Source organism: Populus nigra, chromosome 6 (genome assembly GCF_951802175.1).
Source record: "Populus nigra chromosome 6, ddPopNigr1.1, whole genome shotgun sequence".
Classification (NCBI taxonomy): Eukaryota; Viridiplantae; Streptophyta; class Magnoliopsida; order Malpighiales; family Salicaceae; genus Populus; species Populus nigra.
This window is the reverse complement of record NC_084857.1, coordinates 10,289,078-10,359,997: the sequence shown is the minus strand read 5'-3', so window position 1 is coordinate 10,359,997 and position 70,920 is coordinate 10,289,078. Positions and strand designations below refer to the sequence as shown.

Below are 70,920 nucleotides of genomic sequence, written 5' to 3'. Positions count from 1 at the left end.
GGCAGCACCAGCAGTTGTTTTTGATGTTGTTTGTAGCTTCATATGTGTGCTACAATCAAAATCTCTTTATATAAAATCATCTGCTATTGCTTTTTTTTTTTTGTTATATTAAAAATAATTCAGCTTATTCGATCACACAATTTTTTTTCTCTCTTTAAAACATATCTGCAGCTGCTGAATATCATTTCTTGTGAAAAAATAATAATTTAACTCCACGGCGAAGCGCTATATTCTTAAACAGTTAGCAACTATTTTCTATGTCCATTTTCATTACATTTCCACACAAATTTACATCCATGGAGAGAAATGCAAGGAATTAATGGGCTAGCAAACATTGCCCTAATGGTAACAAAACAACCAACAACCAACAAGTTCGATGAAAACAAAAATAACCCAAGGGCCCATGTAAGAAAACAAAAGATAACTGATTATCTGTCCATCGCTTTTAGACTTACGGAGACTGGAAACTTAGCAACATCAAGCCCGGCCCATTATCACTCTCGTTATCTGTCCCTTCGGCACAAAACACCATAAAAAGTGGCATCCACACACCGAACGATGAAACGAACCTCCTCTGCTGTTTTTTTTTTCGCTGTTTTTATTTGTTTAACCGTAGGATATTATCGAACCAATTTTTAAGAGAGTAAAAAAAAATAAAAATTAATCGTTATTTTCTAGAAATTTTGAATTTTTTTAAAAAATAATTTTTTTTTATATTTTCATCATTTTGGTATGTTAATGTTAAAAAAAAACTTTAAATTTTTATTTTGTTTTTTATTTTTTTAAATAAAAAATATTTTAATTCATTACAGGTAATCCAATTACAAGCAACCCTAAATATAATTTTAAAAATATAAAAAGCAGAAATCACTACCCCACCTCAAGTTCTTAATAAGCAGCTATTCACACCTGTGGATTCCGAGAATGTATTTTGCTGTGGTCATTCGGACTTACGCTGCCGTTTGATCAAACGACAATCAAACAAAAAGGTGACAAAGTTAAAACGATTCAAATCAAATCAAACCCCATAGAAGGGGGGGGCGGGTCCCACAATGGATCCACCCTTCATCTTCGATCCTAATGCTGGGCCCCGCCAGGATGCCAAAGAATGGATCCGCCAGCAAATGGGCCCAGCAGCAAAGCAAATTAAGGGGCGAAGACAGCTGATTTGACCCCCAGTGACAACGGTGAAGGGATGTGTAAGAAAAAAGTTGCGCAAAGGGGAAACGGTTGGTAACAACAAATATCAGAAGGAAGAGGTGAGTGAAATTGAAAAGGAAGGAAAAGCTGGGATTTGAATTGTGTCGCTAAGCATGGGTTTGTTCTTCTTTTATCATTCCCTATCGCACAAACATTTTTGCTTTACATGCACAGAACAAGAGCAACATGATATCATATCATAACCTTCGCCATTATTGGGTTTTGGCCCACCCAACATCATTAACCCTTCCACATATACAAAAACCAGGAAAAATGACACAAAAGGGCGACCCCATTTCCCGTATCCCAAGAAACGCCACTTTTTCTCTTGCTTGCAGTTGACTGCCTGCTGCTTCCAAGATCATGCTGCTGCTTGAATAATTCTCTCTCTTTTTCTACAACCACTGCATAAATAAATAGCACCAATTCGCATCATTTTAGTGTACGGGTGGTTCATTAAGATACGAGGCCGCCACCACCCCATATAAAATGATATGTCAAAATTATTAAATCAGAGACAAAAACACGGGCTGGTGCTGAGCTAAACTCACTCCAATTCCATGGCTTATTACCATAGTAGTAGTAGTAGTAACCTCTCTTCCCTAGGCTGGGATCTTCAAAACTTTGGAGTTCTCAACGCAGACATGTCTTTAGGTACACCAAAGCTTCATTCTAATTTTCTTTCTTTATAGTTTATTCTACTACTGTTTTTGTCCTTCAATGCTTATCTTGGATAATCTAAAACCCGCTGATGATATGAACATATTTATTTTACAGCCATGGATAGAAGAGCTTCGCCGTTTTTCTCTTCTCTAGAGTCTGATTTCTCGACCGGGTACCTAGAAGATGCTTTGCTTGAATTTAATGAGCGATCCAAACGAAGACGCTTGCTGCTGTTCTCTACTGAGCATGATCGTGGCCATGATCAATACGAAAAATCAAATGACCAGCTACCTGAGGTACTTAATTTCGAAATCTTAATTTGATTATGATGTATAATTTGCTTGGTATCTTGTTTAGCTAATAATGATTGGTTTTTAATGTTCTACGTGCAGAGCAACTGGAATGAAGAAAACTTTGACGACTGGGAATTGATGTCAGAGAATTTTAGTTGCTTGAGCCACATTACTGGTATTCGTGGAACTTCAGGTGCATATTTGCCTAGATTTTTGTACAGGTTCTTAATTATGGATCAATAATTCTAAGTATCCTAATTAATTGTTATGGGGGATTTAACTTGTTTCTCTTCACTAATATTGTAGATGAGCCATGACCACGTCGATGAGCAATACTAGCGAGGAAGCAAATGTCATATCGGAGATAAAAACACCAGAAGAGGAAATATCAGCCCCTGAAACTCTTGATTATTCATCATCATCTTCTTACAAAGATTTGGCTGGCACAAACTCCATTTTTGAAAAAGACAACATCCCTCACTCTTCTGGTACCCCTGTCTCTCTCTCTCTCTCTCTCTCTCTCTCTCTCTCTCTCACACACACACACACACACACACACGCAATCAGCCTTTTCTTTCTTTTGCACATTAATGATGCATAGTCGGTTTCTTCTTCTTCTTCTTCCTTTTCTTCTTTTGTTTTTTTTTTGGTTTTAGGGTGGTTGGGTATCCTCGGGATATATTTTGTATAAAGTCCACCTCTCCTGATCAGTGTTCTTTACTTTTCAAAAATTAGGATTGAGTTATAATAAGTCCATTGGTCACACATCGATTATAATTTATGGCTAATATTATGGTTAGCTTCTTATTGTTATTAGTGTTTTGTGCTTTAGATGATGACGGGGAGAAGAGAAAGAGGAGGGTGGGAACAAGGGTGGTGTATCCATTTGCACTAGTGAAGCAGGAGGTTTAGAAGGGGACATGACCATAAACGATATCAATGAGAGGATCTTAATGCCACCGACAAGGCCGGTAAGACATCCGGTAGGGGATTTTGCTTGTAAGCCATGTGTATCTGCTGATGGCCCGGTCTTTCTGGAAAGCTGTGGTGGCCCTTACAAGAGTCCACACGCAAGGGAGAGGCACAATCACTATTATTAGAACCAAAGGTTAAAAATATTGGTGGCTGGTACTGCTGCTCATTTCTGTGCTTAGTTCATGCGTTGTCCGTTTGAATTGTATAGAAAGTGATATGCTTGTAAAATGGTTTACTTTTACAGAGTTATAGTCAGTTGTTTTATATACATTGGCAGGAAGGCAATGTTAGTGCTTGAATAGTGCTAAACCAACAACAATACAGCATTTTTCTGGTCTGTACTCCGATGGAAGTGTGTAGGGAAAAAATAAGAGAGAGAAAAAGGTAAAAGTCATTTCCAAAACCGAGAGTGGCAATCTTGTCTGACAAAGACACTCGGGCAATGCATTTTGCCATTCCTATCTGCATGCTCTGCTGCCATGGTTGTTCGGGAGTCAGATGAAGAACTGCAAGTAAAATCAAATGAAGAGCTAAAAATAAAAACCTTTTTTTTTCTTGAATTTAAGTAAAATCAAACAATAGTCGTTCGGAGGTGTGAAAGAGGTATCATTTGCCATTGGAACCATTATATTTAAATAAAATTCACCGATTAAATTAAGTTGATGGTCTTCCAATATACATTACCAATGTTCAAAACATCAGCATGAATGAGAGAGAGGAGCAGTAAGATTGAGAATTAAGTACTCTACCAGTATATTCTTTTTTCTTTTCTAATGAGTGGAGCACGTACCGTCCTAGTTAGTGATCTCTCTCACTTCATCACGGGCAGCCAAAAAAACTTAATCATTTATTATTGGCTACAGATTTCTAACCAGACTTCTTCGTCGTATTATTATTATTTATTCGATAAAAAATAAATATAAAATAATATAGCCGTATATAAATTTCAAATTCAATAGACTTTAACTTGAAATGATATGTTAAAAAAAATTTATATAAATCAAATCTTAACTTCACGAGTTCTGGGGTAGTAATGTGGATTGAGGAAGAGATAGTAGTTTATAAAACTCATGGAGTAATTCAATCATTGGTCAAATATTATGGTGGTTGTTTGCTAAATTCTTAATGTGCTATCATGTCTTCTTTCTACCTAGGTCAACACCCACCATGTTCAAAAATCACAAATGCCGGTACAATATGCAACACGCGGGACCCTATACATGACCTAACTGTCCCAGTCATCCCTCGTCACTGTTCTTAACCTAGATCACGACCTTTGGATCCCTTGACTTCTAAGCTTCGGAATGTGTCAAACATTTGAGTGGTGGCGATTCAAGGCAGACGAACACAACTAGCAGGGGACCTTTCACAGCTGGACGGCAAAAGTCCCACCTACGTGGTTGAAACTTAGTGAGGTGTGACAAGGAATTATGTCGATCAGGGTTTTTTCCTCTTTTCTGCAGCAATGATTACTGTTGCTTAGGTGAAGAAGCTTTTGACCTTTATAGGCATGTTTGTTTTTATTGCAAATCGATCTGGTGGGTACGCAGACCCCAGCTAGATGCCTGCTAATTGTCTGTCTGGTTTAAATTTCAAACCTTTATTATTTTATACTCGGCCACTGAAACAACAATCTTTTCGGCAATATATAATGCTTCAATATTAAAATGGTAAGGACTTATTGCAGCTTCTGGATGTCGATATGATAAAGGAAAAGGCATGAATGCGAATTTCATGATCACCCAAAAATCCTTCATCTTTGCCAGTAAACCTGTTATAATGTTATTTATTTCTTCAGCCAACACTATATATAGACTCAGGATATAAGTCTTTTTATGTGTATCTTTTTAAATCCAGGCTAAGATTATATAATTTCTTAGTCATGTTTTGAGCAAACAATTTACAATAAAACTAATAATTTTACGAAGATTAAACTCAAATTCTAGAATATAATAGGAAGTATATTATTTACATCTCGCACCAAACTTACAAGAATAATTTTCTCGTAACATGACAAAAAAAAAGTACGTAGTTCAAAGCATAGAGAATATTTTCTTTTTTTCCTCTTTATTTTATCTTTGAAAAAGAAGAAGAACCTGGGTATACGTGAGAATATTTTCTGCTTTTGCCTTTTCTTTCGAATCCAAACGAAGAGAATTTAATTTTTTTATGATTTTAGTGTATGAATACTTTCAGAAATAATATATATTTTAATCAATCACCTCATGCTACTTTATATCGACCAATGATGCCAAAAGGGCCTGCATATGATGTCAGATCAATGTTGGAGTCACTATGTGCTAATTTGGATCCTAACTACGTACCACCTGCTCCCTTGAGCTCGAGGGCCCACTTGAGTGTTTTCCACCTGGGCCCAAGTACAAGAGAGTAAATATAAAAAGCTCAACAACTGGGCTATGCTTCAAGACCATGAAATCTCTGGACAACTTCCACACACACACACACACACACACACGAGTTTTTTTATATATTTAATTTCCACTCATACAAGATGATTCCTCCTCAAGATGTCAACGTTACATCTTGTATAAAATTAAGGTAAAATTATGGACTCAGTTTCTTTTCATATATTTAATATAGTTTATGGTTGCACGATTTATTGTATTTTCTATCTGTTGAAAAATTTAGAGCAGAAAACGTTGCAGGGTTCCATTGAGACTCTTTTATTCCGACTTCTATTTTCTCTGTAATCTGATTATTAAAGTAAATGTATACCATCAACACTTGATGGAGAGTCTAATTCGTAGAAATGCTGATAATGCAGCAGATTGGTTGGCTAGAGCTGCTAGATTGGCAACCAGTACTAGTGATTCGGCTATCATTCCTCTCATTGCTCTGTATGGATTGCCTGTATCAGACATGGAAACCTTTTCTCTGGTCCATGAAAGAAATAATAATAATGATCGGTAATCCACTTGGCAGTGCCAGTGAAGATGTCTCCGAGCTGGGAGCAACAATTTTTTTACATTTTAGAAATAGCCATGTTCTTGGGCATTGGATTTAATTTCTTCTTCTTCTTGATGTTTTTTCCCCTTCAAGACGGTGCACGTGATGGATAAAGTCGACTCTGATTAATTTAATCCTATTTTAACAATCCCAGAAATCCAGAATCAAACTATATGACGACAAAAGAACTTTCTAATTAATTTTTTCACTTTTTTCTATTTAATTATAAGCATTTGATTTCCCAATCATTGGTTCCCACGTGCCAACCAGCGTGGCTTAATGGGATTTTAAACACTCCCGCCGGAAACAGAGTCTGCTGCTAAGTTCGGACTGTAAATCAACGCAACAAATCGTTGAAGAGAAATTCAAATAGAAAAATATTGTCATGAAAGAAAGATCAGCATTGCAAGTTACAAGCCGAGAGAAAACAACCGCACAGTCTTCACTGTTCAGAGTATCCCTCGATCAAAAACAAGACTACTTGTTCAGAAGAACCTAACTGATTTTAAAAAAGACTCGTTGCAGCTAGCTAGTAACTGGACATCAAAAAACAAAATGAAAAAAAGGCCTACATCAACCAAGTCAGAGAACGAGTCTCGTGAAAATCAAAGATTTAACGAGAACATGGTGACGTCAATTAGAAAGAACTCTTGCTGATAATGAATAGGAGATCATGCTCTTATTTCCAAAACAGAGTCCAAAGATTTTCTTTAAGGATTTCTTCATAACTTGGCCTCGTTTAGGGACATAACGAGGAGCCATAGATGGTGAATGTAGTGCAGCCATGTCGAATTGCAGTTTCCAATTCTTTTCCTTCTTTCTTTTTTTTTGGTGGTGTCTGCCTGCTGCCTGCTATCAATGGCAATGGATGTTTTGGGCACAGTTGTTGGGCACTTGTTGGGAAGCTAAGAGAGAACCCACTTGAAGCTTAAATATGAAGTAAACCGAGCTGGGAACGAGAAAGAAGCAGTGTATGGGATTAGAGCGGAGATTATAAAAGAGACTCGAAGTTGAAAAGATCAGAAACAGAAGCCCAGGCAGTGTTAAACCCTCTTTATGTTCTTAAGCACAGATATATCATCTCATCGCACGTATCACTCTCTTTTATATGCAGTCTATCTTGGTTTTGAACAGGTCCTCCGCTCCGCTTTTTCACACGCTGTGGCGTTGAAGGTCCTCCTGGCGCCTGAAGACACCTTCTCTTTTCAAGTACGAATCATTGGACTTTTTCTATCCTCTTTCGCTAATGATTTGACGGTAATTGATTCTTAAAATATTGATTTAAAAAAAATACTAAAAGACACGGGTGGTCTTGGTCAATGGCCTTGAAGGAAGTTTTTTTTCCTTGGTTAATGACCATAATAATCCCTATAATATGAAAGCTTGTTCAATCAGGTCCCTCTAACTAGTGAAGAGTTAATTGAGCCCCTCTCCATCAGCAATTTGCTTAATACTAACCCTTTCGGTGGTAACATCATAAACGAGGAGAAGCAATTGCACTGTCAACAATAACGGGACATATTTCCATCAATTTCGTTGACTCGCATTTTTTCTCCTTTCTGTTTCTTAATGGTTAAAAGCCACTTTCAAAATAAAATATAATGTATAGAAAATCAGAAAATAAATATTATTAAATATAAAAGGACCCGATCAACTTTTATATTATTAAATATAAAAGAACCCCAGCTTAGCCCATTGCCTCGTCGATTTGCACTGAAAGAATGGCTGGGCGTTTCCTAAAATACTATCTGAAAGGTATCAGCTGAATTTATTCAAGCCCGCGTATCTGTTACACAGATTTGATATATTAAAGTATAAAATTGATGAGGTGAGTGCCAATTTAAATTTTAAAGTCTTCAATGATTCGAGGGTTCTCCATGGTTTAGCCTGTAAATTCCTTCTGTCAGGAGAATGTCGAGCCCTGACAAAACAGCCGACATGGGCTTGTTATTCGAGTTCGAGTGTCGAGCCCAGGAATGGCCTGTCCTTGACCGTGGGCTTGTTATTTGGTAAAACAGCCGACAGGCCTCTTTTTCAGGCCTCAAACTCTCACCTACCAGCTGTAAGTTGGATTGTATAAACCTGGGCCATGAACCGATCCAACTTCGTGCTCAATGAAGACTGTAGAAGTCCGGCATTATGATTTGTGAGCATATAAAACCATAGATAATGGGCCTTTATGCCACTCGTTATTTTCTTTCTTTCTTTTTTTATTTTTTTAAAAAATCACCAGTAAAATATGTTAGGATGTCTGCCAAATCTTTTTTGAATGATTTTAGAAGCATGTTTTTACTTCGACCTAATTATTTATAAGAAAAATGGTAAATTATCCTAAATACTGGTTGTGAAATTAAAATTAAAAAAATGAAGAAAACCTTCCTAATTATCAAACTAGTTTCTTGAATTTCTTTTTCAACTGTGTAGTGTGCAGATTAGAAGCAATCATTAAAACACGATCCCATCCTTGGTCAAAATTGAACAAACGGTCGGCTTTGACTGCCTCCCAGTGCATAATTTTTTCAAAACCTAATGAAACTTATCATGAATTTAGACAGATCCTGGTCAAGTCAATTATATGTTCAGATAATACTGAAATCAATAGTTCATAATAAAACTTTATTAAACATATATAATTATACTTTTAGTTCATAATAAAAAAAAAATCTTGTTGTTGAAAAACATGTTAGCAACTACTACATCTTTTTATTATATTAATTTTTTTATCTAAGTTGTGGCATGGTACAAGTCACTAAACTAGTTAACAAAGTATTAATGAATGTGGTTAAATCATTGCAACCATACCTACAAAACACTTATTATAATGATTTTTTACTTTACTTGTTTTTTTTTTTTCAATTTAGCTATTCAACAACTTTTTATTTATTTAGATTTGTTTTTAAAATTTCATCTGGTTGTTTTAGGAATTGTTCTTTGTAATTTGTTGTCAAATTGTTTACTGTTGAGTTATATACTAGTTTCTTGAAATTAGTTTTTTTTTTTTTAATTTCAACTCTTAACATTATTTTTTTTTACTTCAATTTTTTTTTGTGTTTCTAAATCGTTTTAATATATTGATGTTATTTTTTTAAAATAAAAAAAATATTATTTTAATATATCTATAAATAAAAAATATTTTAAAAAATAATTAGTACCATCAAAGCGGATCCATATGGAGGCAAGAGGGGAAAATTGCCTCTTAATCTATTTTTTTTCAAAATACTTTTTATATTAAAATATTAATAATATCTTAAAGGTTTTATTTTCTGACTAGCTATTGAAGTTTGCTATTATTAACTTATAGCATTATATAATATATATGTTCAGCACATTTCATTGAACTTTTTTTTATTATTATTAATTAATTGAGAATCTTTTTTCTTTTTTTTGAGCTGCTATCCTTTGCAAAATTTCTCTTAAAATACTAAGCTATTAATTAGTTAATCAAACAATCTCTTATGTTTTGTGCTTTAAGTAAGTTTCCTTTATTTTTTTCTATTTGTTTCATTGTCTAATTTTAATTTTATTCATTTATAATTAGTTATTGAAAATGTTAGGGTTTGTGATAATTTAAGGATTTGTTGAATTAATATGTGTATGGGTAATATTGTATACACATAGATATAAATTGAAATGGACTTTGATTAATTGATAAGTATTTTGCTATAAGTTTCATATAAAAAATGAATGGTGATGAAATTACTAGTGATTGAAAATAAAGTATAGCACTACTCAAGAAATTAGGGATACAATAGAGAATTTTTTTTTTAATATTTATGTTTAACTCACCTACATAAAACAATAAGTCAACAATAACAATATCAATTTATCATGACAATCCTTTTAAGTTATAGTTTTAGCTACTCTTTACCATATATCAATATAAAATTGTTGTCAAGAACTTCACTATTTTTTGGAAGATTTAGAAAACACAAGCATTAAAACGAACCCTAAACTAAAAATAAATTAATGACAGTTTGGTTGTATATAATGAGAAAATCTTCGATGATATTGTTAATAAAATTATTATAAAGTAATTTTAAAATATGATAACTTAAAAGAATAATTATAACATTAAGTTTTGTTATTTATTTTGAAAGCATTTTTAAATTAATTTTTTTATATGAGTTATTACATATATTTTAAATTATTTTTTTATATAACACATGTTTATATAATATATAATATTAAACATTTATTAATAATTTACCATCTGATTTCAAAATTACTTGCTCCGCCACTGAGTACCAAGTTTATAAATACCATCAAAATCTACTTGATGAATGTTAAAGACAAGACATCGATACTAATCCTGCCAAATCTCGTTTATTTATTTTAATATTTCGGTACTATATTGGCGTGATGACAAACACCCCATTATAACGTGGAAAAAAGAAATTGGAATCAAAGCCAGTCAACCAGCCACCCTGAAGTCCTTGTGGTCTTCTCCTATCTACGTTAGAGTCAGAGCCCAGAGGAGTGGTCGACTGGTCGTGCTTATATATACACACACAAGCGAAAGTAGCAGTAGTAAGTAACGTGAATGTTATAGAAAAGAAAAATAAAATTCTTGAAATCAAGATGTTAGGAGGAGGAGGAGGAGGGCAGGGTGGGTCTGGGCAGGAGTTGAGAGCGGCAGACTCAGCGGCAAATAAGAGGGAGTTTGTTGTAAATGTGGAGTCATCTAGTTCGAATCGCCACTCCCTTCATCCTCGCAATAGCGCCTTCTTCATCCCGCCACCACCACTTACTATTACTACCGCTCACCCCGAGGTATTACCTATTGCACTACTCTACTCTCTCCCTCCCTCCCTCTGTTTTTATACATCACAGCTGGCCAAAAAGCATTCATGGACTTGGCGAGTAATTTATACGATAATAACGTAACCATTCTATTGTTTTTGCAATTTTTTTTTTCAAATTTAAACATGACCGTATCAATTCGTCTTGATGGAATATTTTTGTGTTTGAATGTTAGACTTCTTGTTTCTCCTTTCCTCCTTGATTAAATTTTCTTGTGGGTTATTCCTGTTTACCCTGGATTTAATTATTTACATGCCAACGGGCTTATCGGCTATAGCACATTGGCACTCTTGCAAAGTAAGAGGAACCTAGCTTTGTTGGTAATGAATTTGTTTGGATGTTAACTAGGAGAGGGGAAGATGGGAGACAGTGGTGCTAGCATACAAGACACTTGGAGTTGTCTTTGGAGGGCTTGTGACATCACCATTATATGTATATCCATCAATGCCATTGAAGTCTCCTACTGAACAGGACTACTTGGGAATCTATAGCATCATGTTTTGGACTCTCACACTCATCGGGGTTGTTAAATACACCAGTATAGCCCTTAAGGCTGATGATCAGGGCGAAGGTTTGAGCGTCTAATCCATCTTGTTGATTTGCATTCTATTCTTTGTGTTATGTTCAAGTTCTGCCCCAGCTGTCTTCTTGTCATTTTAACTTTTTCGTGTGTATAACTAATATATTAGTATTAAAGATGAATGATGCGGTTTTTCGTGTCTTTGATTCCTTCTGGTTTAAGTTTTATGGTTTAGTCCCTCCCCAGAATTTTGTTTGCAATTGGATGGATACTCTTCTTTTTTTTCCTCTCTTTTCGTGTAGGGGTTCTTTTTTAGTTCTAAAATTCATCTCTTCTACATGTTCACTTATATAGAATCTCCTTTTAAGATGTATTTTGATTCTATTGATGTAGGCTAAACATGTTAGTTTACGTTCCTCCTAACATGTGCGGTTTGCAATTGAAAAAAAAAAAAGAAGGGCTCATTCTGTCCATTTTAATCTTTAAAGTTTGAAAATGTTTTCTGCTCACTGGATCCTGCTGAGATATGAACAATTTGTATGGATAATAGGAAGTAAGGATTGAGCAGATGTTCAATTTATAGAATGAAGTACGGATTTCTTTTTTGAGGAGTTGCCAGAGGTTGGTAGAACCATTTGAATTTGCACTTTGTTGTTAAAAACTGTGTGGTAGATTGGATAACTGGTATATGATTGTTTGTCTATATAATTTTTTACACCTTGATTTCTTTCACTTTCAAGGTGCTTATGCAAGAGTTATGTTTTTTTCATATGTAATTACCTAAACTTTTGATTGCTCTGTTACTTCAAGATGGTCCTTGATCTGCCAGAATGAACATAAAATAGTTGCTAGAAAAGTATACTCTCATAACAGCTAACAACTGATCGTGTGCAGGTGGAACATTTGCTCTGTACTCGTTGCTCTGTAGGAATATGAATATCGGTATCCTTTCCTCCAAACAAGTACAGACAAACTCACGTTTATCTCACTCTGTCTTGCATGGAAGCACTGAGAATAAAAGCAGACTTGGAATTTTTTTTGAAAGAAGCATAGTTGCCAGGAGAGTACTACTTTTCATTGCCATGTTAGGCACATGCATGTTAATTGGGGATGGTATACTTACACCTGCAATCTCAGGTTTTTCATCCTTCCTTTTCCTTTTCCTTCATGCACAGTTGTATTTTTCTTGGATTGTTTCCTTGAACTCTTAAATCTCTTGACAGTGTTGTCAGCTATGGATGGAATAAGAGCACCTTTTCCTTCTGTCAGCAAATGTAAGTGGTAATGATGAATGTTTTAAGTTGCAAGTTGCAATTACCTTGAGAATCTTATTCAGATACCCAAAGATATGAAGATGCCACTGCACAGTTCTTGTCAAGTCATCCCATGTCCACTGAACATATTTGTTCTCGCCTTCAATGCTCTTGAGATTGCGTTTTTGGAAATTATATATATATATATATATATATATATATATATATATATATTGACTGTGAGATCCATAGTGCCATTTGTGTTTTGTGAACAATAAAGTGAATTGGGATGATTTCAATCATGGATTTGAGCTCAACCCTGTTTATTGACTGTGAGATAAGTCCATATGCAACTTGCATAGATTGAATCTCGTAACACTATCATCTGGTAAAGAAAACTTACTACCATATGTGTAGTTTGAACAAGTAAGTGAAGATAAAAACAATCAAAGTGTAAGGTCAAAGGAAACTTCAAGGAAGTCATCTTAGATGGAAATATATTTTCAAACATCCTTGATGCTTTGCCAAATTATGCTTGAACACGGGATAATGGAAGGTCATAATTTGAGTATATCTGTCTCTCCATCTTAAATGAGATTTTCTCTCCTTGAGTTTACAAGTTAACTTTTTTTATATATATATTGTTCCAGCTTTGGTGGAAACACTTTCTGCAGGAGTTCTAGTTGTTTTGTTTCTGCTACAAAAGTTTGGCACCTCTAGAGTGAGTTTTATGTTTTCCCCAATAATGGGTGCGTGGACCTTGTGTACTCCATTAGTAGGGATTTATAGCATCATTCAGCATTACCCTAGCATATTCAAGGCTTTGTCACCTCACTACATATTCCGCTTCTTTTGGAGAAATGGAAAGGAAGGCTGGCTGTTGCTTGGAGGAACTGTTCTCTGTATCACAGGTTGAACTTTTTGCTGCTCTTAAATTAGAAGATTAAACATTTCTTTCTGCTCTGATTGATTTGACTTTGTGCTACTCGAATATTGTTCCAATATTTCCAACTATCCGAGGAGTTTAGATATGACAGCCAGGTTTCTTTCCAAGAAATTCATTGCTTAAAATATTAGAACTAAAATTCCCTTGAATTTGGAGAAGAAATTCCTAGTAGCTTGTTTGGTGTTTCATTGGATGTCTAGACTTGCTCGCATGTCCTATAACTGTTTGAAAATGCTGATAAGAATGTCAGAGTGAGTTTCCTTCTTCCTTTCCATATATCAAAACTAAAACTAGCACTTTTTTATTTGACTTTCTGTTATAAAGGTTCTGAAGCACTGTTTGCGGATCTCGGTCATTTTAACAGGAGCTCAATTCAGGTAAACTGTTGATTTTCATTTTACTTTCTTGGACCTCTTTTAATATATCGATAGCTTAGTCTATGTTCGTTGTTCAATAGATCGCCTTTTTGCTTACAATATATCCATCACTGGTTCTGACATATGCGGGGCAAACTGCATACCTTATCAAGAACCCAAATGATCATGATGATGGATTTTACAAGTTTATACCTACAACAATTTATTGGCCGATCTTTATCATAGCCACCCTAGCTGCTGTTGTTGCAAGCCAGTCATTGATATCAGCCACCTTCTCTGTCATCAAGCAATCCGTTGTTCTGGATTATTTCCCTAAAATTAAGGTGGTGCATACATCTTCTAACAAAGAGGGTGAAGTCTACTCCCCAGAAGTCAATTACATTCTCATGATTCTTTGCGTTGCAGTGATACTTATTTTTGGAGATGGAAAGGATATCGGAAATGCTTTTGGTATGGTAAATCGGTACACTCAGCTTTCTTTAGATGACATTTTCAACAACCACACATTGCTTTCATTTTGTAGAGCTGATCTCTTTTCACATCACTGTTATCAGTTATACCTCAGCGTATTTCAACCCCAATAACATGTAGTAGAGAGTGCACTGGCTGCTTAGAGGCAATTACAATTCTCAAAGTTTGCTCATTATTAAGTTTAGTGATGATAGCATCTATAAAAGTGTTATAATAGTGCTAATCTTTCATGCAGATAATTTTTTTAAAAAAAAAATTTCTGCAATAAAATGTTGCCATTCCTTTAAAAAATGCTGAAAGGTAGGTCTATTTCCAAATTCTTCAACCTAATTCAACAGAAACATAATTGGATAATGCTTTTCTCTAAGTTGACTCTTATTGGCTTAAAGCCGTGCATTTTATGCTGTTGTTGGAGTCATTACGTGGCTCTTCATCCTGGCTGACAAAACCCATGTACTTTCTGTTTTCAGGATACAACCTATTAAATTTTTTTATACGTGCTTGCAGGTGTTGTTGTTAGTCTAGTGATGCTTATCACCACAATATTACTGACATTAGTTATGATCATGATATGGAGAACTCCGCCATGGCTGGTTGCAATTTACTTCTTCATATTTTTTACGATGGAAGGGGTTTATGCCAGTGCTGTTTTGAGTAAAATACCTGAGGGTGGATGGATTCCTTTTGCCATTTCTTTTATCCTTGCTTTCACCATGTTTGGCTGGTTTTATGGAAGGCAGAAGAAGATAGAGTATGAGTTGACTCACAAGATAGACTTGGGAAGACTGGGAATACTATTATCCGAGCCAGGTATACAGAGGGTTCCAGGATTTTGCTTCTTTTACACCAACATTCAAGATGGCCTGACGCCTATCCTTGGACATTATATTAAAAACATGAAATCTCTACACACAGTCACTATTTTCACCACGCTTCGATATTTGTTGGTGCCCAAGGTTGCTGCGCATGAGAGGATTGTTGTCAACAAACTTGGCCTTGAAGGAGTTTATGGGTGCGTGATTCAATATGGCTATGCAGATTCCTTAAATCTCGAAGGAGATGACTTTTTAAGTCAAGTTACAGATAGCTTGCAGTTGTCCATACAAAACTGCTCTGGCGGCGTAACATGCGATCATGAGGAGGTTCAGGAAGAGATTTCTGCATTTGAAGAAGCAAAGCTGGCTGGAGTGGTTCACATTCGAGGGAAGACAAGGTTTTATATAGGCAACAACTGTGGTTGGTTTGAAAGAAGTATGCTTGCATTTTATGAATTCTTGCACAGTAATTGTAGGTCTGCGCTGCCAGCCCTTGGGGTGCCACTACCACAGCGTATTGAGGTTGGAATGCTTTATGAAGCTTGAATGGATTAAAGCTTTATCATATGCATAGCCATATAAGAGGAAAATCACTATAAGTGCATCATGGAATTTGTATTTTTAGCCAAGAAATCCCACCACATTTCTCATGTGCCGATTGTTTACGCGGCTGCGACTGTGTTTTAATTAAAATATAGTTTGTAGCTATTTGATAATGAAAAAAAAAGTAATTTACTGTTTATAAACCCTACATAATTTTTGCGTTTGAAACGCTGTTAATGAAAAGTAAAGAAATCCTGCTTTTCACGTACCGTGCATGATAGTAAACAGTGCAAGAGAATTGCACTGTTCACTTAAAAAACAATAAACAGTGTAATTCATTTACACTGTTCACGTGAATATTTTTTTCAGTGTATTAATTTTATTAACAGTTTTTTTTAAAAAAAATTAGTTTAGAGTGAATTAAATTCATTCACACCGTGATGTGAATAATATTTTTTTTCCTGAAAAACTAATTTAGAGTGAATTAAATTCACTTGCACTGTAATATCAATTTTATACCTGATAATATTTTATCTAATTTTATTACACGCTCAAAAAATTATGAAAAATGTAATTCTTATAGGATGAATTTTGTACGTAATGAAATTATAAAAAATATTTTATATAAAGTATTATTTATTTCATGATACAATAGAAGTAATTAATTCTACAATATTTAAATTTAAAACTATCAATATTAATATATATTTTTTAAAATTATTTTATAACCTCAATTTTAAAAATATTTTTAACTAAATACATTAAACTACTTTTTCTTCAACCTCAATTTTAACCACAGTTTTAACCAACATCTATTTTTTCAAACCAATCCAAATTAAAAATATTTTTTATAAAATAACTTTTTTAAAATCACAACCACAACATCACTGTATTCTATTTTGTAAGCTGCCTGAGAATTGAATAAATAGATACTGAGAGATGTTTTACATAGGTTCAACATTTGGATTTGAGTGCTAGGGAAACCCACAGTTAACAAAAAAAAAGGCATAAAAGCTGAGCAACCTACGAACATAAAGAGCATTGAAATTATAATTGCAAGTAATAATAGATAACCCCATCCTTTTTTTCATTTTATTATTTTTTCATTTTTGTTATCATACTTTTTTTCTTTACAATCACATCCTTTTATGATTATGATTAAATTAACAACCAAATTATAATAAATTGTTATACAAAGGCAAAACTTATAGATAAGGGACCAAATTGTAAAGCATAAAAGAATAACGTGTTCAACTTATAGTTTTAAAAACTGACCTGACCCGGGGCTGGAACCAGGTCGAGTTTAAGAAAAAATAGGGGAAGTCACAACCTAGGGTGACCTGATTGATTGACCTAGCAAGACACGGTCAAAAACTTGGTTGAAACCTGTTGATTTTTTTTTTTTATCAAAACGACATTGTTTTGAGTTAAAAAAAGAATCTCAGTGACCTGGTCAAAACTCGTGATCCGGCCGGGTTGACCACCGGAACAGGTTTCAAAACTCTGGTTCAGCCTAGAATTCACGTGACAAAAAATATTTTAATCCCTTATTTCCCTCCTCCTTCCATTGTAATCACTCTAGTTTTTTAGATATTTTATTTTGATTTACAACTTTATTTTTCAATCCTTGGCCGAAAAGGAAAGAAGCTCATTAGAAAATGACAAATAAAAGAAAAAAAAGTTAGGTGGCCATGTTTCAACCTTAATTTTTTTTTAATATCAATGAGTTTTATTTAATGAGAAAGTTTCATTAAGATGTTTTTAAATTATTATTTTATTTGAAAAAGTAGATTGAAGTTGTGGAGGTTTTTTGAGTTGTTAAATTGTGTTTTTAGATTCCAAAGATATTTATTAGATGAAAATAAAATGAAAAATATATTTTGGATTAAAAAACTCTCTATCCGATTTCATGGCCACCTTTTCAGTGGTCAAAAACTAAGTAATGAGTGCATCACTTATAATATTTTTTTTTAAATAAAAACAAAGGACATGTCATCCATCCTATTACATGGACTAAAAATAAAAATTGCCTAAGAGCACATGCTTGACCTTGCAAGCCCTCGTGTGTGGGCTTTTTTTTTTTTTTTTTTATGTTGGGGTTGGTGCTTGGGTTTTTTTTATAAGCTTTATTTATTTATTTTTAAAAAAGCTTTATTTATTTTTAATTAAACTAAGCCTAATTAAATGAATGTGCGGGATCCTCAACATGACATATATTTAATTTTAATTCAAATTATTTAAAATAATTTAATTAAAAAATTTGTGATATTTTTTTTAACAAAATAACATTTAATTTTTGCTTGGTTTTTAAATAAGATTATAACATTTTTTTTTATAATATTAGCAATTTGTTTTCAACCCTACATGATGTTTTCACTTTATTCTTATTCAGTAAATTCCCTTAATTAATTTTAAAAAATAAAATTATTATATCTAACCAGTTTTATAATTCATATTATAAAATTATATATATATATATATATATATATATAATTTTGTAATTTAGTCTTTAGTTTTCGTTAATAATTTATTTATTTATTAGTGCATATTATTTTTAATTAATTTAATAAAATATGTGTATCAATTTTGTGATTTGCATTAAAAACATGTTGGAAGCAAATCCCCATTCTGACGTTAAAAAAACATGTGAAGAATCAACTTACTAGATCCTCGACAATTTCCATGGCTAAACTGGTAGTCGAAAGTTTACTAAAAAATAATAATAATTAATAATGCATGGGTGTTCTGTTTTTTACATTAAAAAAATATTATATGACCCGCACAGTTATTTAGTATTCACTATATAATGTTCTTTTTATACAATACCACTAGACTATGAGAGTCAACTAAAAAGCTAATAATTATATATAAAAAATATAAATGTTGTTATTTACTTGTATGAAATGAAATATTTAAAATGAAAATTAAAACTCTAACAATGTATCATTCGAAATTAATCGAGCACCACAAGTGTTAACAAATGAAGAGGAAAGTTAGTGTGACTTCTTCGACGTAATTGGCCAAGAGCGAATAGGCCGGTTTGTAATGATGATTTAATTAAAAAAATAAAATATTACGTGGCTATCGTTTTAACATTAACCCTAACTAAAAAGTAAAACAAAGAAATGCTAAGGGATTAAATAAAAAAAATTAAGAGATTGAAATGAAAAATTAAAATATTATATTGATATTAGTTAACATGAAAAATTTATAACCCGAATAACAGACATGATCATAATAAGTTAACTCAGCTGGATAACCCATTTTTATTTTTTCTCTTCCCTTATTTTTATTTTGGCTATACGTTGACTGGATTTTAATTCACATATTGGGTTAAATCTAAAAGTAAATTAAAGAGTTATGAAAAATTAAAATAAATAAATATATATCAATTCCGCTCAACTTGAATTAACCGATAAAATTTACAATCCAGATTATGGACATGATCTCAATTAGACATAATTGTTTTAAGCTAAATGATAAAAAAAAATGAAATTGTATTTTTTTTGTTTTAAGTTAAATAAAAAAATCAATGACAACAAAGGGTTAAATTATATTTTTTTTAAGAAAAAAATCAAGGGGAAAAATGCATTAAAAAAGACCTGGATATTGTGTCTTAACCTATCAAAACTTTGATCTACGTTAAGGTCCATACCGGTCTAAATTCTTTTTTTTTTTAAATTGATTATGCAGAAAAAAAAGAATATAAAAATTAAAAAAAAACTCTAAAAAATAGTTGGGGCTATGTAGGTCTATTGCCTTTATATATATATATATATATAGCTGGAAAATTGAGGGAAACCTATTTTTCCTCTAAAAACTTATTTTGTAATCTATTTTAACCAAATAATACATAATAAATATCCTCAAAACACATACAAACTAATTTATCAACCTAAAAAAACCTTGAAAACAATCCAAAAACATAAAATCAAATCAAGTTAGATTTTTCCTCCTCAACTTCTTTTAAGATAATATTGAGATTTTAAACAAACATCATCAACCTACTCTTTTTAAATAAAACCCGTGAATACTAAGATAAACCAATTTAATGGTCGGAATATGCAAAAATAACAATTTTTTTCTCTATATACCAGAATCCAGTGAAACTTTATCTCTCCTTCACAAACAAGGGACTTGAAAATAATAATAACAAAATTTTATACCAAAATTAAATTTAGAAAAACATAGAGGACCAAATAGTTCAAATTTTGAAAATTAAAGGATTAAATTGTACCTTTTGCTCCAACTTTAAACACACCACCTATTTTCAGCAGCTTTTCTATTTTGATCCTCCTTTTAATTTTGTCCCTTGCGAACAAATACAAAATAATTGGCTACTAACCTTTCAATTAAAAGACTCAATTGATGAAAACAAAAGTTAAGAAACCAAAATAAAAAAATAAAAAATCATTGCTACAATCAACAGTGCACCCTGTTTTAGTATATTTGTTATTCTATTGTAGTAAATTTTACTGTAGTAGAGCAAGTATTTGTCATTTGAATCAACAAGCTTGTAATTTCAAAATATCTTTTATTCCTCTACCCCAATTAAACCAAAGAAGCATGGAAACACAAATCTAACATAAATAATGAAAGCAAAGATGAGGAGTTAACCCATGATCAACAACGATCAGGCTACTCCCATTAACCTGGAAGTCTTAAGGGCTATATTATTTCCTTATGTATAATGTTGCCAGAAATTGTGAACATTTTTCATTTTCATCTATCAGTGCTTTTAGTCACTCCAGGATCGCAAGGTCACTATTTATAGGCGCAACTGTTGCTCATTGATCTGAATTAGAGAAACTTCACAACTTGTTTATTTTGTTTCTTTATATACAAACTCACTTAACATAAAAAACCCAAAGCCACAGAAATTCAATAATTACACTAGAGATCACTGACAACACAAACTATGATTCCTGATGGAATGACAGCCTACTAGGTGAATCAATTCTTACCACGATTTCATCTTCAGCATCAGATTCATCACTGTAATTATCCATGGTGTGAGTCTCATTTGTGCCTGCACTATGCAGTTGGGGAGCAGGAGTTTTTCCAATCAAATTTCTCACTTCAAGAGTCATCCTTGCAGAAGTAGCTCCTTCTGATGGGACAGGAACTTGTTGGCGGTTACGAAACGATGCCATTCTTAAAACTGACATGCTGTGCGATCGCTTTACTTGGCTACTGGAAAAGCTGTGGGCACGCCTCCGCATATCAACCTTATGAAATGAAACAAGAAGCCAGTAAATTCAAAAGAATCAGGACATACAATGGTAAAGTTCCATTATCAAGAAGTACGTGTCATGATTTCTAATTGCCACAAGACATAATTTCCAGCTCCCTCTTATATAATTTCATAGCATGGAGGCACGATGAACAACATCAAATGGTTGCCTGAATGATTAATTTATTAAACAATAAATCCAGCGAGCCTGCATGCATCAGTATAAAAATTCCAGACATCCATTTTTTGACCAGCAATGATCCCGAAAGGTGCTTCAGAACATATCTTTGCAAATAGATGTCAATTGAACATACCATGCTGCCAAAGATACTCAGCTGCATTGCTCTTGCAGACAAGCTATTTGCTGGTCGATATGTCCCTTCACAGTTTGGCTTACGTTCCCTTGGTCTGTAGAAAATTTCAGGCCAACTCATAAGACCACCATGCTCTCTAGTTAAAGGTCTATTGGGGCGATCAACTGATGCTAATGAGGATGACCTTCTCCTCAAAGCATCATCAACTTCAAATGCTGCAATGTCAAAAAAGATTACTCTTGCTCTCGCCTCAACTTGATATTGGGATCCTTGATGAGAGAAACTGGCTGCCTGGGAACCTGTAATCCATCAGAATCAGTGACCTTGTTCAAGTACCTTCTAATTGTCATAACCCATCAACCAAAAAGAGCATGGTTGAATTAGAGTAGCTTAACACATCAATAACCTGTTTACATGATGGTTAAGTTATGATTAAAAGTAAACAATTTATAAATCTAAATACAAATTCATCGAATACTTGACTCATTCATTAGGGCACTGATATCTATTACAGCCCATCGTGTGTAATTTTTTTAATCGAGTCCAAAATGGATGTACAGTTGAAAATAGCAAATCACTGGAAATGCTTATCTAGACACTGATGTAGCATCAATAGGTGTCACATCAATGACATTGTTACTATTGATTTATTAGTCCAAAACAAATGAAGGCCACCTATCCTCCAAAATCATTTCAAACCACTGCAAATCAAACTTCCAAACCAAGATACATACACTGAATTAACCAAAACAGCACCCAATACCTATACCACCATACCAGTGACAACCATATAGCAAAGCTATACCAACTAATCAACCCTAACAGTTGCAAAATTGCTCATGTTTGAAAAAAGTAAACATATTATGCCACCAAAATATCAAGCTAAGTTCCAGGCCTCTTTGTCGCTCTCCTCTTAATCTCCAACCCTCTAACAAAAAAACTCCACAGGCACTACTATATGGCTTGAGAAATTAATTAATTTAGCAAGTTTTTAAAAATATAAAAACTAGTGAGGAGAGGTCATTAAAAAGATTAGGAGTGATATAGTTATTTTGTTTTTGAGTGGCATAATGCTATAACCTTCACATAAAGTGCCAAGAATAGTTAGATATTAATCTAGCTAAGGGATGTTTGTTATTTATAATTTATATTTTGTTCTGAGTGAAGTATTTTGACAAAAGTCTCTTATATATTTAAGGTATTTTGTTTGAGTCAAATATTTCAGTAAAAGTTTTTACTTTCATTGATGGATTATGCATTTGCGCAGATGCAGATGATATAGACATTAACATCCAAAAAAGCATTTAATGATCACAATCACTGCATTAATGTATTTAAGAAACATTCGTTTAGGACCTATTTTAAACAAAAATTAGAAGTTCAAATACTATATTGGGGAAAAAATCGAACTCAAGTAGGAATTTCCAGACAGTTCAAGGACTATTTTTGATGTTATCCTTAGTGCAAACATTACCATTCTGGCAAAAGGTGGCTTGAGAGTGCTCATTGAGCAAGTCCTGTGTTTGAGCCATGATAGGTTCTTGGATTGGGGTCGGTTTGGGTGTTTACAAGACCTCTAGGTCTCTTGGGTACCAAAAAAACCAAAAGAAAAGAAAAGGGGGAATTTCTTTGATGGTTCAACAGGGTGTAAGTCTCTGTCTGCCTGCGACCCTGTGGCTGTCCAAGGGACCAAAGTAACTGAGAGTTTCAAGTGGAACAGAAGCACCAAAAGCTCACGGACTGATTTGCAATTTTTCCAAAACTAAAACAGACAAATCATCCATTATTTTTTAAACAAATTCAGCATAAATTACCTGATATCTCTATGTTTTGAGAGCTTTGATTTCCTTGCAGAGGCAAAAGGACTGCAGGTGATGCAGTTAATTCTTGGAAACCATGGGCTTTTATGAATCCTTCTAATAGAAAGCCAAGAGAATGATGCGGCACTTCTATAGTTTCTCCCCTAATGTATGTGGTGATCACTGACCTTTGCGCAACAAGGACTCTCAATTCTTGCAACGACATTTTTTCAAATACTTGAGGAAGCAAGAGTTTGGCAAGAACAATTGCACTTTCCTGAAACACCACATGAGAAAAGGAAAGAGGAATATAGCTTCAAGTAACAATAACCTTACTTAACATAACTGAAGAAATTTTACCCTCTTCCAAATTAGGGGCATTACAAGGCAACTAGACAATATGTTTTTGGGAAACATCCAACTCTTGACTTATTCATCTTAATCAATGCGAGTAATTTCATGGATAGAGGAAAAATGAGTTAATCTAAACCAAAATGTATCATCATACCTGCCATAGGAAATCTTCAACTGCAGGGTCAGACCCTAGCACTGAAAGTATTTTCTCGCTTTCAATAAAAAAGCAGAGTATCACAGAATCTGTTATTATGTCACACATGCAACGTTTCCCAACTAGCAGTTCATACAGGCCCAGTGTGCTCCCATGTGTAAAAGTTGGATGCAGTGAGTGCCTGCTCCTAATATTCTTGCTTGTCCACTGCCAAACAATAATTTTAACTTGTGAATTGTGATAAACTTGTTAACAAGGAAACCAAGAGAGGTATTTTGACTTATTCCTCAAATACCAAACTTGCCATATAAACTTTTATTTACCTTGACAACACCATTGGAAATAAGCCAGACACCATTTGGTTTGGAGCCTTCTTTGTAAAGGGGCACTCCGCATGGTTTCATTATTTCTTTTGCAGAACCTTCAAGGGCTTTACGCACCATAGAAGGAAGGGCTCCCAAGAGCGGATGGACACTAATCAAGTCAGTTATTTTGGGAACCTTTACCAAAGGAGGATTTCTTAGAAGTCTTTTCAAGTCAGTCTGCATTAGAAGATATAAATATCTTAACTTCAGATTACAAAAGCCCACAATTGCATGTAGAATTTGAAAAGGACAAAACCAAAATTACCTGGACAGCATCGTGAAGATGAAGCATTTCCTTTTCTTCCAATAACCCAACCTTCTCAAGATTTTGGACATAATCAATTAAATGGTTCAGCACTGAATATGTTACTTGTCTTGTTTTCACAACACGTAAAACCTGAAAAAGCATTGAATAATTATTTGTGTTCTAATTACCGTGTAGATGCCATGGTTCTGTTTGGCATGGCTTATGCAAGATGACTTTTGACTTTTAGTTCATAATTCAAAAACTCAAAAGGTTTTTTTTTTAAAATAACTTAAGACAAAAATGATAAAGTTAGAAGTATGTTTGGAAAAATTAACACAGCAAGTTATGCACTGAATATGTTACTTGTCTTGTTTTCACAACACTTAAAACCTGAAAAAACATTGAATAATTACTTGTGTTCTGGTATCCTTGAGTTAGAAGCCATGGTTCTGTTTGGCATGGCTTATGGAAGATGAATTTTGGTTTACAATTCAAAAGTTATTTATTATAAGTAACATATGAAAAATTAACTCAAAGCAAGCTTTGTTACGAAGGGAGATAATGTAAGTTAGATGTTAAAAATTTAACTTTTGACTAAAACAAAATTTGGACTTGATTTTGTAACAACATTTTCATAAGTCAAAAGTTAAAAAACAACTTAAATCAATTTGCAAAAGTCATACCAAACAGAACCTGTATCAACAATAAACTCATCTTGAATTGCCACCACCACCAACCAATTCAAACCATATGAATGAAACAAATGCCATGACCCACATGCCTCAGCCTACCTAATTCAAGCAGAATTCATTATGACTAAACAAATAGATAGGGACAGTTAAACTCACAAACCTGAGGAAATGTAACACGGACATCTTCCAAGAATTTTCTTGCTTCTTCTCCTTCTGCCTCACTTTCATTAATGACTATAGAAGCAATATCACTGCCACCTTAAAATATAAATAAATGGGAAAAGTCAATCTTCTCACAAAATTTTACACTATAGACACATAGAAAACAAATATGCCATTTCAAAACAAAATAAATGTATCACTCCACAAGAAGCCACTGGGCGTACATTTAACTTAGGTTATTAACATTCAAAATATTTTTAGAGGGGTACAAAGTAGGGGTGATCATTTTCAGTTTGGTTCGGTTTTTATAAAAAAAAAGTAACCAAACCGTAATTTTTTTTATTTTAAAAAACCGAAACCGGTTCAAACCGACCGGTTTCGGTTCGGTTTTTAGGACAAAAACCGATTCAAACCGGTTTGGCTCGGTTTTGGCTCGGTTTTTTCGGTTCGGTTTTTCGGTTTCAGGCTCATAAAACCGAAACCAAACCGGTCGGTTTTTTCAAAATTTTAGTCGGTTTCATCAGTTTTTTTTCATGATTCGATTTTTTCAGTTTTTTTTCCGGTTTTCTTGGTTTAATCGGTTTTTGGGTTTTTTGCTCACCCCTAGCACGAAGATGTTTATTCCAAAAGAAAATATCTTCCCAATTACATTATAACAACAGAAGTACAAAACAACATTCTTCTACCCAACCCAAAATCATGCAGGACTTATGTTTGAGTATGACCACCTACTATTTATCATTCCAAAACCAAGATTATCTTTTATCATGATCCAGGTATTGCAGAGCATCTCAGAGCTCCTATAAAGTTGACTTTCCAATTCATCCTGGAAATGGCTGAGTGCAGTACCAAGATGGAAAAAAAAATTACAGGAGGAGAGAGAGAGTTAATGTGAGAAGAGAGGAGAATGGACCATAGAGGTTTTGGCAGCAATTATGAGACTCAATGTTCAAAAGTTAATGATCAATAGCAACCTGATTGGTATGGGTAACATGGTGTTCTTCAAGAGACTCCAAACCAAAACCACCTGGATTAGGAACGACTATTCATTCAGAACAAGTAGGTTTCTACACCTAACTAGGAATAGAACAATAAAATAGAAACCAAAGTCAAGGAGCAGAAGTTAAACTTCGATTCTAGTTTCTATTTTTATTATTCTCCCTAGGGTAAATATCCTAAAATTCCTTCGATTGTTCCTAATTATTTTCTTTAGCTCAAAGGAACTTGATTTCAAAGAGTTGACTGCAGAGAAACCAGCAGTAGTAGAACGATAAAATAAAACCTACGTTAAGGAGCCAAAATTAAATTTTTAATTCTAATCTATTTTTATTTATCTTCCTATAGTAAATATCCTAAATTTCCTTTGACTATTACTAGTTGTTTCCTTTACCCAAAGGAACTTGATTTCAAAGAGTTAGACTGCAGATAAACCAATAGTCAGAATCCACAAAAATAAACCTCTCCAATCCAGGTTGCATTGGAAAAGAGACAACTGCATGACATGAGAAGAAACCTCTAAAATCTACCATTAGAATAAGCAACAATCTCAACATGAACTACAACTTCAGTTTTTACTTGTGGAATGGAAGTCTATGAATTTTGGGCACATGATTGACTGCAGGAAAACTAGAAAGCAAAGTAGGAGTAAAATGTAAAAATTTTCCAAGTACATTTACCTAAGAAAGAGCTACAAGATTAACTTAAATATATTCTAAATTCTTCTTTGAAACACACCATTTACCAATGAAAATCCCAGTTTCCAATTAATTCTAGCTTCTTTTTTTTTTAAAGAAAAACTGGGACATGCTTTAAGGTTGGCAAGTATTTCATAAAACAATCAGCAAAGGATCCAGGCAGAATTCAATTTTGACTTAAACAGAATCTGCCAATGAATGAGCCATAAGACTAACTTCAACTCCATGAAAATGCATCTAATACATCTTCAGACATGTAAACTCTTACGCAAATATTTAAGTTGCAAATTCCAGGCAGACCACAAATCAACATTGTAAGGCACTTTAAACAATCTTGTGACAGCATGTGAAAACTTTCATAACCTCACAAGTATTACCTCCACCATGGCAGCACTAAGACTGTCTTAGCAAGATATGTTTGGAAAAAACTGTACAGGGATTAGAACAATTTCACCATTAACATAGAAAATAGACTTGTATCACTGCAACATACCTTTACAAACTTGTATACTGACTGGCTTTTAACTGTATTCCATGTATGTCCAGCTACGGACTAAGATTCTGTCTACTGGAGGTAGTTCTGTGAATTTAAATGAGTGATTGATGGGGAATTAAAGACAACATTGAGAATTAGTATTTTATTTATTTATTTATACGCACCAAACCAAACAAAATAAGAGAACCTAATAAGTCTTAATTCCATAAGAAAACTAGAATCCTAATTTGAATATTAAATATTAAATACTAATATTCCTAAATAATAGTGAATAAACAAATACTAATTCCCACTGTTGTCCTTCATTCCCCATCAGAATTCCTTCATTTCCCCCAAAAAGATTCACTGCCAAGCTATTCTCACACTAGACTGTGATAAGAAAACTGTGTTTGTTCAGTAATATATCTGCAATTGTTATCTCCCTCTCCATGCCATTCTACCTTCAGACCTTGTAACTGATAACTATCAGCTATAATTAAGCACTCTATATCTCTCTTCCTAATCAGATTTGTTCTAAATCAAATAAAAAAAAAAATTAGCCACAGACATCAGATGATGATAAACAAATTCTTCCACTACTTTCCAAGTTGTAATCAGTCTGTTCATGCACTGAGTAATTGATCAGTCATGTCAAATTTAAACAATTCTTCCACTACAGGGACCAGCTCAAACTCTGTTGTCATAACTGGACCAACCCAACTGAAATATACACAAACTAACAGTAGAAATCTATCTTCCATGTTGTCATCAATCTGTTCATGCAAAAAGTATGGAATCACCATGATACATTAAGTTTCTAGATCATATTTAGCCTTGGTCAAGGCTACTACGCATGGTTGCAGTATCTTTAAATGCAACTTAGATATAAGATTCCTCGAAATTGAAATAAGACATCTCATTAAAGAAAATTGCTGGAAAAGTTAGATTGTGTGCAGTAGCCATTGCAAAATGATGTAAACTGTGATGCATGAAAAATCAACCCAAAAAAAAAGAAAGAAAAAGAAATTATAGCAAATATAATGGCCATGTAAGGTTCAATTTTCTTCTGGAAAGGGCGGCACACAAGAACCAGGCACTTAACACATTTACAATGCATTGCAACTGCACATTGGTTAATAGTTTCTAATCCTGCAGACAACTATATTAATAGAAAATATAACACGCTCCACAGACTGCATTCAAGGAAAACTTTAAATAGAAAATTAATTTTTTTTTTTTAAAGTATTAAATCAAGTAAAATCTTGTCTATTAGAAATGTACCCAATTTACCAATAAAGTCGTGTAGTTGCCGCCGTGCAATTCTATGGGCACGTAGAAATGCAGCACAAATGTAGCATGCAGATTCAAGCCTCTCCACAGTGAAATAAGTAACCATCCTCTGAGGGAAAATGCTTGCTTGAAGGAACTTGTAATAACTTGGAAAATGAACATTGGATCGCAAGCCCTTCCAATCACATAGACACTCATGGGAAGCCAGGTCGATTGCTTCATCTACTGATTGCATCAAAATATTTGCAGTTGTTTGCATTATCCTTCCCTCATCAAGCATGCCCCAATAAGCAGCTTGGACTCCTGGTATGAAAAATTATTCTATAATCATCAAGTTACTTGCATATTTTTAGCAAGGATTGGTTTAAGAAAGAAATTGACAATGATTGTCTGCTAAATGAAAAAAGAAGTTCCACAATAGAACTTCGGTGCATTGATGAAAACAACTTCTTCTTTGTCCATCCACTAGATAGCATAACATGCTTTTGATTGGATTTATAAGCTCATAACATTTTTTTATTGGATATGGTTGTTGCTATTTCCGTACATGGATATGGTATTTGGATCTAGGAGGATGCTTTTGCACCTTAAAAAGTACTTCTTTGTCCCTTCAATTATCCATGCAATTAGTGATTGATGTGATGCAAGTTTTTCCTTTCTCCCTTCTGATTTTAGGTCTTGCATGAATTTTTGTTACAATATGACAGTGGAAAATCTATAGTTTTTTTTTTCCCAGAGGAAACATCCACTTTCGAAGTTTTTCCTAGAACTGTATAAAAGAGAGTAAAATTACAACTGAGTTTCTTCATAGAATCTAAAATGAAATCCTTAGGCAAACCGCATGGCCTTTGGTACTGCATTCAAAGAGGATATTTAGGTAGCTTAAAACATCATTCTTGTGAAACCAATTTTTTTCCAAAAAGCTGAATGTTCTTTCTCCTCTTTTTTGTCTGGTTTAATACTTTACTTCTAATTGTGTATAGTCATTCAAAATTGTGTTTAGGTAATCATGATAGATTGGCCTAGAGAAAGTGCCCATCTCCATTTAGGTGTTAATCTAAAAAATGGATGCTTAACACCTTCTCATTTGTACCACTCCCTGATTATCCTTTCCTTTCTTTCTTTCTTTCATTTTGTTGCTTTCCCCTTCAAAAGTGAAGTGACAGTTCTCACTATCTAAGAAAGACTTTGTTATTTCTACAACTCCAAACTAGTTCCCTTGCTAACCGATAGTTCTCAGTTCTGCACAAATTAAATCCTACACAAACTTTCAGGCATTTTTTCTACAAACTAGCAGATTTTTAACTCAATTCCTTAGTCTGTGAATAAAATAATATACATCCAAGCACACAAAATCCCCCTCTCTTCTGGAGATAAAGTAAAAGTGCAGGGCATTTTAAGGTTTTATTTCTCTTGCCAAAGACCCAGACCAACTACAGAAAAAGCATAAGCAATTAAAATAATAAACAGAGTAACAATAAACAGCATACATACCATTTAGAAGGCGTAAGCGGATATCTTTCAAATTATTTGGGTCTAAATTATTGCCAGCTTCAGATGCACTATAGGGGTGTTCAAATGACCCTTCCAAATTATTTAAGCTTGCAATATATGTTTTAACTGAAGGCCAGTCGACAGGTCCAAGTTCCTCATCATCTCCAAGATCACCAAAAGCCTCTAGTGCTTTGTTCAGCATTTCATACTTTGTATAGTTCAATATACGCTTCTGAAGATAAAATGTCACAGATGACAAAAATAAGTAAATAGCTACAAAAATAAAAAATAGAATAAGTAATATTTTCACTAATTTACAGATAAAGAAATTTTTCATCAAAATATAAGAGTGCCTCTTTGGTGTCTTTCAGCAATAGTGGATGCATCCTTAACTTGCATAATTTTCAACACAAATACAATAAGAGCAAAATATAAATAGTTATTTAGGATAGAAATATAAACAATTGGAAGTGAGAAAAGTGGAGAAACCAAGAAGAAGCAAAGCAGTGAGAAGGAGCATTATAAATTCAAATTCCGTTTGACAACCATAAAGTCAGCTTATGTCAAATATAATGATAGATACTCGTTTACGGACACAAACCCTGGTAAAATATTAACAAATTATGAAGCTAGATTTGTGTGCAAGCAGAACAAATGTAACTCTCATTGATATGAAATGAAATAATTCCTGACTATGACTAGCTTAAAAGGAAATACGCCAAAAAAATCTAAAAGTATGGAATCCTAAATAACTAGACATTAATGTAAACCTCACCTTGGTAGCTGATATCCTATCCATGTCTAGAAGATGTAAAATAAACTGTGTTGTTGACCCATTCACGATAAGAGTCAGAAGTACGATTCCACCAGTGAAGAAAACAAACTGTAAAGGTGGAGAATAAAACATATATTAACTTGCAAAAATTGTCTATGCTAAATGGTCTGCTACCTAAATGACAGAGAACTCAATAGATTCCTAATACACTTTATTATATTTCTAGACTACTAATATTGTCTGATGCATAAATTTGACCAATAGAAAGTCAAGGATCAAATAAATAAAATAGGATGTATTTTTATAGAACTCACCAAGGTTCCTGTTTCAGAACTGAGATACATTGAGCTGTCACTAGTGCGCTGATACATATAAGAAATAAAATCACTAGAAGTAAATTATATGGAAAAAAAATTGCAAAGATATAATAGAAGCTTTACAGACACAATTTTCTTCATATGGCTTTGAATAGACATCAATCATTTATAAGCTTGGAATGAATGTCATGTAAGTAGTCTTTGGTCATTGGAACTATGAGGAAACTTTTGGTTCAGAAAACTACTCACATATTTATAATCTCATGGTCATTATCGACATATTCAGCCATAAAATAAGGATCCAAATGAATTATATCAAAGAGTGCATGGACATGTGATGTCACAACATCATGGAAAAGAAAACAAAATTAATAGATGGCTGAATCCAAAAAACTTGCTTGCCTTGACAGACAATGAAAGTGATAATGCAACAGCCCCTCGAAGACCTGACCATATGAGAATGGTTGCTTCCTTCCAATCCAAACCATAACCAAAATATCGTAAAAATGGATACAACACTCCAACAACTACAAACCGGGATAGTTGCACAAAAAAGTACAGAAGAAGTAGGTAGCCCCATGCATGCCCTGAAACAAAACCAGGATGCATTTACAGACATAGAAATATCATATTAAAGGCTAAAAGTTGCATCACTATGATTTAAGAACTTCCTCTATGACAAAGTGTCATGTCAGTTTGTAAGAATCTTCATATCCCTAGTTTACTCTTAAGAAATCTAATATTAATGCATCATCAACAAGAATTCATGATTATCATAGACTTGTTACCATTGTAATAACATAATAATAATAATAATAATAATAATAAAATTAGATATGACTAGGCCTAGAGTTTGGATGGAAGACAAAAGCGGCACTTTTAATAATTAATTTATACTATTGTGGAGTAGAGTACTCAATGATCTATTTATACTTTATAGTGCTTCTAGAAAGTGTTCTTAGTTGATATGCAGTGAAACTGAATTTTTTTACTTTAGTACATGTTTTTTACTTATTATAATTTCATTCTGTTTTAGTGGGGAAAAAAATACTTCTTTTGAAAAAAATTGTAGATCATCTTTTACTCATAAGAGATTGGGTTAAGATTTGACCAAGGACCCTCAAAAGGATGTAGATGTTATGAGACAAGATGATTATGTTCAATTCAAAATGCTTACACTATCAGGAAATAAACCTTAAGTAACAAATTTCCAGACATCCTCTGCAAGAAATAAGATTCCTTTAGACAACCAAGACATGACAATAATAGTACAAAAGTTACTGTGCACGGAGAGAATGCTTAGTAGGATGAGCAGATTACATGTCAGTGATCAGCTAAGAGGTATATTAATAAAACCAATTGGAAGAGAGATCAAAGGTGAAACTGCACCAGCTCAAGTGCGAGACATCCATAGATGTAGCAGTTGAAAAGGACTCGCTGCAAGGATTAGAGGACATAGGTGGTTTGAGATAGGAAGAATAGTATTTTTCAGTGACTTTTTAAAGGTACTGTAGTGACCTAGATGCTAATTGATAGCAGAATCAGTGTGTCAAACACTATTTATAATGGAGATTGAGATGCCTAAAATGATGTTTAATTGACCAGAATGTTAAAGCAGGACACTGGTCCTTCTATGACTTGGTGGCTAGTATGGTGAAGGATCCCCAGTCCCATGTTATCAGGATTCCACTTGGTGGTTGCTAGCTGGAGTGCCCATGGTGCACATGGAAAGTGAACTAGGTTGGTTAAAGGCACAAGCTGAAAATTCCAATCCCTTCTTCCATGGCCACAAGGTATACTAATCCAACTTGGTTTTCTACGGCCCTGCACCCTTATAGTGGAAATTAAGTGGATTTCAAGCTATGCTAGCTTATCAGAAATGGTCTTGAAGAACTTTAGGACTTTTTGGATGGCTTTTCACATGTTCATGATGTGGCCTTCCACCATTGGCCACATGGTATGGGAATCATTAATATATTCCATTATCATTTATCAACGTTAATGAACTTCAAATCGACCTGTAAAAATCTAAACGCTTTACTAGTATTAGAGTTTAGAGAAGTAGAATAACAGTAAGAAAACTTCAAGAAACAAGTAACCCAAAATATTAATCTTGATTAACTTATGTATATGTAACTTGAGGGTGTACATGGCTATTTATACACAATCTATACACCTAAATTGGAAATAGAATTACTTCCCATGGATTAAGCCTCAAGTCAATCTCATAATTATTAGATAATATTCTAACATAAATGCATAATATTCCCACACATAACCAATTCATAAAAAGCAAACACATCCACTGCTACATCGCCAAACCCTTTTGACCTAGCTCTAGCTTAGCTACAATTAAATCATCATAGGCAGATTTGTAAATCAGTCATGCACAAATGCTGTTGGAAAGCAAAGTTGAAAAATGGAAAATAGGTGTATTGTATGCCCATGAAAGGATATGTAGTTTAAAAGTAAAAATACCATGGTTATGAAAAATATTGCCACTGCTCAGAACACCTTCTGCTATAACAACCCCGCTGCAAAGGAAAAGAGCACCAAACTTTTAATGAATATCACAATTACCTACAAATATAGTGTAAAATAGCAATAAGATATGTTTATTTGATTGGAAAATAACTTGCTGGAAAAAAAAATATAAGCAGAAAAAAATATTTTAATGGTTTGCCTCATCCATTGGTGTGATACCCAATGACAATGATTTAGTATTGAACTCAAAGGAATACAATGACTATGACAATCTCATGGCGCAGTTGAATCCAGTGGATGATAATGTTTCCTTATTTCCCTAAGCCAAAGAGGCAAGTATTCTTTAACAAATTCACATTTTCAGTAACCAACCATTACCGATGATTTCTTTTTGTTAAAGCTAAAGGTCCATTCTAAGGTGGAATAGTGTTACGAAGAAACATACCATGTACTTAAAAGGAGATTTTTTGTTCTGATAATTGAAACACCAAAGACAAAATCTGAATGTAATTCAAGAATTTAATCACTGAAAGAGTAGAGCACACTGCTTCCCTTGCTTGAGCTGATTGACATTCCTTTGTCTTCTTTCTTGCCTAATCTAGGCATTAAATATAACAAACACAACAAAAATTTACTGCTGATCTTACTCCCAGTCTGGAAATCAAATGTGGATCTATGGGTCAAGGTGGGTTGCATAGCACAAGCTTCATGTGTCTTTTCATGATGTTAAACAGTTTAATCAATGCCTTCTGGTTCTCTTTATGTTTTGTCTATCTCAGACATAATCATTGAAATCTCAAAAATAAATCGACAAGTCAAATTCATCCAAGCATACATGAAGAATAGCAACGGCTTAAGAAATATGCTAAATCGATTTCTTACCTTAAGATGAAAATTAGAGTATTCGCAATATAAGCAACCATTTCCCTGGAAGAAAAATTGGGTGAAATGGATTAAGTGTACAATCTTGTTGAAAAATTGCATTCACATGATAGCAAGAAATGCATTCAATGGGATTGTGGATCCCACACATGCTCTTGTGGCAACAGTGGATGACTATTATTTTTAGGTTTAATTTCAGAAGATATCTGTTATCTTCAGTTTCTGTGGCGACTGTCAGAAATTTATAACTGCCATGGCTCTTAGGAAAAAAAATTACATTAGCAGCAGCAAGTAATAAATAAACCTTGTGTTAATTTTAGAAGTGGAGCATCTCAGGTCTTTTGCAGTCTGCATCAAACACCCAAGATTCTCAAACAAACTTCTCTGAAAATTTTTGGAGCCTATGTATATAAAATTATTACCTATTGCAACATAATAATGTCACTGTTCCTTCTACAAATAAAGGATATCTCAAAATATTAATCATAGAAGCTAAGAGAGATCATTCTTGTCACTGTATTTATTCCCCCTTACGCTTGCAATCATACAATCAGATTTTAGCTACTTCAATCTGAAATTCTTCTGGAAGATTCCTTTCCACTATTATCTTTCTCATTTCTTACCTCAACTTTCTTTTCATTAGTGTTAAAATAATTCAAGCTGTTAGAGAATAGTGGATCGATGTTTAAGAGTAAACAGTACAGATTGGTACAAGATATTGTTTTCTACAAAATATAGTCCCCAAAAAATATTTAACCCACACTAATAATCAAAACTTTTACAATATCCTAAAACCTCTATCTCATCATATGAAGCATGATTTCTATGGATTTACATGACTGTTTTGAGTCCTATTGGAGAAATCAGCGATTGATTTCTCTTCATTTCTTCTTTCTTAAAGAACTTAATCATTATAGAAGAATCCATGCATTGCTTTCATCTTTGCAGTCATTAAACAGAGGGATAGGGTCCTTAAGTGTGACAGATAAGAACTAGGCATACCAAAAATGATGCAAGCTCTGTTGACCATCACCCTTGAAAGCAGTCCTGGCTACTGCTGCGTAAAACCTGTCCAGTGTAATATCAAGACATACCATTTCTCCAAGTTGCTAAGAAATTATTGATAGTTTATCTACTTACATTCCTAAAGTCATCACTGCCAAAACACCAGAAACACCAGCACCCTCTTGAGCCTACCACATAAAATGCAAGTTAAGTTTCTTGTGCACAAAAGACAGGAAGTAATGTGATCAGTGTCATAAGTTTGTCAGTTCATCGTATGCCCTTACAATTTCAACTGTATATTGATAATGAATGAACAAGATGTATATGCTGAATAACATAAATGCATAAGCTGGCCATTAAGATTAAAAACATGGAAATGCCTATAAATTATCAAGATTACACAACACAACCAAGCCCAAACTAGTTGGGTTCCAGTATATGAATCCTTTTGAGTCATTCAGGGCTATCATACACCAATTCCGACTCAATATTGAGAGATATTAAATCCTTTGATACAATCCACAGCACGCCAGACAGGAATCAAATTTCTCATACAAAGCATTTCTTACTTCAAATTGCAAATAAGGCACCAATATAATTTGTTGCATGGAGAAATGCTGCAACAAGAGAAAATAAGCACCTCCAAAATGGCTCCATCCTTATGAAACTTTCTGGACATTGAATCTCGCCATTGAAAGCTAGTTTCTTATTTTTATAATAAATGAGAGGCAGTAAAAATCAAGTTAATCAATCAACAAGGAGATCCACCTTGAAGCATACTGAGGATTAACAGATACTGGAGCCTATTTTTTAGACAAAAGATAAAAGAGCTAAGATCATAAGAAACAGTAAAACCAGCCAAAAAATCTGAACGGGGTTGAGACCAAATATAGTCACAGGGAGAGAAACAGAGGGGAAGTGTATTGACTAAGTAGATATCGAATTCATTACTGGAATGCAAAACTCAAGCTTTCCGATTATCAATTGCAATTTAACTAAGAGACCTTGTGATGCACTCATATGAGAATGGTAGACTTCAAAAAATGTTTACTAAGATATTAGCTAATATGGAGAGTAACATTTTGCTTGCCATTCAGACAGGGAAATAAATAAATTTAAAAGGCATCCTGGTTTGGAAAGGTGCATACAGTGAAGTAGGCAATGTAGCTCACAGCTAGTGTCAGCGCAATCTCTATCACCGTGTCATTAAAGATAAACCCGAGCCACAAAACAGATGCAATTCCAAAAGCAATACCAATGCCTACACTGAATCATTAAAAGATTTTCATTTCAAGAGTGAAATCCTTCGCTCAGTGCAAATTAAAGGTAACTGGCACCTACGCTCCAAGTGAGACTTGAGTTAGAAATTTGAGTATGGAAACCCAGTTAAAGCTCTCCCCAAGGACCATCCGATAGAATAGCTGATAGACCACAATTGCTGTCCTGGACATAGAAATTAAAGGCATTAAAAGAAGACCAGAGATATAAAAAGTAGTAGGACTGGATTTTTCACAGAGAAAGACATGCATATATTGTTAGTTTGCCGGTTTCACCTACTCAGATTTATCAAGTTATCTACAGAGACAGTCAGACACGAAAACATAGAAGCTCAATAAAAATTAAATACCCATCATTCATCAGGGATTCTCCTTCAATTATTGTACTCAATTTTTTGCTTGCACCAAGCTCTTTCAACAGAGCAACAACAGCCACAGGATCAGTAGCACTCAGAAGTCCACCGAGCAACAAGGAGGTTGTCCAACTCCAATTATATGGGAAAATGAGCTGCAGCATAAAATTGCAGAGTAATTTTACAACAAGCAGACTATAGCATGTAAAAAATTTGTAGCCTTGTAGGGTACCTTCAAAGCACACCCAAGAGAACATGTTGAAATCAGAACTCCAGGACCGGCAAGTAGAAGCATTTGTGCCATACACCTCTATAGAAAAATTTCAAAAAGCAGTTGGTTCATACAAAGAACAAGAAAACCTAAATTTTCAGAGGATGAAATGCACAAAGCTACACTTACCAGGCAATATAAGCAATAAAATCACCAGAATTCTTATGGGGGAATTAAGAACATAATGAGGTGTCAAAGGGAAACAAACCAAATAACAAGGAGGTACAACAAAGAGCCAAAAGAAACTATGTACAAATGTACCAAAATTTTCAAATACTTCCAGATAATGTTTGGTTTCAAGTCCAACAATTAATCACGTTTATCTAACATGGGATCTCAGTAAATATGCAATTTAGTCATGTTGTTTGATCAAATATGAACTACAAAGCATCGAACCTTAAGCATAAGCAACCAACTTTCGGTTTTCCTCCCCTTAGAACCATTAGACTCATACCGAACCTGATGAATTACAAAAAGCTTGCAGGAGTTTTACTGGTAATGTTTAAAAGGGAAACCTTAATTTGGTGGACTTCCATTGAAAAGGAACTCTCAAAAAGAAGGGCAGGAAGGAAAACAGCCAATAAAAGGTCAGGATCAATATGTGCCCCTGCATCATTCAATTACAATTGGGGAACATCAACTAAATTATCATCGCAAACAATAGTCCCAGTCAATCGAGGCTTTAATAAAATGAAACTTACAGAGCCTGATTCCGTCCCCAATCCTTCCCAGTTTATGACTGGTACCATATTCTGCACAGCAAAAGAAACAACAATCGAGAGAATTCCTTCTTTCTTGATCCAACTAAATTATGATGGATTAAAAAGAAACAAAACATGTAATAACCTAAGGATCCAAGAGCAATGCCGATGACGAGTAGAGCAACAGTGTAAGGGACTCGGGTACCACGCAAGACATGTCTGCACGCAATCCCAAGCCCCAAACTTAACCCAAAGAAAATCACAGTGTCCGTTGGATTCCATTCATCCGAAGAAGCTGACGAGGAAGACGACGACGACAATACTCTGTACAGTAAAACTCCCTCTTCTTCTGTAACACTCCCCATTCAATTTCCACCTCCACTGAAACTGGTTGTTTTAGTAGAGAGAGTGTCTGACCTGACCTTTTCTTTTCTCTTATCCTTGATAAGTAAAACAAATCTGCAGTACCAAATTAATGGGGTCTAAACGGATAATAAGACAGTGAGAATACTGTCGTCAACTATCTGACGACGTTGCTTCTTTTTTATAATGAAATTGTCCGAATTTCTACCATGCGATGTGATTTGATTTGTAGGGTTTGGAAAATATTTCTTTCACCTTTGCACGCAATTATTCGAATGTTGTACTCAGAGCACATCGCCCTTTGATGCTTCAGGTTGGCTGGTTGGTTGGTTATTGGTTAATAAGAATCCATTCTCTTCACAAGTTCTTTTAGATTTTACCATTTTCATTAAAAACTATCGAATAACTTTTTTAATAAATTATGATTATATTGGTTAATAAATTATTATTATTATTATTATTTTAATAATTGAGAAAATATACTTGGAAACATCGATTCATCTCAACAACAATAAATTACTACTCCCTAGTAATATCGAATAACTTTTTTTGTGATGACATTCTAACGTTATTTTTATTCTGTGGGTTAATAAAAACTAAATTTCTATTCAAATAATTTTTAAAATGCATATTTGATATATTCAAATAATTTTTCTAGTTTTAAAATTTGAACTCAAAAATTTTAAAAATCTCAAGCTTTTTTAAGATAACCTTAGAAGAACTTTAGTAGCCAAAGGGGTGGAGGGAGAGCTTGGGATCTGTGTGAGTGTCATTCCATTGAATTTTAGAGTTTTTAAAAATATATTAAAATAATATTTTATTATTATTTTTAAAATTTTATTTTTAATATTAAAAAAATTAATTTTATACAAAAAAATAAATGACTTTTCACATAACTCGGGTGTACTCCTAAACAATATCTTGTTGATGAATGGTTCTACTTGTTTTGCATAATTAAGATTGTGTTTATTTTTTTATTTAAAAAATATTTTTGAATTTTTTTTTATAATTTTATATTTGTTAATATTAAAAATAAATTTCAAAACAATAAAAAATATTATTTTAATATATTACTTAAAAATTCTAAAGAACCACCGATTGCACATGAACGCGAATCCAGCACTGGTAGCAGCATCAATGTTTTCTGAAACAGTCCAATTCTTTATGTTGTTCTTCCGCATATTTTGGTTCCCAACTAGATGAGAGAGTGGTAGTGATAGATCAGAGGTCAATGAAAAATTAAAACATACACAAAAAAAAAAAAAAAAAAAAAAGCATTTGAATGAGTTAATGACTTGTGTTTTTTTCACTGTAGCAAAGGTAACATAAAAAAAAACAAAAAATAAGAGTGGGAATAGAAACAGGGATGTCTCTCAAACAAAACCACTTAATATCTAGAGTATATTTAACATTACAATTAAAAATATTTTTTATTTCAAAATATATCAAAATAATTTTTTTATATCATAACATTATAATTATTAAAAAGTACTTCACTCTTACTCTTGGGTAGTGTTTATTATTATAATAATAGTTATTTTTTAAAGTATTTTTTATTTGAAAGTGTATCAAAATAATTTTTTTTATTTAAAAAAAAAATATTTTTGATATCAACCTATTAAAATGATAAAAAAATACATAAAAAATTATTAAAAAAAAAACAGGCAAGAGAATACACCCTAGAACCATTGCAATTGTTTACAAAGCAACTGCAGCATTAGCCTCTGGCACTATTGTGTTCATCTTTCTTTCTTACATGGATGCTAGTTGCATTACCTTTGCTCGTATTGTGTGGGATTGATGGGAAAAATTGCAAAGCCGAGTTTCAGGCTCCGTGCCGCACCACAAAGAGTCCAAAACCCATTCTTCCAATGCGTTTGTATAGGGATTCTATACCTCGATGGCGTTGGCAGGGTTTCTTCCTTTCAGTTTGAATCTCAATGAGCTGTACTGCATATTTGCTAGTGCTTGGGGCTACAATATCTACTCCACATATGGCTTCCTGTTACTTCTCTCCACGCTTCTGCTGATAACGACTGCTTTGGTTACTGTGGCTTTGACCTTCTTTCAGCTTGCTGCTGAAGACTATCGATGGTGGTGGAGGTACACCAGTTCTTTATGCTCTAACATTTTAATTTGCATCGCATAAAAGAGGTCCAAAGGTTCTAGATTTCTATCTGTGGTTTCAATTTGGTTTTACTTCTACTACCTTTATCCCTTTCTCTGACGATGTGTTTCTGAATTACACAATGAATGCTTCTGCTGGTGAAGACAGCCCGCAGCTTCAACTTTTCAATTCACGAGTCTACTAGCATTAAGAATTGTACAGTAAATTTCTTTGTACCTAACTCTATTTCAGTGCAGAGTAACCAAGCCTAGCATAACAGGATTATAATTTGCCTAAAGAATACATGTTTCAAGTTATTATTGAAGGTCCATTAGCTATTGCAAATCAGCTGTATCTGCAGTTACTGACCTCTTTACATATATGGATGCACTTGGTTTACTATTGATTAGTCCTTATCTTTGCCATATCCTGTTTCAAGATATCTGTACCTCTTTTTTTCCAAGTATTTCAATTGAAATTTCCATCCTTAATTCCTATATAACAAACTTGTCAAACAACCACTGCTTGAGCTGTTAAATATTTAATTAGAAGAAAAAATAAAGATGATAATATTTGAATTCGTATAAATTCTGATGATATCATGTTAAAAAATTACTTAGTTTAAAAACTTAAATTATTAAACAAGATATAGGATATGATTTTATATTATTTTCTAACTCGAAAATTAAATAGAACTTGGTTATTCGCGTGTCTGCATGCTAGAAATTACAGGTTTGTAATTTTATGCACAAATTTATATCATTTAGCTGATCAGTTTTGGAGTTAATATGCCGTCCTGAAATTAAGGTTTCATTTTGTGGAAGTTATCCTTTGTTCTTACCGAATTAATTTAATATAGTGTTAATGCTTATAAATTAAATCATAAATCATAATATAGGAACATGCCACTTAAAGTAAAGAAAGATGATCGCAACAACAAATGACAAAGGAGGAAGCTTCGCAGAAGGAAAATCTCGTAACTTACACATTCAACATCTATCCAAGCCATCCACTTCAATGAAACATATGTTACCAATTTCAGCACAGTGCCCGTAAGCTGCATATTGATTTTCAAAACTAATTACTCAATTATTTATCCATTAGTATTTTTGAAAATAAAAAGTATACATTTTCTTCTTCTTTTAAATTAAGTACGATAAATACATTATTTTCTTTTTAATGAATCATTAATGTACTTTTTTTCCTTCTTGTTCACTGAAGGTTGAAACACAACAGATAGCTCTCTCCTAGCCCTGAATTTTAACCGCAATTATAACCAGATTCGAATCCGAGATCATCAAGTAAAAATATTAATTTAATTAGTAGTTGAACCGTCCTATTCAAGGTTGTCAATTCCGTTCCGTTCCGTCTGGAATGGCCGAAACATTCCATACCAATTCAAAAAACGGAACAAAACGGAACAAATTTCATCTCATTTTAAATCTCGGTCCGTTCCGGATTTTTCGGCTAAATTCCGCCCGAAACGTTCCGGTTCCATTCCACATGTTCCGTTCCGCTCTTGAAAAGCCATTGAATCAAATTGAACCTTATTCAATTTAATTAATTAAACCACCCAATTATAAAAATCTCTTTTTTATTACTATTTTCTATAACAATGATATTAATAATAACATTGAAAATTATTATTACTATTTTCATTAACAATGATATTAATTTTTTAAAATTAGATTTATCACTAATATATATGGTTTATATTCATGTTGTTTTTTTCATGTTTATACTTTGTAGGAATTTGAGCAAAACAAGGGATGCTTTAGATTTCATTAGCCTTAATAACATTGACCTAACTTTATATTTAAAATATTTGTGTTAAAACATTTTACTTTCATAATATTTTGATATTTTGTTTAAGTTGAATTACTTTAAGTTAAAGATCTATTTATTCTTGACTATTTAGAAATATTTTAAATTTTGAAATTATATTTGTTTGGCATTGTGTTTGTATTGTATAATTTATAATTAATTTATCTTGAATTTGAATTATGTTTGTTGAATATATATATATATATATATATATGAACACTACAACCCCGAAACGGCACGCCGAAACACTCCGAAACTGAAACATTCCGTTCCAATTGAAAAAACGAAACACCTACCGAAACGGAATTGACAACCTTGGTCCTATTAGGAACAATGATTAATACTGTTTATCAACAAGAACCTAGTCCAACGAAGCTTGCACGCCAAGGGAGTAATCTTCCAGTGTTTGAAAACGACCTTTGAAATTCTCTTGTTTTCTATGCCAACTTTTTTACATTTTCTCACGAGAGAGATAGAGATCGGAGAGGGAGAGGCAGTCAAGGAGACGTGGGCTTGGAGGGCATGGCCAATCATTTGGATTCTGTAAAAATCTCGTTAGTGGGAAGTGATATAAAGTGGGTGTTGCCTGGCGTGCCATGGACGACATTTTGGTCTTCTTTCAATTCCTTTTTATCCATTTCAGTTTCTAAATTTATTTTTACATCAAAAGTCACACGCCCTCTATTTTTTGGCTTGTTTTGATGGTATTTGTCTACCCATCTTCTCCCCTAATTCAGGGAAACGAAATCTACAACGTAATTGCTTTAATCGTAGTTCTAATTTTGCCTTTGAATTATTGTAAAAGCGCGCGCACATCTATTTTATGTACAAATTTGAAAAATAAATTAAAAAACTATTTATTATAACCATTCTTGATCAAGTCAATTTTAAAGGTTTTTTGGCTAGTGATGTAACCACCATTTCGTTAAATTTTAGATTTTATTATTTAAAATTATTTTTTTATGTTTTTAAATCGTTTTAATATGTTAATATTAACAATACTTTTTAAAAAATAAAAAATATATTATTTTGATGTATTTCTGAACGAAAAATATTTTTAAAAAACCCTCACAATCCTATATGGCAGCACCACCGAAATTAAAAAAAAACTAAAAGCTTTAGGGAAAAAAATAAATTTCTAAAACTTATAAAAAAAAATTGATATATAAATACACACACGTTTATGTAAATCATGATAATTTAAGATTTTTTCATGATTCGTACATTATGCGTATGAGGATTCATGTGATAATTATTTTCAAATTCTTTTTATTAAATACCTAAACTCAAACACGACCGGTCGTTCCTCAAATAACTGGAAATCGAGACAGGCTACTTGCCTCGGTGCATGGTCCACTCAAGAGCATGCCTAAACTCAATGATAAGAATCATTTTACCTGTGAGGGTTAACAGTAAATTAACTATAGGTCGATTAGACGGTCCAACTTCGAAGATTAACCCCATGCGTGCGCCCTTGACAAAAAGGAATCACCTTTTCTTTCATTTCGAAAAAGCAAGCAAGGCAGCACGCATGATAATTAGCCTATCCATATATATATGGATAGGCTAATTATGTATATATATGATAATTATACTCTTATCAATATGTATAATTAAGTACTGCTGAAATAATAAATTGGTTTCATAACTCATGAATTTCCCTTTTTGTGAGGCCGCAATGTTAGCTTTGCATCTCAGTAAACTTATGTGTAAAAATGTGCAAATCAGAGACAGTTTGAGGAGGGAAAAAAGAAAAAAACTTGAATAAAATCCGAGAATTAGAGGCCTGCTGCAGAGTGAGAGGATCGAGGTTACTGATATATCTAAACGAAGAACTTTAGCTAGTAATTATCAGTATAATTATTCTTACTTCATGATTTTATTGACTTGGGAAAGAGGATAACAAATGTGATAAGTTCGGAAATATCCCATTGAATAGGAGCGGTCAAAAGCATATCCTCGTTCGAGGGCAATTCAGTTCTCTGAAGTAACTTTTTTTGAAGACTTGAGCTGACAGCAATATTTCTCTTACTGGCCCCATCATCACTGTAATTATTAAAATGATCATTTGATCTAGCTTACTAATAACAAGTTTTAAGCAACTTTCCTAGCTGTCAAACTGCAATCTACCATTGTCATAATATGAGATCTCTGCTCTAATTCTAATGGAGTTCCCGGAACCTCACCGTGCTCCCATCCTGTTCTTTTCTTCTTTATTTTTTTCCTTGCTATTGATGGGGTAGTGTGTGAGGGCCGGCGGCGTCAAATGCGTATAAATGTACAAAAAAGTAAATGAAATAATTAATGTACTAACGTTATTATTTATGTAGACTAACTAATCTAAAGTTCTTAATTATAAATACATAACACAAACTAAGAAAATTGACAATAATTTGCCAACATCTTTTTAAAAATAATTTCCCTAAATCCAAGGATAGTCACACGACTACTAATTTCTTTAATATTTTTTAATTTATCGCTTTCATAGATACAATAATAATTATAACTATATGGTAGAGATTTATATAAATTATATCTTAAGATTTTATTTAATAGTTTAAAACTATTGGGTTGAATTGATTCTTTAACATGATATCTGAGCTTTATTAACCAAATAATTACGAGTTCAAATTTAATTATTTTTATTAAAAAAATTAATTAATTAAGCATCATATAGTGTGAATATATACAAGTTTCAAGTTTAAAATGTTTTTACTTAAAGATGTGTATTAAAAAATAATATAAAATTATATATTAGCATTTCACCTATCAATTTACGCTTTTAAATAAAATAATATTTTAATATAATATTAAAATTTTAATAAATAAATAATTACGAATTTGAATATCTTACATGCCCATATACATCATGTTTTTACTGATGCTTTGCATGAATAAACTGCGTACCATTTAATGCTATTTTCCTCGTCATTATTTGTATGTTGTTTAAAAAGGTTCATAAATTGTTCCTCTGGTTTTACAAGGCAATGGCTTTCACTTGACGAACTCAAATACCTTTTGCATGGACAAATTTGGAATAACTCGAGTTTTTAAATTTTTTGGGAAAAAATTTGTTGTTTTCTTTACTTTTCTCAAAAATACAGTGATGGCTCTTGTTTTCGTAGCATGTTTTTTTCCAAACCCCTCTGCAAAGAAACAACCGACCTGAAATAGGGTCAGAACCCAGCATCGGAAGCACATTCACATGCCGTGCCGGGTGCTCAAAAAATTGAATATCTTCAAAATTTATATTCAGTAGTTTTTTAAATCTTTTAAAGATAAAAGAAACTTGCTGAAAATATTTTTGTACATTTTATAGCTTTTCTTCTCCATGATGTTTCTTGTTTTTTGAAAAACAAGAAAATACTCTGCAATTCATGAGTAAACAATGGAATCAATCATACTTTACAAGTAGTGGCTTTACAAAAAATTTGCACGCTACTGAAATTAAAAAAAGTATTAATGGAACATAAAATAGAAGATCATCCGATATTGGGAATATATTCAAATGCAAGAAAGCTAAAGTGGGCCCAAAACAGCCATAAAGCTGAAGTTTTAACGTTAAGATAAGAGAATTTGAGGACAGCAGAGGGTTCGAGGGGACGAACAGTGCGCAAGAAAGAGGGTCAGCCCAGCTTGCGCATCGAAAGGGTAGGGAAAGGAAGACAACCAAATGGAGCCATCATCACCTCCCATGGCGGTATGCCATTTAATCCACCATGCCTCATTGATGCTGCTCCTTTTGTGGGCCTATCTCTTTCCCTTTAATTTCCTTTTTATTCTCTCCCACAGATGTATTTTAATTTTCGGTGAGTGACATCGCATTCACAAACAGATGCATCTCAAAACTGTATCATTGATTCCTTCCCCATATTTCAGCATTTGGGACCCCCAATATAACACGATCTCTCTTTTATAAATTCTGCCATTGACTTTAACTTGCGTAATTATCTTCATTCATCTTGTGTGTGTGCGTGTGTGTGTGTGTGTAGCTGACATAATCCCAAAGAGATTTTCGAGGAGGAGCCGTATTCTATGAAAAAAGGAAGCTGTAGCACGTATTGATCAGTGGGGAGGAGAACCATACAGCTTCAGATTTTACCACCGTTTTGGTTTCACAGGTTGACATTGCAGAGAAAACAGAGCACCCTGGCACGCTACCTTCTGTCTTGCAACGATAAAATACTCCTTTTATTTGACAATTAATCGGTTTATTTCTGGTCGTTTCTTAAAAATAATATTTCAAAAACATTTAAAATTATATATAAATGTGTTAAATAAAATAGTGAATTAAATCTCATAAAATTAATTATATTTTTTAATAAGATTACTTACAATGGTTATTTATATTTCTGTTCATATCCATAAAATTGCTGTTAGTAATTGCTTGAAAGTTATTAACATTGCAATAATTCATTTTTTTTTGGAATAATAAAAAATATTTTTAATTTGACAGTAGAAAACTCTTAAAATAAAAGTGCAAACAATTTAAATATATTGCATATTATTTAGGTTTGTAAAGAAGTTATAGAAGATTCTATTCGAGGTCATAAATAAAATGAAGTGTCTTATTAAAAAAATAAAATAATTTTTATTTATTACAAATTAAACACTCGTTTGTGAGGAAACCCTGTAGGGTAGGGTGTTATTAAAAAAAAACATGTATTTTTCCTCTAAGGTTCCGTTTGTTTGCAGGAAAGTAGTTTCTTTTTGAAAAGTGAATTCTGGGGAAAGTGAATTCTGGGAAAGTATTTTCCGATGTTTGGTAGTGTAATGGAAAATAAGTTGAAAAACACTTTCCAGTGTTTGGTTATGTTATGGAAAATAAACTGGAAAATAACTTATTAATGTTTTATTTTTTCAAGTTTATTAAAATAATAAGGAACAAATCTTACAAATTAAAAAGTTGAATGAGAATGAAATTGAAAAAAAATATAATTTCATAAATTATCTCAAATAAAATAAATAATAATCAAAATAATAGAGATCAAATCTAAAAAATTAAAAAAAAATGAAAGGTGAAGAAATTAAAATAATAATAATTAACATTTCATAAATTATTTCAAATAAAATAAGTAAAAATCAAAAGAATGAGGACCAAATTTGATAGATAAAAAATTTCAATAAAAAAAATGATAAGGAAAAAGCAAATAACAATTATAAAAATAAGGACCAAAATTAATATAAAAATTAAATTTTAAGAGATGAAATTGAAAAATAAATATTCAAAACAAATTATATATAGCAATCAAAAGTTTGAGGATCAAATTTGATATAATCAGCAAATAATGACATTTCTAAATTTTTCACAATTTCTTAAAAGTGTTTTCCGCCTAAATTTTTCAGAAAAACACTTTCCTGAAAACCAAGCCAAATTTTTCTTTGACTGGAAAGTGTTTTCCGTTGACCAACTTTTCCAATGGCAAACAAACACAGGGAAGTTTGGAAAGTGGTTTTCCGGAAACCACTTTCCGGAAAACAAACACAGCAAAAAGGAAAAACACTTTCCTAGAAACCAAATCAAAATTTTTTTTGACTGGAAAGTGTTTTCCGTTGACCGAAAAGTGTTTCCGTTGACCAAAAAGTGTTTTCCATTGACCAACTTTCTTAATGGCAAACAAACATAAGAAAATTTGAAAAATAATTTTCTGGAAAATGAATTCCGAGAAACAAACATGACCTAAGATTGACAAATCACTTTTTAGAAGATAATTACACCTCATCATTCCTTGATGCTGTAGATCATGGCATGAAAGCTGGTTCGAGCTGAAAAAAATTATTGATGTAGAAGTCTAAATATTTATAAAATAACATACATGAATTGTTAGCATGTAATGTAACATTAGATTTTAAATATTTCCCATATACAAATTTGAAATTGTTTATTTTTTTTAATGGTTGGAGTATTTTCAAACCATTTTTTTATATTAAAACTACAGTTTTCAGATCAAATCTTAAGTATGATGTTTAAATTAAAGTTAGTATATTCATAAAAAAAAGTATTTCTCCAAATCAAATCCTAGATAATAACATTTTTACCACCTAAACTAAGCATGCAACGATAAATCTTACGACAAATAATTCAAAAGCGAAGGGAAAAAATGAATTTTATTTCGAGTAGTAATCCCTACTCCTTACTTTTCACAAGCGAAGGGAAAAAAAAGCAGCTTAAAATTAAAATGCTAGAAAAAAATCATTATATATATATATATATATATATATATATATATATATATATATATATATATGATAAACAATCATGTGGAACCTGAAACCTTGCTATCTTCATAGAGGCATTTAACCTTAAACACTTAGATCCTGTATGTTTTTCAGTGAAAAATTGTTTTTGAAATAATTAAATTTTTTTGTTTTAAATTAATATATATATTTTAATATTTTGATGTTATTTTGATATTCTATATTAAAAATATATTTTAAAATAAAAATATTTTCAAAAACAAAAAGGTTCTCCCACGCCTCCCTGGCAGACATTGATCTCGGATCGAACACAATCCAATTTTTTTCTCTTTCGTCCCTCTCTCAACAAAAAGCCGCCGATCTTAGATTTACCTTGTCTGCGGTCCCCACCGGTTTTGACCAAAAATCAAATCATCTCTCCTACCACAGTCTCTCAATCTCTATCGATGAGTTTCTTCTGGTGCTCACCAGTTACAGCACAAGCATGCTCGCCAAAATTGATCCCCTATTTTCATGATTTTTTATTTAAATTAATTTGTATAAATTTTAATTAATTTTATAAGTTCTAAAATTAAAAACTATGCAAATCTTCAATAATTTTAAAAAAAATTAAATTCATAATTATTAAAAAATAAATCTAAAATTTAACTAGTTAAATTACCTTTCATGTTTTTTATTATTTTATTTTTATTTTTAGGATTACGGGTATCTCACGGCAATCTCGTACGAAGTTAAACGATTACGTTTAAGAATATAAATTATACATACTATAAGAAGTTATTTTTCATCTCATAATAAATCAAGAATAGAATATACACTACGCCCTTTTTGACGAGAAGGCAATCCAGTCAACCCAGTGAGGCTTTCCTTTTTCTTTTTCCCTCCCCACGTTCCCTCCCTTTTCATTTTATAAAAGAAAAAAACCCATAATAGAAAGCAACTCCTTTCCTGAAGCTTTCCCCCTCTTCGCGACAGCAACAACGATCTCTCATCATATTCACCACTTTCTTTCCCATCTCTCTCTCTTTTTATACACACTACACAACACTAATACGGCTCTCAACTCTTCTCTCTGCAAATCCTGTTTCTCCAATGGAGAGCAACCCGGTTCAGCTTTTCCATCATCTTGCACTTGCGCTTCTTCTCTTCATGTTCTCTGTTTCGGTTTCTGTGACCGAGCAAGGTCTCGTTCCATCGATAAGGACGGATGCTGCAGCCCTTCTTTCATTCAAGAAGATGATTCAAAATGACCCACAAGGAGTTTTATCAGGATGGCAGATTAATCGAAGTCCATGCGTCTGGTATGGTGTTTCTTGCACTCTTGGAAGAGTCACTCATCTTGATCTTACTGGATGTTCTCTTGCTGGCATTATCTCTTTCGATCCTTTATCTTCTCTTGATATGTTATCTGCTTTGAATTTGTCTTTCAATTTGTTTACTGTAAGTTCCACTTCTTTGCTTCACCTCCCATATGCACTCCAGCAGCTTCAATTATGCAATACCGGACTTGAAGGTCCGGTTCCTGAGAATTTCTTCTCCAAGAACCCGAATCTTGTTTACGCAAACCTTTCTCATAATAATTTATCAGAGTTGTTACCAGATGATCTCTTATTGAACTCCGATAAAGTTCAGACACTTGACCTTTCTTATAACAACTTTACAGGGTCCTTTTCAGGTTTAAAAATCGAGAATTCCTGCAACTCCTTGTCGCAGCTTGATCTATCTGGAAACCATTTAATGGATTCCATTCCTCCTACCCTTTCAAATTGTACAAATCTCAAAAATTTGAATCTTTCATTCAATATGCTCACAGGAGAGATCCCAAGGTCTTTTGGTAAACTAAGCAGTTTACAGAGATTGGATCTCTCTCACAATCATATCACTGGTTGGATTCCTTCTGAGTTGGGAAATGCATGTAATTCACTTCTAGAACTCAAGATTTCCTATAACAACATTTCAGGCCCGGTTCCTGTCTCCTTTTCCCCTTGTTCTTTGCTTCAAACTCTTGATTTGTCTAACAACAATATATCAGGGCCCTTTCCAGATTCTATCCTTCAAAATCTTGCTTCATTGGAGAGATTGTTGCTAAGTTACAACCTAATATCTGGATCATTTCCAGCTTCCATTTCATACTGCAAGAGTTTAAAAATTGTGGATCTTAGTTCCAATAGATTTTCTGGTACCATCCCACCAGATATATGCCCAGGTACAGCCTCTCTTGAGGAGCTGAGATTGCCAGATAATCTCATTATCGGAGAAATCCCAGCACAGCTATCACAATGTTCCAAGCTGAAGACACTTGATTTCAGCATTAACTTCCTCAATGGTTCGATCCCTGCTGAGCTTGGAAAGCTTGAGAACCTGGAGCAGCTAATAGCATGGTATAATAGCTTGGAAGGGAAGATTCCACCGGAATTGGGCAAATGCAGAAACCTGAAGGATCTTATTCTCAATAATAACAACCTAAGCGGCATAATCCCAGTTGAATTATTCCGTTGCACTAATCTTGAATGGATCTCTCTCACAAGCAATCAATTCACAGGTGAAATCCCACGGGAATTCGGCCTTCTGTCAAGGTTAGCAGTCTTGCAGCTTGCGAACAATAGTTTGAGTGGAGAGATACCGACAGAGCTAGGAAATTGCAGCAGCTTGGTTTGGCTAGACTTGAACAGCAACAAGCTCACTGGTGAAATCCCACCTCGACTTGGCCGGCAGCTGGGGGCAAAAGCATTGAGTGGAATTTTGTCCGGAAACACTTTGGTGTTTGTTCGGAACGTGGGAAATTCATGCAAAGGAGTTGGAGGTTTGCTGGAATTTGCTGGTATCAAAGCCGAAAGACTTTTGCAGGTCCCAACCTTTAAGACTTGTGATTTCACAATAATGTATTCCGGAGCAGTCTTGAGCCGTTTTACACAATACCAAACACTGGAGTATCTGGATCTGTCTTACAATGAGCTCCGAGGGAAAATTCCAGACGAAATTGGGGATATGATGGCCCTCCAAGTTCTTGAATTATCTCATAACCAGCTATCTGGAGAGATTCCAGCATCACTTGGCCAGCTCAAGAATTTGGGTGTGTTCGATGCATCACATAATAGATTGCAGGGTCAAATCCCAGACTCATTCTCAAATCTATCTTTCCTGGTGCAAATTGATCTGTCAAGTAATGAATTAACAGGGGAAATCCCACAGAGGGGGCAGCTCAGTACACTTCCAGCAACCCAGTACGCAAACAATCCAGGACTTTGTGGGGTTCCATTGACCCCATGTGGGAGCGGAAATAGTCATACAGCATCTAATCCAACCCCAGATGGTGGCAGAGGAGGTAGAAAGACTGCAGCTGCATCTTGGGCTAATAGCATTGTCTTAGGGATCCTTATTTCCATTGCTTCCTTGTGCATTTTGATTGTGTGGGCAATAGCAGTGCGTGTGAGGCATAAGGAAGCAGAGGAAGTCAAGATGCTTAAGAGTTTGCAAGCATCCTATGCTGCCACAACATGGAAGATTGACAAAGAGAAAGAACCGTTAAGCATCAATGTAGCCACATTTCAGAGGCATCTGAGGAAGCTAAAGTTTTCCCAGCTCATTGAGGCCACCAACGGCTTCTCTGCAGCAAGCCTTATCGGGTGTGGTGGGTTTGGAGAAGTGTTTAAGGCCACATTGAAGGATGGTTCTAGTGTTGCAATCAAGAAGCTGATAAGATTAAGCTGCCAAGGTGATCGAGAGTTCATGGCCGAAATGGAAACTCTAGGGAAGATAAAGCATAGGAACCTTGTCCCTCTTCTGGGATATTGCAAAATTGGTGAGGAGAGACTACTTGTGTATGAATTCATGGAGTTTGGAAGTCTCGATGAAATGCTTCACGGAAGAGGAAGAGCACGAGACAGACGGATTCTAACTTGGGATGAAAGGAAGAAGATTGCGAGGGGTGCAGCCAAGGGACTTTGTTTCCTACATCACAATTGCATCCCACACATTATTCACCGAGACATGAAGTCAAGCAATGTACTATTGGACCACGAAATGGAAGCTAGAGTTTCAGATTTTGGAATGGCAAGGCTTATAAGTGCACTTGACACTCATCTTAGTGTAAGCACACTCGCAGGAACGCCGGGGTATGTGCCGCCGGAGTACTACCAAAGCTTTCGGTGCACTGCAAAAGGAGATGTCTATTCTTTTGGTGTTGTTCTACTGGAACTCCTAACAGGTAAACGTCCCACCGATAAAGATGATTTTGGAGACACTAACTTGGTGGGTTGGGTGAAAATGAAGGTAAGAGAAGGGAAACAAATGGAAGTGATAGACCCAGAATTGCTATCTGTGACTAAAGGAACTGATGAAGCTGAGGCAGAAGAAGTTAAAGAAATGACAAGGTATTTGGAAATATCATTGCAGTGTGTTGATGATTTCCCTTCCAAGAGGGCTAGCATGTTGCAAGTGGTGGCCATGTTGAGAGAGCTGATGCCTGGATCAGCCAGTGGAAGCAGCAATAGTGGTTGAACAAAACGTATTGTTTGTGGATCGTATAGTGTAAGAAGTTAAGGTTCTCAATATCTTATGCTAAGGTTTTAAGAATTTTCTTGTATCTGATTTGCAAATGTTTTAATTTTGATTTGTTGATTAGTGCCTAACAGAAATTATGATAAAAAAATATGGTTTCTTCCTCATGAAATGCAATACTTTGTAGAGAGCCTGATATCCTGGGATCTGCAAATCAAGCTTCATAATCCTTTTTGCATCCATCTGTTTAACTTCCTCGTTCCCAGTTCTCAAGATCAATGGCCAAAAATATGGCATTCCCACCCTATACTCGTGGAACTGCACTCTTCCAACAAGAGAAATGAGGGAAACGAATCCGGACTTGCTTGAAAGCCAGCCACTATAAGAACTTCATTTCAACGTAATTTCTCTGACAACAACTTAAAGATTAACTTGGTACTTGTGTTATATATATACGGGAGAATAGATTATCAAAGAATTGAATTAATAGGAGAAGCGAGATTTACGTTCTTGAACTTATTGTTGAATACATATAGATAAATCACACGTTATGGAAGTGAGATTTTTCAAACAGTGTGTTAACTAGCCCAGCCTTCCAATGCCTTGCCAACAACAGCCCTAGTGATGAGAGTGTTTACGTTGATTTTGCTTCTAACATCTCTCATTGTTCTCGCAACGGACACTGCTACATTTAAAAACCTGGCATCTCGGGAAGTCACTCTTCGCTCGCTTCAAGCATATCTATGTCTACCGGTAGTGGAGAATTACCTCTGTATATCCTCTAATAACTTCTCTTGCAATTGGGTTTTAAATATTTGATCGTATGGATATTACCTCTGTAGCTCTCTGTAAATGTGATTGGATTGGCTCACATATATATATATATATATATATATATATATATATATATATATATATATATATATATATATATATATATATATATATATATATATATATATTTTTTTTTTATAAGCGGGGTGTCCGGGCTAACTTGCGTGCACCACAACTATTACCCGGGTCTACTGAACATCTTGCAAGCCCAGTAGATAAGCAAGACATCACGTGGGTAACAAGAATGCACATGAAGGGTCGAACTCGAAACCAAGGGGCAAGGCAAGTCTTTCCTGTTGACCACTGAACTAAACCCTCAAGTGTTGGCTTACACATTCTTGCAGTTACCTTTTGCAATCCACCATGTAAGCTTAGGGAAACGCTTGATTAACCATGTTAGCCTGCTTTTTCATATAGGTGTTTGGTAGGTGTATGAGATAACCGTTATTTTTTAAAGTGTTTTTGTTTGAAAATATATTAAAATATCTTTTTATTTTTAAAAAATTATTTGTATATCAGCACATCAAAATTATCTAAAAACAATAAAAAAAATTAATTTAAAATAAAAAAAATTAATTTTTTTAAAAATACTTTTAAAACACAAAATAAACATACCCTCGACTTCTTTGGCAACAAGGTTTCTGCTTATTTGTTTACATGCTTCTGCTAGTGCTTGCATAAATTTAGAGAGATAGAAAGCAAACAGTAGAACGAATTGTTAAATCGAACAACCACTTCGGATGGAGTGATCGTCTTACCCAGATGGACTAAAAACAAAAGAGTGTGAGCAAAAAATTATTACATGAACTAAATTTTATTAACTTGGATCAAAACTATTTAATTAATTGATGTAATGGATCTCCGTATTTGTTTTAAGGATTTTTGTAATATAATTGTTTAAATCTCATATAGAGTCATCTCAAATTTCATAGAGCATGATAGTTATGTTACCTTAAGTGAATGGCTCAGATTTAATTAGAAGAATTTTTAAAGTTACAAACCGTATAAAAACAAAATATTTGGAAAATTATAATGTTTCAGTACGTATCCTTGAAGACTTTTGCCGCAAACACCAAACAGCACTTAAGGCGAGGCACAACGGGAAAGGAAACTGATGGATGAGCACGGGAAAAAAAAAGAGAGCAGGCAAAACAGTACTTAAGGCCAGTCTTTTTTTTCGTTTTAGAAGAGGAAGGCTGTCTTGAAAAGTTGTCATTATTTTATTGTTTAGAATTTTCAATGAGAGGTTCTATGGATATTCACGATGTAACGTGACTTTACTTTTATTGTTAAATTTTTATTCCATCCTCTTCATAATTTAAATAAGATATTTTTATGATAAAATCTAAAAAAATTAGTCTAGGAATAAGATTTTCGAGTTGAATAAATGATTAATCAATCGATCCTAACAATTTCATCAATTCTCCTCAATCAAGATGGATGACAGCTTGTACTTTGTGCTTGATTGACCAAAGTGTCTTGTAGTTAGTATCTGTAAAAGATCTTATTTGGTGGATATGAGAACTCTTAAATGTTAAGTATTTTTTTTAGAAAGAGAAAATATAATAATATACTAGAGAAAAATGCTCTCAAATATGTATGCAGTAGAGAATGAAAACAATGAACATCTGATTTGATAGATATGTGGTCTCGTCCTCTTGTTAGGCAACACTAAAAAGATATTACGCATATTTTGTACATGTTCTCTTGGGTCGGCCAAGACATTATAGTTGTCCAAACTTATTTTCATGAAAATATAATCTTTAGGGAGTCGAGTGTTCAATATGAGTTTGGAAAAGGGAGAAACTATCCACTGATGGGGGATATAAACATTCTTCTTGGTATGCTCATGCACAAATTGTCTCTTAACTCTTTGTTTGTTGAGCTATTGAGAGCCTAGATAATTTAGCGTGGAAGTATATTTAGAGTATTTGTTCTATGCACGGGTTTCGCAATTGTGCTAGTAATCCCTTGAGTAACTTATAGAAATGTCATTATGTTTAGTCTCCTCTAGGTAATGTAATCATCTATGAGCTCCTAGTGTAGTTGGTGGTCGTGGCGCTAATGCATTATATGTTGTTGAGGGTGTTAAAACTTGTTGGAATGACAATGTTTGATTTTGCCCTCGAGTTGTCAACACAGCTTGAGTAAGGAGTTGCATTTGACTAATAAGTTAATGGAGCTCTTGTTAGGTAGGAGTATCCAAGGTAACGAGTAGACTTATCCTGAGTCCTAGCATAGGTGAGCATTGGTTGTGTATAATGGAAAGACCTATAAATATCAAAAGCAAGCTTTAGAAAGAAATCAATGACTTTTTTATTAGTTTTCCACAAACAATGCCACTAATGATGTCCCTGGAAGGTCCGCATGACTGGGTCATTGATTCTTTTTATTTGCAACTAGGGTGAACGACATGTTACGTGCCCCAAACTTCTTTGAAAAAAATCAGAAGATGCATTTTAGGGACCCAATAAAACACATCAACTTAACAATGGAATTTGTTGTTTTTTTATTTAATTGTATTTTTAAATATAACCTTAAATTCTATTTTACAAAACCAACCGATGTTCTTCGTCAATTCACATATATGGAAACATGAAAAAAACTCACCATATAAAACCTTACTAATATAACTTGGAAGGGTTAAGTTGCAAAAAAATCAAGCTCAATGACAAAAAAAAAATACAATGTTCATATTAATAGTGCAATGGAAAATTGAAAAAAAAAGAAAAAAAAAAAGAAGAACTTGCATTCTTCATGTTCATAGAGCAAGAAAAAAAAGGGTAAAACACAGAAAAATAGAATATTGATATGAACAATGAAAAAAGAGAGAGAGAGAGAGAGAGAAAATTGCAAGAAAAAAAAAGGAAAACAAATCTACTATTCTTGGGAAAACTGCCAAAAAATTTGTATTGATTATGTGAATAGTAAAGAAAGAGAGAGAGAAGAAAAACCAAGGATATAGATTGTTCATGTGAATAATAAAAAAAATCATTATTCATATGAACAACACTACCTTAAATTGCATTGATCATGTAAATAGTGAAAATAAAAGAAAAAATTAGAGAATTGCAGTAGTAACATGAAAAATATCATGAATAATATAAATCATGGAAAAAAAAAGTTTGTTCACGTTAATAGCATTAACATATCACCATCAAAAAAATTGATTTACACCAATAAAAAATCTGTTGGCAAATAATAACTTGTTATCTTAACAATGAAATCACTGATATAATATTTCTTTATTTTTTTATTTTATTGATAATTATATTAGTAATTAACAACAAAAAAAATACCAATAAAAATTATTTTATAGGTTATTATGTTGGAGATTTTTGACAAAAATATTTTGTAGCTATTATCATTAGAAAATACTGATGAAATTAACAATTTTCTATAAGTGGAAAATATAAAAATAGTTTATGTTCACATCAATAGTGAAATAAAAAGGAAAAAAATTGAACAACACCCTAGTCTTTTTGGTTTGTAAAAAAAAAAAATGAATTGTTAATGTGAATAGTGCAAATAAAAATTGCACTGATCATGAATAGTGGAAAAAAATTGTAACATCCACATGTATAGTAAAAATAGTGCAAAATAACAAAAGAACAGCAAAGAATATAGACTGTTCATGAAGACAAAAAAGTGGAAAAAAATTCATTGTGAATAATGCCAAGAAAAATTGAAAAATAAAGCTCTATTCCCATGAACAATGCCATGAGTAGCAAGAACAGTGAAAAAATCCAAAAAATATACTGTTTACGTGGATGGAGGAAGAAAAAGGAGAAAAAGAAAACCAAAAAAAATTGATAGAAAGAAGAAGAAAAATTTACTGTTAAAAGGGAAAGGAAATAGAAATAAAAAAACACCCAGTTTTATTAATAGTAATAGTAAAAATAATAAAAAGAAGAAATAGCTGTAAAAAAGCGAAGCCCTAAAACTGATTGAAAATAACGGAAGTGCCACCGATCGTTATCGAGTGGACAGAGCATGGAAGGAAGGTGCATTAAAAGGTTGGGAAAGAGGAGCAAGGGGTCCCACTAAAGGAAGAAAAAAGCAAGGAAAGCAATGGAAACCCTTTAGCCTTTTGGTGCATCTATTTGCCTCTGCATTTCGCTTTTGTTTTGGCTTAAACCATGAAAGAAAATCAGCTGCTGCCATTATTATTTATTATTAACCACTACAAATCAGGTCTTATAACTGGGAGTCATGCATTGGCCTCTGTATTAAATGCAAAAGGTGTTGTGCCCTCTCTATTGTGCTGTATAATTCTGCAACCCCTCCTGATTCTCAAAGGATGTGTGTGTTTTAGAGAGAGGGAGAGAAACAAAACATATATATATATTTAAGTTTGTGTGTTGTTTACGTTGAGAGGGACGAGTGCCTGTCTATAACCATCTCAGCTGTGGCGCTGAAAAACATGGTGTTTTTATAAGCATTTAAAGGAGACACAAATGCAATGAAAATGACATTCCCTTTCCTTCTCGCTCTTTAAAGACTCTTCCTTTCTTTTGTCTCTCTCATTCTCTCTTATACTAACATTGAATTTGGGTTAAAAAATGGGTCCTTTGAAAGGCTCTTCCTATTTGATACTAGCTATGGTCCCAAGAAATCTAATCGCTTAAGCTTAGAGGCATACTGCCAGTAATCCTTATGTCATGCATAATTACATACTAAGAAAGGGTCGCGCAGACAGTTCACAATGCATGCTTTAGTTTACCACCCTTTAAAGCTGTGCATGAATCGTAGATCCATGAATGTAATTTTTAAGTCGGCTCCCTCCATCTCCCATGATTACACCTTTTGTTGACACAACTCTATTCTTTATATATGAATCCAAAACGTAATTAAATGCATATTCAAACCAACGGTCACATGCCAATTGACAAACTACTTAATTATTAGCTAGGCAAAAAAGGATGCTCAAGGAGGTGTTTTTTGCATAGAAGCTATCATATTATTCATGATCATGTCTCCGGAGAGAATTCTCCATCTTTATTAGTAATAAGCATGGGGTTAGGAGAGTATATATGTACATAAAAAAAAAAAACAAAGATTTGAAGCATTTCGGTCTTATAATTAAGAAACTTCAAATTTATCAAGCGAGGTATTCACGAGACATCCTGTCGTCTTACGTACAATGGTATGAATGAGTTCTGTGGTCTCTGTAACTGTAAGAATCAGTTTTTTCCTTGGAATCTCCTTGTAAATATTGCACTGCATATATACGGGTCATTATGTATGGAACCTCATAATTCTTGCTCAGGGAAAAAAAACAAACTGAAACCTCATATAATGGTGTCTGGCTAGCTATTTTTCTTTCAAATAAATGAAGATATTTATATTGAATCAGTACAAATGTACTGTTACACCATCCCACATCCCAGTTTAGTTAACTAGCAATAACAATAGTCAAAAACACCAAGTTTGATATAGGCAGAGAGTTTTTTTTTTTTTTTACAGGTTACAACAGACAATTTAAATGAACAAATATATATAAAAACAAAACAAAGAGAGAAGGTTTGCTTAATACAGTTTGCAAGAAATTTTTGGGGTATCACTCCCCGTCCCCTTCAGTAGTTGCTGAGGACATGTAACTCATAGCAAGGGAGGTTTCGTCTGCCGATGCAGCAGCCGTTGATAGTTTGAATTGTAGCTTGCAAGCTTGGCAGGTGACTTGCATAATGGTAGAGCTAATCTTCTTTGTAGCTTGCTCTCTCAAAACTTGAGCCTTTTCAAGCTCAGCTTGAGCTTGTTGCCTTATCCTCTTCGCATTTGCAAATTCCAGCTCAGCCATCTCAATTTGTCTCTTTGCATGTTGCCTAGCCTCCTCAGCATAGGCCTTTTCAGTTATAGCCAACCTCAACTGTTCATTAGCAAACTCCTCTAACTTTGCTGCTTCTAGTGTAGATTCATAAGTTCTTTTCGGGCCACTTGGATCCATAATGGCCTTGAATTGTTCGTTTTTTTTTAAACTGTCACTTGACCCTATTGAAAGCTTCAAATTTGTAGCATAACCCTCGTCAGGATTTTGTGGGAAGTGAGTGCTTGAAGATGGTAGGAGCTGAAGTTCAAGATTGTGTTCTTGCTGACTAGTAGATGCATCATTTCTATCCGAGTACAAGTAAACTGGTTCGGTTGCCTTTGACATTGGTATCCCTGGTAACGGAACTATGCTAAAATTGGCATCACTTGAAGGGCTGGTGCTTGAGGCGGTTCTGGATGAGCAGGGCGCCGGCTGCAATGCCTGTAGTTCAGGCTGGGCTCGCCTTACTGTGCAAGCATCTTGGTGCTCGATGAAACTCTCCACCCTAAAAAGACAAGGAACGTGACTGGTTGAAAGTGATTGTTAAGTTTAATTAATGGCGTGGATTATTCTTGGTGTCTTTTAATAGCCGAGGTAGGCAATTACAACCAAGTCAAGGAGGCATAATTAAGGTTCTCTACGTGTAGGGATGCTAAGAAACAAGCATTATAAAAATGCTCCAGGATATGTACAATTGACCATATAAGGTTTATATATTAAATACATGTAACCCAAAAAAAAAGTGGGATGGGGTCTGTGTGTGCAAAACGAGCGCACAGTTTGTTTCCGTGCTACAAGTAATTAATTGGGTTTTACTTCTATAATGGAAACTGTCTTGGGGGAACAGTGATGCACTCACAGCTCCTTGAACTGACATTGGTTGGCCTAGATCGTTTATATAGGCATTCATGAAGTCATGTACTACAGAAATGGAAATCATTCTTGGATTTGGTACAGCCAAGTAAAAGATTATTTAGAAAAATAAAAACAGACTTGCATTTGTCTGGTGGGATCATTATCATAAAACCAACAGCAAGATGAAAATCCCTAAAAGGAAAAACATGCCCTTTTATGCTCGTGGGGATTTTTTAGGGTTGGATTATTTGACAAAAAGAAGAGTACCTGGAAAATACACGGCCACAGTCACAAGAATGACCTCTTGTACCACAAGTTTTGAGGTGAGCTTTGTAATCAGACTGAACAGCATAACCTTTAGAGCACTTCTCACAAACCCACTGCTTGTGATTACTGTGCTTCCTTCTAAAGTGCTTCTTTATGCCAACGAGATCTCCTAAAGCATGGCAAGGGTCATGGTGTAAGCAGCTTGGTTCAGGGCATACATAAACTCTCTTCTTCACTTCTTGTGTCTCCCTTTTCAGTAATTTCCATGGTACCTTGTGCCTTCTCCTATGCATTTGTAGGTTCTGGTCTCTTTGAAACCCTTGGTTACAGATCTCACAGACATATCTGTCTGATTCCAGTAAGGTCCTGGGTGCTAGAGATACAACCTCTGCATCTGGATCTATTTTTTAAAACAAACGAAGAAAAAGGATTAATTAAGCAGATTAGAATAAGAAAGAAAACCCATGACTTAGATTGCAAAAGAAGAAGTGAAGTGAAATGAGATGAATACACAAAGGATAGAGAGTTTCGATATGGGGGTTATTCTTGTTTTTTTGTCCTTGGAGTGCTCCTACCTGGTGTGCCTGCAGGTTTTCTTTTTCTTTTATTGGTGAGCCCATTATCTAAGGAACTCGTGAAGGGATCAGAGGAAGGAGAAGGAGCAGTTGAAGTGGTGATGCTGTCTAGCATGGGTGGGGGTTTTGGTGACTATATGCTGTTGGAGGTGAAGTGAAACAAATCAATCTTTAGCTGTACAGGTGTTTGGAGTATTTTTGGTGTAGTGGGGTTTTCAGCTTTACTGATGATAAAAGAAAGAAAATGGGTAGAGAGAGAGAGAGAGAGAGAGAGCTAAGAGCTCTTTGCTTGGGAGAACATGGAGAAAGATAGAAAGAAGAAGAAAGAAAAGCTCTTTGCTTTCTGAAATCAACTTCTTTTTTTCTTTCTTTTAGCTTTTCTGTTTGGCCGTGAGGTTTCTTATAGTTTTGTTGTTGTCGTTGTTTCATTGACCCTCACCGCATCTTGATCATCGAGAGGCAAGATCTTGTATACAAAGCTCCATCTACAGTGTAATACATTACAGATATGAGAGAGAGAGAGAGAGAGAGAGAGAGAGAGGAACCAACGGGTAACTCAACTCATTATGTATTATATTTATTTTTTAAAAATTATTAATTTGAATCCTAAAAATCTTAAAAATATTAAAAATTTATATAGTTTTTAATTTTATTAATAGTAAAATTAATTGAGATATATAAATTGTCTTAAATATTCAAATTAATAATAATAAAAAAAAAACTGACCCAATCACCATTGCGTAAATCTATGAGCCCACACACTCAGAACATTTTGGACAGAAACAAAAAAACATCCTTCTCCACATCTAAACAAACAGTCATCATTCACATCACACTGTAACTGTAATTTGTATGAATAAATGCAGTCCAGAGCCCTCTTACACGTGACATCACATCATACTCCTCCTCTCATCACAGTTAGATATTAAAAAAAAAAAAAAAAGGAGGAACAAAGCTGGATGGGATACGCATGGAGGCTAGCTAGTTAAAATATAATGATTTTCTTAAAATTCTATGTATGTGTTGATTTTACAATATCAAGACAAAACAATATAATCTATTTCAATAATAATTGAAGGAATATTATCAAAGGAAATGAAAAATGTGGCTTTAACAGTCTTATTGCTAACGTGTAGGTTCACATAATTTAACAACTCATGCACCCTTGATATGCTTTTTTCGATGCTTCTTGCAAGAGAAAAATTACATACATATATATATATATATATATATATATATATATATATATATATATTTGTATGTACGTGTCCTGAATCTTCCGTACCAGACACCAGTTTTTTGTATCCTGTCCTTTGCCCATGCCTCCTCGTGAATGTAAAGTTTAAGACCTGGTAAAACATTTTCAAATTTTGAAGGGAGCAAAATGAAATTTGTGAAACTTGGAAGGCCTAAAATGAAATTACGACATAAGGATAAAAATGACAAGGCAAAGAAAAATTATGCAAGATAATCGAAATACCTAAAGAAGACCTGCAAAATCTCCAAAGTACCGCTTGTGAACACTGAAAACCTCCTAGGGCGCCTTAGGTTTAAATTTAAGAATTATTAAAAAATCAGAATATAATTTAAATAACTATTAGAGAATTAAGGAATAAATAGAATAAAAAGAGGAATGAATGTCTCATGTGAGTAAGCAAAGTGTTCGCATTATGCATGGTGGCTCATGCATGTAGTTTTCTTCGAGCTTAGACGCGGTCCATCCTAGGAGCCAGCCTTTGGAACCTTCTTTTTGAGATATTCCTTCCAACGTGTAACATGTTGGTAGTGTGATCACTTTGGCAATTCATTTCTCTTTTCCCTCTTTTCCTCTCTTTTTTTACATTGATTTTGGTACCTAATTAATGCTCAGTATTAAACAATAAACAATGCAACAATATCTAAAAAACAAGCAAAAACTAGGGGGGGGGGGGGGGGAAAGCAACTGTGGTAGGTTTTCACTTATATACCAAGCTTATTATATTTACAAGTACAAGGCATTACAGTACTTACATGATTTGATTTAGGCCATCAATTCGGTTCTTGAATATACTTGATCTTAATTTGACTAGAAAACAAAGTAAAAACCAGGGGAAAAAACAATATATAGAGGAGAAAAGAGATGGTAGCTGGATTTGCATAAATGCCACAGGATCACCATAAAATGAAAGATCTTGAATGAACGAGTTATTTGTGTTCTTAGACCTGTACCCTTCATCATTAGATTTGTGAGATTTCTTATCTTGAAGCTTAATTGGATCTAAAATTTAAAAATAGTTTTGATCACCCAACTATATATCATCCAATTCTCAATTAAATCTCCTGAGAATTTTTTTCTACTTGATCCCCGTCTTAATAAAAACCTTTTCCTTTCTAGCCATAAGAAAAAAAAAAAAGAGAAACTATTTGGCTTAAGGTGATGTCATTTTTACTATCTACGAGTATTTATTAAAAATATAATTATAATTATTTTTTAAAATAATTTTTACTCTGATATGTATTAAAATAATATTTTTTTTTAAAAAAATATTTTTAATATTAATGGATTAAAATGATTTGAAAATAAAAAATATATAAAAAATTAAATTTATTTTAAACAGTTAACCTGATCCGAGGTAATGTTTGGTGGGAGATAAATATGTCTTTTGCACAGCCGAGGCGGCCTGTAATGCCGAGAAAAGTCTATATGCTTTTCATTTTTCCCCTGAAATGGCGGCTCATCCTTTCTCACACACACAGCACGCCGCGCGAGTTTTCACGCCTAACCACTCAAACTAAATTCTCGTTTTACAAGTTAGAGCAACGCCTCCATGAATTCATCAGGACAACGTCACTTGAATTCTCCATCTTGCAAATTGACTGAACAACGCCTTCTGAAAAGCCTTATTTCACAAGCTACCAGGATATTGAAACATCTGCCAGAATAATTCATCCCTACATGATATACAGATCAGCAGGTACGAAAGTCGACTGAACAACATAACCACATACAAAACAATGTACCATAATTACACTTCTCCTGCATTTTCAGTCCTTTCATTTTCTCTCATGCATTACGCTTCTTTCACTAACTTGAATATCACAGAATTTCATGTTTTACACTGACTTTTATTTAACCGAAGAAACACAGGCTACAACCCAAAATCATGCACAATCATCATATATTTTCGGTCTGGTTGTTTTGTAAAGTATTTTTTTTAATATATTAAATTATAATTTAAAAAAAATTATTTTTAACATAATACATTAAAATAATTTAAAACTATCAAAAAAAAATTAAATTAAAAAAAAATTAAATTTATTTTAAAATACTTCTAAACACAAAAATAAAAATGAAACTAATCCGGGCCGTGGAGCTTTTGCAATCGGTTTCTGTCTTGACACGAATGAAACTTGTCCTGTTTTTATTTATTTTTCAACAATAGAATAAAAGTAGAGTTTTTTGACAGAGATATGTAGGATGTACTGGGTTAGGATGATTCAGTTGACCCAAATACAGGGCCCTGTTGTGTCACCAAGGGAAAGAAAATGTAAAAGAACTGTTACTCATTTTTATTTAGACTTCTTGACTTTTTTATTATTTTTTTTATTTTTTATGATGAGGAACTAGGTCTCACGTTCTTTTGGACGTGCATCAGATAAATTCTAAGTAGACGGGCAACTGATTTGATACGACACCGAGTTAAGATGAATTCCATAACTCCTAACCCACAAAAATAAGGGGAATTTTTTAATTTTTTATACTTTAAGTTAATTTTTTTTTGTATTTTTAGATTATTTTGATGTTTTCATATTAAAAACATCAAATATTAGCAGGTCCCTTGATGGAGATTTAGAACATGAAGCACGAGAAATGGAATATTTTTAGCAAATATTAAATAAATGGCCGAGCAGTTCCCTTTTACATGGATAGACCATATAACCAGCATCTCTGCAATAGAAAACTAAGCTCCTTTCGGAATTTAGGGCGCATATTGGGCCATCGGCCGACGACTCAATAACTCTATTTGATAACTTTGGCTCAATATTGGCTTTGTCAAGTCAGAACATGCAAAACTTCTCGTGTGAATTGAATACAAAAAGTACATGATTTTTTGCTTGGAGAATTGGCCTTTGTTTTAAATAAACCGATGGGTTATTAATTGATATATTTTCATATCCGTAATTAATTAAGTTAATTTTGTTTTTTATAAAATGTCTGGGTTTTTACTTTTATTATTCTGTGAAATTTCTTTATTGAAATTAATTATATCAGTCTTACACATAATTTAATATAGAGGGCTAGACCCCTCTACTTCTCTTTCTTCTGTGACCATACGTAGATTATTATTTTTGATATGATATAATATGAGGTCATATTCATAATTAATTATATTAATTTTGATTAAAAAAAATAGAATAAAAGGTTTGAAACTCGTCTCATTATATAAGAAAAAATAGGGCCATTTTTCTTTTCTACTTTTCAAGTACAAGGTTACTGGTAAATTATTGTAAAAATTTTACAAAGAATGGGTCTAATAGAAAAATAAATTATATTAGGATAAATTATTTTAATCGTAAATAAAATAATTAGCATTTCTTATAGTGAACATTCATTGCCTTCCAATGCGAATTTCAAATAATAATAATAAATAAATAAATAAATAATATATATAAACCTCAGAATAAATCATTCAACTAATTAGTATGATCTGAATAACTCAAATTTAATTTTCAAATCAAATACGTATTTTTGCAAATAGTTATACGAGGAAAAAAAATTCTATACCCCTAAATCCATCAATGAAAAGGGATTGAAACCCACAAATTAACATAATTAAAAACATATCCATTTGAGAGTAAATTTTCCTGTTCGAAAAATAATTTTGGAAACAATTATACGAGTACCCTCGACGTCAACTGGTCCTCTAGCTAGCTAGGGGAAAAAAATCTTAGTTTTCATAGTTTTAAAATCCAACATGGATTGCATTTTTTTTTTTCAAGATCGTGCTTGCATCAGTAAGAGAATATATAAAATATAATTTTCATAGCTGTTTAAGCACAAGAATTAACGTGAAAGCTTATCAAAGAATATTCAGTATCATTGAGTAAAAGAAAAAAAAAATCACTTCAACAAAACCTTTAATAACTTGAAAATTTGTTACCCTAAAAATTAAATGCTCCTACTTTATAAAATGCAAATTGGGAATGACAGCTGAGCGGAGATAATTGTATTGAACAATCATGACAGAAAGGAGAGAAGATGCTTGTATTTGTTTGTCGGGCTGGAAAGAATAAGAAGTCGATGATGGAATAAGGACTGTGAACACATGCTGCATTCAAAAAAGCAAGTAGGTGGCAATCATCCTTCCCAATTGTCCAGGATTCCCAAATTAATGTAATGATTTTTCTCTTAGTTTAATCAACCAAATTAAATTAAAGTATAGCTTAAACTCGTAAACCAAATCATATTTTAAACAATCTGTTGACTTTTAGCAAGACTCCAACTGGCTCGATTTTTCCTTCCCAGCAGTTAAACTTGATCACTCTTTGAAACTCGTAAGCAAAGCATTAATTGTAGGGATATTTAAGGTACGTTCTTGACTGCTTCCTTGAATTTGAACATGCAGTCGATGCATCAATATCCAGGGAGAGCAGAGAACAGGGAAGAAGAGAGCAGGGAACAGGGAAGAAGAGAGCAGATAATGTGTGCCCCGCAGTCCCTTCCTGATGGCAAGTAGTAGCCCGCGGTTACTGCACTGAAACCTGAGCCCTTTGTCTTGTTTAGGATTGTTAGTATCCTGAGAAGTGAACCAAAGCTGGGATAAAGGATCTAGATGCAATCCAGGATCCCATGGCATATATGCCCCTTTTACTTACTTTCGAGGCATTAGAGAGAAGGTTTTGTTTGTTTGTTTCACTTTGTTTGTATTCTCACCTTCATGGAACTTTCATTTTGTTTTCTAGAGATTCTTTTGTGCTCTTAATTATTTTTTATGTTTTTTTTGTCCGGGAGAGAAAGAGACTGCCATTTTCTCTGGTAGGTACTGTCAGGGCCTGAAAAGCCAACGTGCTCTGTTATGAATAATTAAAATACGTAGGGGAAAAAAGTTACCAAGGGATAAAAAGCAGATAAAATCATAAAAGGAAAGGAAAGATAAAGACAAATGCTTGTGCCTTAAGGGAGTTCCTTCTTGAAAGTCAATAAAGCAAGTCCTCTTCAAATTTTGGCACGTCACATCATTTAAATTCAACTTGTTTATTATTTTAATTTAAATTAAATACTATAATTAAATTTAATCACAGTGAACAATCATTACAATCAACCGTGCGAAAGCTTTTATATTTTTGTTGAGATAGAAAAGGCATTAACATCATAGTTTCATAATTTTTTTCTATTTATAAGATTATTAACGATTATTTTTAAAAATATTTTTATAAAAAATATATTAAAATAATATTATTTTTTATTTTTTTAAAATTATTTTTAATATCAATAAATCAAAATAAGTGATGCATGGTAGAGGAGGCTTCATCGGACTAAGTACCCATCATTCTTTACGGTTTATAATAGAGCTTCGAATATGGGTTTGGGCTTTTGCTTCCTACATGTTTGAATTTTTTTTAGGAAATTCGGGTTTTTATTTGGTAAATATCAATTTCTGTTTTCCCAGATACAATGCATAAATTATAATTAACTATAGTTTAATTTCTTTTATCTCCTGATCTTTGTACATGCATCGTGAAATCATGGGATCGTGTGATCCAAATCAGTGACGAGACGAAGATATGAAATTTGAGAGGTAGTTGGTTTTAAGTCTCGACCGAGTCTATATTTATGAGTTGGGCTATAAAGCTCACGCTTGACAAACAAGCTTTCAACCTTGAATGTTAGAAATCTGTGCTTGAGTCGGTAGCTGGTTTGGAAGTGTAATTATAATTGATTTTTATAGTGTTTTTTATTTAAAAATATATTAAAATATTTTTTTAATTTTTTAAAAATTATTTTTGATATTAATGCATTAAAATGATTTGAAAATATCAAAATAATATTAATTTAAAACAAATAAAAAAATAAAAAATATTTAATTTTTTAAAAAAGTATTTTTAAAACAAAAAACAAAAATTACAAGCTATACTGCTAATAAAATTTTCATGATTTTGTTAAAGAATGGCTCATGTCTGGACTGTTAAAAAAGGTGTACGGTACCAAATTAAATTGAATTATTGTAACAGTATACTTGTGTGATATATAATTTCACAAGATTAAGAAGTACTCGAAAAAGTTTAGCCACCGTATCCAACAATCAAGGCTTTGGTCGAGTAAAATCTATACTGGTATCTCTTGAATTTTTTTTATTATTATTAATGTTGTTATCCAAACTAACTTGTATATATCTTAATTAATTTTATAAACCTGAAATTAATAATTATATAAATTTTTAATGACTCTAAAATGATTTAAATTTATAATTATTAGAAAGCAAGTTCAAAATCTAATAATGAGGTATATTTGATCAAGTGAGGTATATGTTATTTCTCTTAAATTATTATTTTTAGATTAACATGGATGTTCGGGCCAACTTGTGCGCACCCCGACTAATCTCACGGGCCCTGAAGTTAACGACCATGTAAGTCTCCAGTGGCTATCATATAAGCAATCATATAGTTCGAATCTAAGACTACAAAGAGAACAAACCCCTTAATTTTAAGTTCTTATCACTAGACCACCATCTAAATAATTACTACTTCTACTCCTACCAGGTGGCTATTTTAGAAATAGACACCGAGAGACTTGGTGGTTTTCCTCCCCCCCCCCCCCCCCCCCCCAATATCCATTCAGCATTTTCTTTATTTTTTCTCTAAGAAAATTTTCTGGAATACATGCCTCATCTTAAGAAAAAAATCATTTGAAGAAGGGTTTTTTTTTTCCTGGGTAGATTACTTTGAAGTTTGAAGATGCATGGTAATCATTGGATGGACTATTTCTTGGGCTTTTAGGCCTGTTTAATCTCTGTGGCCCTAGCTATGCAAGTCCGGTTTTAAGGCAATAGTAGCCCAATCAACACCGGCCCTCCATCATGAACGTCCTTATACTCTTCAAGATCGATCCCTGGAACAGACAGCAGAACATAAACTATATAACATCAAGGGGGGAAAAAACTTGAAAAGGAAAAACAAATAGAAGACGAAGTAAAAAGAAAAAAGAAAAGAAAAGTGTAGACTGACTACATAATGGAAGGGTGCTTGCTTCCATGACACCATAAGAACACAAACAACATAGATAGGAGCCAGGCTAAATTCTAAAGTCACATAAGGCGACTTGCATTTAACTTTCTCAAGGGAAAGAAAAAGGATATACAATTGCTATGGCATAGATGGTAAAATCATGATTTCCTTCTCACAGCGGCTGCAGAGAAATATAGGAGGCATTTCCTGATTATTTGGAATTTGAACACATCTACTATGCTGCCAAACTTCACAGATATCACATGATATCATTCTCTCACCATCATCTTCTTTGGCTCCACAGGCACAATCTACGACTCGGTTATTAACGCCACATTCATATATTAACTCGTTGATTGTCCCGCTCTCTGCGTTGCTCCCCTCTAACACAATTTTTTGACCCACTTCAACTAGTTCGGAAACCAAATCCGTGCCCTTCACATTCAAGTTCATTATTGACTCTACAACGAAGCTTTTCAATCCCCAGTACAATTCCCTGAACTTCCTTTCTACTTCTAGCTTAAGCTCATTGAAGGTAGCGTTGTTTTTCAAGGTGATGCATTCCAATGGTGGCATTGCCTTTTTCATCACTTCATTGCTCTCTTGTTTGTCTCTTAAAAAAACCGTGCAATACAGTGTCATTTTCCCAGCTTCCTCATGGCCGGTGTGATGAATTTTCCATGGCAGCTCGCCATTATATTCTTTGACAAGGTATTTGGTGTCAAGAATTATCCTTGTAGCTGCTGGTATTGCGCTAAGAATCCGTTGGTTCATTGTTGGTTTTTGGTCTTTGAGGATACATCTGTACAAGTAGAGCATGTCCTTCATTAGTTGAGGCCTTGTCATCCTGTATCTACCTTTCATTTTTGAATTCTTGATGACCAAACCTTGTTGTTCAGGATATACATTTGAGACATCTTCCAAGCAATACTCTAAAACCTTTGTTACTGGATTCAAGCAGCGCCGAACTAAATAATTCCCTACTACATGGTTTCCGAGTGATTTTAGCACAAAATCTAGCAAACCTGTGTCGCCAATATAGGCACGAGCAGCGTCCCTAACATCTTGTCTTGAAACCCACCTAAATTCAGCCCTTTTTAGAGCCTCCACAATCACCCTTGTTGCCATTTCAACTCGTTTTGGAGACCATCTACAGGTAGGTTTCACAATATGGCTATCGACACAATTTTCTTCTGGAAGGTGGGTCTTGAGTTCTAACATG

General features: G+C 33.6%; 6 protein-coding genes and 1 long non-coding RNA gene across 10 annotated transcripts in view; 4 read left to right on the top strand and 3 right to left on the bottom strand.

Moving 5' to 3' along the window:
• LOC133696979 (uncharacterized) overlaps window positions 1-86 on the top strand; it is a 1,343-nt gene extending 1,257 nt beyond the window's left edge. Inside the window, exon 2 of the long non-coding RNA XR_009842785.1 lies at window positions 1-86. This exon is cut by the window's left edge and continues 152 nt beyond it. This is a non-coding gene — a long non-coding RNA (uncharacterized LOC133696979).
• A 1,398-nt stretch (window positions 87-1,484) lies between these two features.
• LOC133696770 (uncharacterized) lies at window positions 1,485-3,399 on the top strand. Its single transcript, XM_062119044.1, has 4 exons — window positions 1,485-1,854; window positions 1,978-2,159; window positions 2,256-2,644; window positions 2,989-3,399. Exons 1-3 carry the CDS (start codon window positions 1,761-1,763, stop codon window positions 2,397-2,399), a joined length of 420 nt encoding a protein of 139 aa, XP_061975028.1. The 5' UTR covers window positions 1,485-1,760; the 3' UTR covers window positions 2,400-2,644; window positions 2,989-3,399.
• Window positions 3,400-10,425: 7,026 nt separating this feature from the next.
• LOC133696872 (probable potassium transporter 17) lies at window positions 10,426-16,180 on the top strand. Its single transcript, XM_062119159.1, has 8 exons — window positions 10,426-10,868; window positions 11,247-11,469; window positions 12,313-12,555; window positions 12,642-12,692; window positions 13,322-13,582; window positions 13,942-13,994; window positions 14,075-14,444; window positions 14,973-16,180. The coding sequence occupies exons 1-8, from the start codon at window positions 10,677-10,679 to the stop codon at window positions 15,824-15,826; spliced, it is 2,247 nt and encodes a 748-aa protein (XP_061975143.1). The 5' UTR covers window positions 10,426-10,676; the 3' UTR covers window positions 15,827-16,180.
• Window positions 16,181-20,590: 4,410 nt separating this feature from the next.
• Window positions 20,591-38,836, bottom strand: LOC133697597 (sodium/hydrogen exchanger 8-like). Of its 3 annotated transcripts, none has more exons than XM_062120254.1 (23): window positions 38,307-38,836; window positions 38,162-38,212; window positions 37,976-38,067; window positions 37,422-37,499; window positions 37,187-37,344; window positions 36,901-37,002; window positions 36,708-36,825; window positions 35,695-35,747; window positions 35,557-35,622; window positions 34,555-34,599; window positions 33,667-33,722; window positions 31,591-31,775; window positions 31,186-31,233; window positions 30,872-30,979; window positions 30,097-30,328; window positions 28,594-28,905; window positions 25,142-25,239; window positions 24,308-24,439; window positions 24,001-24,219; window positions 23,678-23,884; window positions 23,185-23,446; window positions 21,371-21,669; window positions 20,591-21,051 (listed from the first exon to the last, which is right to left on the bottom strand). In XM_062120254.1, exons 1-23 carry the CDS (start codon window positions 38,524-38,526, stop codon window positions 20,740-20,742), a joined length of 3,453 nt encoding a protein of 1,150 aa, XP_061976238.1. In that variant the 5' UTR covers window positions 38,527-38,836; the 3' UTR covers window positions 20,591-20,739. The 3 variants fall into 3 exon arrangements, with proteins under 3 accessions (XP_061976238.1, XP_061976239.1, XP_061976240.1); XM_062120255.1 differs by having other exon boundaries at window positions 28,603-28,905; XM_062120256.1 differs by lacking the exons at window positions 37,422-37,499; window positions 37,976-38,067; window positions 38,162-38,212; window positions 38,307-38,836 and having other exon boundaries at window positions 36,901-36,997; window positions 37,187-37,330.
• A 10,772-nt stretch (window positions 38,837-49,608) lies between these two features.
• LOC133697718 (serine/threonine-protein kinase BRI1-like 2) lies at window positions 49,609-53,325 on the top strand. The gene has a single exon (XM_062120463.1). It carries the CDS (start codon window positions 49,746-49,748, stop codon window positions 53,151-53,153), a length of 3,408 nt encoding a protein of 1,135 aa, XP_061976447.1. The 5' UTR covers window positions 49,609-49,745; the 3' UTR covers window positions 53,154-53,325.
• Window positions 53,326-59,303: 5,978 nt separating this feature from the next.
• Window positions 59,304-62,000, bottom strand: LOC133696293 (zinc finger protein SHOOT GRAVITROPISM 5-like). 2 transcript variants are annotated; one of them, XM_062118445.1, is made up of 3 exons: window positions 61,430-62,000; window positions 60,919-61,318; window positions 59,304-60,301 (listed from the first exon to the last, which is right to left on the bottom strand). In XM_062118445.1, exons 1-3 carry the CDS (start codon window positions 61,536-61,538, stop codon window positions 59,548-59,550), a joined length of 1,263 nt encoding a protein of 420 aa, XP_061974429.1. In that variant the 5' UTR covers window positions 61,539-62,000; the 3' UTR covers window positions 59,304-59,547. The 2 variants fall into 2 exon arrangements, with proteins under 2 accessions (XP_061974429.1, XP_061974427.1); XM_062118443.1 differs by having other exon boundaries at window positions 61,494-61,999.
• A 7,836-nt stretch (window positions 62,001-69,836) lies between these two features.
• The window catches only part of LOC133697165 (PHD finger protein MALE STERILITY 1), a 2,636-nt gene continuing 1,552 nt past the window's right edge, over window positions 69,837-70,920 (bottom strand). The window contains exon 3 of the mRNA XM_062119567.1: window positions 69,837-70,920. This exon is cut by the window's right edge and continues 291 nt beyond it. Within this exon, the coding sequence (XP_061975551.1) occupies window positions 69,837-70,920 (1,084 nt within the window).

Excerpts from the sequence above, each read along its gene's own strand:
- LOC133696770 (XM_062119044.1), top strand. The coding sequence starts at position 1,761 with ATGGCTTATTACCATAGTAGTAGTAGTAGTAACCTCTCTTCCCTAGGC. Across the intron at positions 1,855-1,977 it reads CAACGCAGACATGTCTTTAG|CCATGGATAGAAGAGCTTCG; the intron begins GTACACCAAAGC and ends TTTATTTTACAG. Across the intron at positions 2,160-2,255 it reads CAAATGACCAGCTACCTGAG|AGCAACTGGAATGAAGAAAA; the intron begins GTACTTAATTTC and ends TTCTACGTGCAG.
- LOC133696872 (XM_062119159.1), top strand. The coding sequence starts at position 10,677 with ATGTTAGGAGGAGGAGGAGGAGGGCAGGGTGGGTCTGGGCAGGAGTTG. Across the intron at positions 10,869-11,246 it reads TTACTACCGCTCACCCCGAG|GAGAGGGGAAGATGGGAGAC; the intron begins GTATTACCTATT and ends GATGTTAACTAG. Across the intron at positions 13,995-14,074 it reads TTAACAGGAGCTCAATTCAG|ATCGCCTTTTTGCTTACAAT; the intron begins GTAAACTGTTGA and ends GTTGTTCAATAG.
- LOC133697597 (XM_062120254.1), bottom strand. The coding sequence starts at position 38,526 with ATGGGGAGTGTTACAGAAGAAGAGGGAGTTTTACTGTACAGAGTATTG. Across the intron at positions 31,234-31,590 it reads CACTTTCATTGTCTGTCAAG|CGCACTAGTGACAGCTCAAT; the intron begins GCAAGCAAGTTT and ends TATATGTATCAG. Across the intron at positions 24,220-24,307 it reads ATCTTCACGATGCTGTCCAG|ACTGACTTGAAAAGACTTCT; the intron begins GTAATTTTGGTT and ends CTTCTAATGCAG.
- LOC133697718 (XM_062120463.1), top strand. The coding sequence starts at position 49,746 with ATGGAGAGCAACCCGGTTCAGCTTTTCCATCATCTTGCACTTGCGCTT.
- LOC133696293 (XM_062118443.1), bottom strand. The coding sequence starts at position 61,608 with ATGCTAGACAGCATCACCACTTCAACTGCTCCTTCTCCTTCCTCTGAT. Across the intron at positions 61,319-61,493 it reads AAAACCTGCAGGCACACCAG|ATCCAGATGCAGAGGTTGTA; the intron begins GTAGGAGCACTC and ends TTTAAAAAATAG. Across the intron at positions 60,302-60,918 it reads TGTGGCCGTGTATTTTCCAG|GGTGGAGAGTTTCATCGAGC; the intron begins GTACTCTTCTTT and ends TTGTCTTTTTAG.